The sequence below is a fragment of the Oculina patagonica genome, chromosome 1 (genome assembly GCF_052425735.1).
Source record: "Oculina patagonica isolate OP01 chromosome 1, crgOcupat, whole genome shotgun sequence".
In the NCBI taxonomy this organism is placed as follows: Eukaryota; Metazoa; Cnidaria; class Anthozoa; order Scleractinia; family Oculinidae; genus Oculina; species Oculina patagonica.
Window position 1 is genome coordinate 7,157,664 of NC_135758.1, and position 60,948 is coordinate 7,218,611.

The 60,948-nt window shown below is 38.3% G+C and overlaps 4 protein-coding genes across 7 annotated transcripts; 1 reads left to right on the top strand and 3 right to left on the bottom strand.

The window, feature by feature from the left end:
• The first annotated feature begins 5,139 nt into the window (after window positions 1–5,139).
• LOC144654558 (uncharacterized) lies at window positions 5,140–17,515 on the top strand. Of its 2 annotated transcripts, XM_078514721.1 has the most exons (7): window positions 5,140–5,255; window positions 7,148–7,438; window positions 10,082–10,390; window positions 10,956–11,258; window positions 13,579–13,662; window positions 14,848–15,251; window positions 16,154–17,515. In XM_078514721.1, exons 1-7 carry the CDS (start codon window positions 5,222–5,224, stop codon window positions 16,412–16,414), a joined length of 1,686 nt encoding a protein of 561 aa, XP_078370847.1. In that variant the 5' UTR covers window positions 5,140–5,221; the 3' UTR covers window positions 16,415–17,515. The 2 variants fall into 2 exon arrangements, with proteins under 2 accessions (XP_078370847.1, XP_078370854.1); XM_078514728.1 differs by lacking the exon at window positions 7,148–7,438 and having other exon boundaries at window positions 5,163–5,255.
• A 342-nt stretch (window positions 17,516–17,857) lies between these two features.
• Window positions 17,858–33,520, bottom strand: LOC144654486 (uncharacterized). The gene is made up of 14 exons (XM_078514643.1): window positions 33,074–33,520; window positions 31,039–31,179; window positions 29,945–30,195; window positions 29,384–29,465; window positions 28,591–28,839; window positions 27,909–27,982; window positions 25,991–26,167; window positions 25,193–25,366; window positions 23,781–23,942; window positions 23,290–23,400; window positions 22,006–22,189; window positions 20,735–20,792; window positions 20,278–20,389; window positions 17,858–19,739 (listed from the first exon to the last, which is right to left on the bottom strand). The coding sequence occupies exons 1-14, from the start codon at window positions 33,215–33,217 to the stop codon at window positions 19,706–19,708; spliced, it is 1,953 nt and encodes a 650-aa protein (XP_078370769.1). The 5' UTR covers window positions 33,218–33,520; the 3' UTR covers window positions 17,858–19,705.
• A 1,062-nt stretch (window positions 33,521–34,582) lies between these two features.
• Window positions 34,583–42,190, bottom strand: LOC144654579 (tRNA (adenine(37)-N6)-methyltransferase-like). Its single transcript, XM_078514753.1, is given in 4 exon segments — window positions 34,583–36,051; window positions 36,054–36,913; window positions 39,563–39,821; window positions 42,006–42,190. Coding segments are annotated over 4 exon segments (1,590 nt in total). The 5' UTR covers window positions 42,151–42,190; the 3' UTR covers window positions 34,583–35,725.
• A 4,480-nt stretch (window positions 42,191–46,670) lies between these two features.
• LOC144654469 (uncharacterized) lies at window positions 46,671–60,669 on the bottom strand. Of its 3 annotated transcripts, XM_078514628.1 has the most exons (14): window positions 60,194–60,667; window positions 58,080–58,220; window positions 57,405–57,655; window positions 56,364–56,445; window positions 55,751–56,008; window positions 54,993–55,066; window positions 53,704–53,880; window positions 52,386–52,559; window positions 51,266–51,433; window positions 50,118–50,228; window positions 48,791–48,974; window positions 47,926–47,983; window positions 47,698–47,809; window positions 46,671–47,091 (listed from the first exon to the last, which is right to left on the bottom strand). In XM_078514628.1, the coding sequence occupies exons 1-14, from the start codon at window positions 60,335–60,337 to the stop codon at window positions 47,058–47,060; spliced, it is 1,968 nt and encodes a 655-aa protein (XP_078370754.1). In that variant the 5' UTR covers window positions 60,338–60,667; the 3' UTR covers window positions 46,671–47,057. The 3 variants fall into 3 exon arrangements, 2 of the variants coding, with proteins under 2 accessions (XP_078370754.1, XP_078370761.1); XR_013570910.1 differs by lacking the exon at window positions 47,926–47,983 and having other exon boundaries at window positions 60,194–60,668; XM_078514635.1 differs by lacking the exon at window positions 58,080–58,220 and having other exon boundaries at window positions 60,194–60,669.
• Between the last annotated feature and the right edge of the window lie 279 nt (window positions 60,670–60,948).

Consider the following 60,948-nt stretch of genomic DNA (forward strand, 5'->3'; position numbering starts at 1 on the left):
TCGTTATATCGAGGTTCTACTGACACACGACACGCGTGAGAGGATTGGCCCATTTTCGTCGCGCACGCTACGACTAAAATTTGTGACCTCGTTTAACTTTTTGCCTGCTCTTATAGACTAAATAAGCATATGTAGGACTATATTTATGTCTGGATTTATCAAAACCAGGTCAATGATGATTTAATTGATTTAATTAATGTAGGAAAGCACGCACGCTATTCACTGCGCTCTATAAATTCAGGTACGCTATTATTGCACCCAGAAGGGAAAATGAAAAAGTCTTTTGGTGACAGATCTTTTAGTGTATCTGCGCCTACACTTTGGAATGCGCTTCCAGCTAACCTGCGTAATATTAGTTCTATTTTTATTTTTAAATCTCGTCTTAAAACATATCTTTTTAAATTAGCTTTTAACTTTTAGATTATGTCAATAATGTGTATAATAGTTAGTATATTTTAATATTTTTAGGTTTTAATATTGTAATACGCTTTTGCTCATTTTATATGTTAAAAAGCGCAATATAAATTAATAAATTATTATTATTATAAATTATTAACATAATTTTCACCGTTTTATGGCTCTCTTCACTGTAATCTCCACAGTAGACGATATAAAAACTAAAGGGATTGTCAGTCTTTTTTCTCTCCTGTTCTCTCTTCTTTTACTTTTCGATGCTCTTGTTCATTTTTTTTTCTTGATGCGTTTTAATCCATATCGAACAGTATTATAAAAGTACATGCTGGAGAACAGTAGGGTCACTTTTCTTTGACCAGGTTTCGATAAATCCAATCATATGTACACACATGCACTTTATTTAAGATATATGTTTAGACTGGACCTTTTATAATAGGTCATAAAACGGATCTGGGCCGAAAATATGCCTTCTGTTCCGGGAAGGATACAATCGGGTCCAAAACTGGACAAGCTGTTCTGCAGGTCCAGTTTTAGATCCGTACGGGGCGGGTTCCAAAAACAACTAATAAGGTAATAGATAAACAGAATTTAAGCCGATCAAGCTCGGTTCGATCGGTTTCAATCAGGTCCGGTCCGGTCCTGCGCAACGTAGCCTGAGACGCGAAAAATAATCGGGATTCACTGATAAGAAAGGTTACATTATTGCCATAGGGGAACACAATGAAGGAAAAGTGCGTTTAAACCTTTTTTATTAATTAAGACCTCTGTAGAAAAGTTGGGAGAAGACGAGAGAAGCGTGAGAGTTCCGAGGCGCACCCGATTACAGTTTTGTATTCTAACCCCGCCTGAGTGCTCATCCACATTCCCAAACGCACAGGCCAGGCAAGGCATGAAAATAAAAGGAAGTGGATAGGGTGAGTCAATTAAACATAAACTTGCTCGGGCCTGAAAACAAACCACATTGTTACAGTTGTGACGATGCTATTCAAATAACTAATCACGTTTCTCAGGAGTCCACCACTGCTTTTCTACTTTCCATCATTTATGTTATGTACGATGTCAAGTTTTGCCTTTTATGTATACAATAAAACCTGTATTCGTGGATCCCCTTATTAAGCGAACAGTAGTCAAGGTCCAAAAAAATATATACTTCTTGTTACGCGCCTCATTGGCTATTCACCACCTCATATCCAACGCGCGCTCATGGAATAATTTTCAATTTTTACTTTTATCAAACTTTTCAGTAACTGTCTTAACATGTTGACTCGAAAGTGGAGAAATTCAGAAATTTGAGACATTTATTAGCGGCAGCTTTGGCTGGAACTGCCTGTACATAGTGCGCTGTGCATAGTGCGTTTGACCGCTGTGACTTCCAGGCCGGCATTAAATAAAGGTTGTCTTTTTAGGCTTTTTTCAACTGCTTGCTGCCTTTATCATTTAAACTACAAAAATGATATCAAACGATTTCGAAATCATTGGTGAACAAGTTGCGGTTATCTTTTTACTATAGCTGATTACCATGGCAACAATATAACTAATCTCGTTCTCGTCAACTCGTGAGATCTGGGAACGAGATAAAAGTATAACACATGAATTTGAATGAAATTATTAGAGGTTTAATATAAAGAAGAAGTAGAAGAAAGAAAATTATTTTTGGAACACCACGAGACAGTCGACCCCGCAAGAGCACTCCAGCTTGTCTGGGGACTGATTTGGTGTCTATCTACTAAATAAATTTTTAACGTCGAATTCAATTTCTTATTTCTATAAATTTCACTGATCCTTTGAGAAAAAACATTTCCTCCCAAACCTCTTCACCCCCCCCCCCCCCAACCCCCATAAATGTAAAAACCGCCTTTAATGTACAAAACATGCCAAAACATAAATTCATGCAATGAGCATAGTTTTTGAATATCTTGAAATGAAAACGAGAAATTTCCGATAAAACCATGTTAAGCGGCGGGAAAATGGCCTTCAGGTTTACCTCCACCTAAGTGCACGCATGCTTATCGGAAGAAGATCAGAGCCATCTTAAATTTCCAGCTACCTTAAACTGATATATCACTGCGTTTTGCATTCTCTTAAGTTATTTCCACCGCAGTTCACCTGTATAATTTATATGGTCAAGAGGGGATTTATTATGGTTTAATCACAGGGGACCCAAACGCTGTATTAGTTATTCATAATCTTAAATAAAAATGTTCTTATTTACCTGCGTTCCTGTGTTTTTGAGTCTAATGCTTGCGTGCGCTTTGCGCATGCGCATTAGACTCTTTGTTATATGAAAAAAGCTGTTAGCAATCCCAAGGGAATGGTTCGGGATCGATAATCGTTCGCTGTAATGTAGAAAACAATGATCAGCTGCAAGAACGGACTCCGTACGGACACGCACGATTAGTTTCAATTAAAAACAGCCAATCAGCGACACGTGTTCCCACGCATAATTAAAAGTTCTTTCTCAAGTCACGATTATTCAACACTTGAACAGGACGTAATAATTTTCCAGTTAAGACATTTGTAAGCTTTTTGTGAAAATAAATCTTCGTTTTCAGTTCAGTTAAGCACTTGTGTTTTCGTCTTGCTTAAAAAGCAAGACGTCTTTGAGAAAAAATATTTCGACGGCGACTCGCGTTTATTTACACAATGCGACCAAATATTTATTTTGTTTTAAAAAATAGAAAACTTTACCTCGTATTTTGTATTTAAGTCATTCGAATTTTGACCAATTTTTTCTTTACAGTGCAAACAAAAACCTTCAAAAATAAAAGATGTACATGGATAAATGTAAATCAAGTTACGCGACTAAATCAAAATGCGTTTGTTTGGCCGCTTTGCAGTATTACACTGTCCCGGCCTTTGCCATACACTGAAATCGAATTTCATGCTTTTACGACTCTCAGAGATCCCCGGGGGGGGGGGGGGGGGCACTTCCTATAAATGGGCTAATGGGGATGTGCCGCTGGATGGGGTCGCATTTTCACGACTGGACTGACTATAATGGGGTCGCCATTTCAAGCATTTTTTATAGGGTGACTAGAATGGGGTCACACTTTTCCGGGATTTTGAGAGTACGAAAATCTGGCAAGTTGTGATTTATGAACGGAAATATTCGCCGAAAAAAATGTTACCGTATTTATTGCTGTTGTTCAATATTTGACAAACGGCTCCCAGAAAGTGACTAAGTTGGGGTCGTAAAAATTAAATTTACCCAAAAGTGACTAAGATGGGGTCTATAATTGGCCATAGAATATGACTATAATGGGGTAGGGGTTCTGAGAGTCCAGCGGCACATACCCAACAAAAATTTACCCAAGTACCCCCCCCGGGCAGAGATCTTAAGTTCTTCTTACAGCTAGAAAAATCATAAAATGGTTACATTGATATGGAAGTGATGATTCGCGAAATTTGTACATCATGATAAACAGTCTTCGCTCCTGTGTATGGTAGCTCGATAATAATTGCCTAGTTTCCAGCGTTCAAAAGGTCATCATTATATTGACGTGAGCATTTACACCCGTTTTTAGGAAAATCTGTCACTAAGTGCTTACAGTACAATGGAGTAACAGTCACTATTTCAAGTGCTTTTATTGCAAAATCTGTTTCAAGAGTCATCATCAAAATGGTGAAAAATCTGAAAGAAAACGATGTGAAGTTCTTCAACCCTTGTTGTAATGAACATGCTTTTTGTAAATCGTCACGCAATCTTGTCCAAATGTTTAATCGTTTCTGCTTTTACGGACAATACGGAAGAAGTAACATCAACTCCTGTTCATACTTTAAATTTTGTGAAGCATATAACATTTATGACTGTTTCGTTTTCATCCATAATCATCCACGATGCCCCTAGCTTGCTATAAGCATTTTAAATTAAACTCCCGAACACAAACCTCTAACCAATTTTAACCGGCTTACGAAAACCGCGCAATCTGTATCACTATGCCATACGGCATTAGACTCATGTCACCCTTGGTGACCTATTTTTTTTTTTTTTTTTTTACCGGTTTGGGTGCGATTTGAATCAGAGCGAAGGCGGTTTACGTTGCGAGTTTTAAACGGTAATCGGTAATCGGTAATCGGTATGACGCACCTCAATTATTTCTCAAGTTTTACTTTAACTGTTACTATTAACTATTAACTCCCCTCTCGTGACATTAAATTGAAACACGAAACTCCCCGCGAGGAGAGTTAATAGTTAATGGTGTTAGTAACTTGAGTTAATAACAATTGAAACTTGAGGCGCGTCGTATTGACATTGCGACGGACCGATTACCGTTTAAAACTCGCAACGTAAACCGCCTTCGCTCTGATTCAAATCGCACCCAAACCGGTAAAAAAAAAAAAAACAGGAATGCAGGTAAATAAGAACATTTTTATTTAAGATTATGAATAACTAATACAGCGTTTGGGTCCCCTGTGGTTTAATGGAGTATCGTAAAATTCCAGTTATAAGTTCTGGACGTCTTATACAACTTCGAAAGGGATTTTACCAGGGCGGTGAAAACAAAGGAAGTTCGGAAAAAATATTTTTTACAGCAGCAAAATGATTCTGGAAAAAAAAGAAATTTTTAGAAGCGGCGCAGCGGGATACAAGGCAAACTAATTATAGCATTTTTGGGGAAAGACCCCCTTCTAACGTGACTCAATGCCGTCATAGTCATGTTAAGCCTGATGCTAATTTTGAATCATGACATATGGCGTGACTTGGCATTATTAGTTTTTACACGGACGGTGCCTATCTACCAAGGAATAACGCGTTGCTGTCGGTTGGAACGATTATCTCGGTACGAAACATCGAAAACTGGACATAATGGCTGATCAAGGGAGAACCCCTCTTACCATGGGTAAGTGAAGTGCCGCTTTCAACTGAATTTTTGTTAGACTCAGATGATTTAGCTGTTTAGACATGTAAGTAAGCAGTGTCATGTAATACTTGGGTAACCGATAACCTGCGCGGCGTCTTTATCTATATATGGAATGAGTATTAAATCAACTTTTTCCTTTTTTTCGCGCAACTCGCTTTTTTGAACACGAAGCACGTATTTATCTTACATAAAAACGTTCTGTAAGCTTTGTGCGAGAATCAAAACATCACATTTCTGCCGTAAATGGGTGCAGTTTAACAGCGAGGCACCGACCGGTACCGACCGCAACGGTTTTCAGTTTAGTTCGACCAACGAGCAACATCATAAGATGGCCTCGAAGTATATTTTTAAAAGTGATCATGTTTTCGGTAGTCGACCGAAGCGGTATATAAATCAAGTTTTGAAAGACAAATAGTATAATTTTTGATACGATATGTCTAAAGTACGAATCTAAGCTTAGTTTATTGAGCCGAAACCGTGTGCACCTTCAACCATCAAATCACGTTTGAAAACGTCAAGCTAGTGTTGAATACTCAGTGTAAAACGCATTAGTGCTGGAATCTGGCTTTTCTTCCTTCAGGTCTGACTTCTGTGCCTTGGAAAAAATTGAAAGTGGGACAGTTTACAATTTGTTCTTTGTTTTAAATAAAATTTTATTCCGTGGCACTTCACTTGACCCCATACTGTTAATTTGCATATCAATTTCTCGGAAAGTCTGAGTACAGTGAAACCTGTATTATACCCCAAGGCTCTCGTTCCCGGGGGGGTACTCCCTATAATGGCCTATACGGGGAGGCTCCGCCCGAAAGGGGTACCTTTTTCAGGCTTCAGGTATATAAAAGGGTAGGGATTTCACGAGTTTAAGTATATGAAAGGGTATAGAAATCTGTCATTTGGCTATTTAAAAGGGCCTTTAATTAAAATATTTCGAACAGACGCAATTTATGGCTGTATTATTTTAATGTATTAAGCGCTACATAAAAATGACAAGAAAACGTCCTATTTTAAGTGCACGCGATGTCTCTTAGGTATATGAAAGGGGTAGCTTTTTCAGTTAAAGGTATACGAAAGGGGTACAATTTCTGTCAAAAATGGTATATAAAAGGGTAAGGGGTTAGAACTTGGCGCGGAGCCCCCCCCCCCCCCCGGGCTCTCGTGATCAAAAATAAAGTAGAGGAAGGATTTCTAACAAACAAAACCAATTGAAACAAGAGGTATTAAAACCCTGCAGAATGTGAGGGAGACAATCTAACATACATTTATGATTAACAATTTCTTCAAGTGAAAAGGGATTCATGCATGACGCGTGATTAGAGAAAAAATAGTGCGTGACGCGTGGAATTATGTACAAGAGATTTGAGGAAATATCTCACCTTACTAAGTAGTAAGCCGCAATGCGGAAATGTAACCGAGGGGGTTCAGTTAACGAAGCTAATTTTAAAAATGCAGCAGTTACTAGTAGTTCGATTGTGTGATACACCAAATTGAAGAAACGTTGACCCTGTACGTGAAAAGCATAAACCATGAACGATAAGTCCGAATGGGATTTCGGGTAGACAGCATTGGTAAGCTTAGTAATATTCCTTTATTTATAATCAAGATATTTTCTTTCCTTGAGAACTTTAAGAGCATAATTTATGCAACCCGGCTGTCTTATTATAATATTCATTATGTCACATACGACGGTTGTTTTTTCCGATTTCACAGTAAACATTTGGGTCGCATCTTTACGTTTATGGGCTAGGCTTTTGTTGGGTCAACGTTTCTTTCATCACGTGTATATTCTTGTTTGTAAATATAACCATAACTCATAACTTTTTATAGAAAAGAAATTACTAACAAGTTGATTGATATCCGACCTTTTTTCTAAGCATCGCGCTGGTCCGCTTTTATGAAGCATCAACCGGTAACATTGGAAAAGATTGCCAAACGTTTAGACATAGAAAGGAAGGCAGTAAAAAACTGGAGACATTTTTCGTGGGAATTAGATGTTGATTCAAGCGTCATCGAACCTCTGAAATGGTACGGCAATTTTAGTCCCACCATTCGCGTGTTTGAACACCTTGAGGTTGTGAAGCCAGACCTGACCGTTCTGGAAGTAAAGAAAGCTTTGGTTGACATCGGAAGACAAGATTTGAAAGATCGCCTGGATGAAGCTAAAAGTAATTTTGTAAATGTTAGTTTTTGCATTACACACCTAATAGACCATTTGCATTATGACGTAAAAGCGCAAAGACTTCTGGTAGTTGTAGTTAAGTTCGCGGGAAAACACCATTTGTGGCTTATGATTGGCTAAGGGCAGCCAAGCGCGAAGGTGGAAATCCAGGACTTTTATTTTGATCTGAAGTTGAGCTGCCAAGTTTACGATCTTGTCGCTTCGAAATTTGTTTATACATTTATTTTTTCAGTTACCTGTCAAAAATATAGAAAACAGGATGCTAGCTTTGGAACGAAAATTGACCGACAAATGTTGTTCGTGTTCAAGTCAGTTTAATATGTACGTTGTGTGGCGGAGTTGACTTGGTAGAAATTCATCCATCGCGGCCGACAACTTCTCTTCGTATTAAATAATTTTAGCCTAATATCACAGTTTCAAAAACTCGCGCACTGGAAACAGATTGCTTGAAAGGACGAGTCTAGGATATGACTAAATTTGTTTGGAATCAAGTGAAAGCAAGGCAAGCCATTGACTTTGTTCATCATCTATTTTTAGACGTTCAACAAACGATCGCTTCCATCGATCGCAAGTGACTTAATTCTTCACTGATAAACTTAGAAAATTTACGATATATCATGATTGCTCGGCGGAACGGTCAGTTTAATTCATTTTTACAGTGAGACAGAGAAACGAGTCAAATAATTTTCCTCGTTCAATCGAGCTTCATCGATGAATCATCATAAAGGATTTTCAAGCTGATCAATCAAAACTTCCCCGGTGCAGGTGAATACAGATTATTTGTTTTTTATCTTAAAATTTTATTTCTTTTTTTCTTCAAATTAGTACTGTAATTGCAATATTCTTTAACAAAGAAGTTTTCTTGTTTTTGTGCTGGAAATGTCAACTCGTAGAGTAGCAGTTGTGGTTTCAATCCGAGGGAGGGCCGTGCGAGCAAATATAATTTATTTCCATAATCTTGTTGATGAACGATTACTTGTGAGACTCGAAAGGTGAGCCTCAAAGATTTATACGAGTGTAGACATCATGTACTGTACTCCCCCATGTTTAGAAAGGGTTAAATATTGCGTCTTCGTATATTATTTGAAAATACCTGGAAAGCAAAAGTTTTAGGAATTTAATTAAATAACGCGTGACTGAAACTCGGCTGGAGGAAACACTCGTTGAAACTTCACTACAAAAAGCAACCCTGCAAATATAAAATTTCTTGCATAACTTTCTTTTTCATTTTAACAAACTTGGTTTTATACTGAGAGGTTGCTTTTTGCCCTTTAAATGAAGCCGCAGGGACGTCTTCTTCGGTGAGAGTAATTTTCTATACCTCCATCACGATTTTCTTGCATTTGGGCAAGCCGGCTTGATGACGATTCAAATTTCTCGCGAACTTAACTACAACTACCAGAAGTCTTTGCGCATTTACGTCATAATGCAAATGGTCTATTACAATAACGTTGTCATATAAAGAAAAAAAAAATGAAAAAAGCCAAATAGAAATTAACTCATTCACAGGAAACCCATGTTACATGTGCAGAGTCCAAAAACCTAGCTGTTATTATACCGTAGTACGGACGGCTTTGAGAATTATTACAGTCTGAGAATACAGTTTTTATACCTCATAAATTCCTATTCGCTTCTTTTCATTTTTCTTTTTGTTATATGACAACGTTCCTTTTAATATTTTTTGGCAAGAAATAATTTCAGTATTCCATTTCCAGCCATTTGCAAATTTTCGATGATGCTGGTTTTTATGCGACGAGTAAGGAGCAATTTTCTTTTCAGACATATTTATTGCATTTTCTGGTCACAAAATTAAAACGGGCATCATATACATAAATTGCAGCAATGTGGAATAAGGCTGAGCAAGAGAGGGAGTCATATTATGTGAGAGGCCTCCTTGCAAAGAAATAAACCAAATAAACCACTTGTGTTAGAAACCAATTGTAAGATAATGTGCTGAATTTCTTCTAATTCAAAAACGGTTTCAGTGCAGTGTTTGCGCGACTCCGTGAAACGTCATTTCTGATTTAATGGCACGGTCACAAACTGGTTGCAAAAGAGTGTGATCAAAAGCAAAAATTGCAGCCAATCTTAAAGTGGAAAAGGGTCATTTGTTTGACGTTTGCGGAGAAAAAGTGAGGCAATTTTGTACTCTCAAATAATCGTTTTTTCAAAAAAGTAAGAAAAGAAATAAAATAAACTTTAATTAATTTTAAGCCGAAAGTACATTCTCTAACGACAAATTTACCCGGCGTGGAAGAAACGATAATAGATCTAAGTATATACGTAATTTCTTTTCAAGTCATAAACAATCGAGACAGGAGATCAACCCCCACTCACATGGGGGAATCGCCAGATGTGTTTTACTCACGTATAAAGTTTGGGCACGATATGTCAGTCTGGTTTACTCTCGACTATGCAGTCTCGTAAACTAAAGCTTACCAACAAACCTGTTGCGTGTTCTTGAACTGCGTTAAAAAACCCTTAGCATTGTTGTACAGTTCTCGTGTCATATACCGTTGCTGCAAAAATGCGTGTTGTCCCGTATAACATGCAAAGTTGTCAAAGAAATCATCTCGTGTAAAATTACCTTCAGTACTTTAAATAACGCTAACAAACATTTATATTACAGTTGGCGACGGTGACAAAGCTTGTGAAGCCATATCGTCAACCCTCTTAGGCGAGATAGCTTTAGGATTGGATAGATCCGACGGGGTCGTAGGAAACTGGTCCAAGTTTGCAATGAAACTTGGCATATCAAGGGAGGATAGTCAACAGTTTGAAATTCGTGTACTGGAGAGCCCAACATGCAGGCTTTTAGAGTATTTAGAGAAAACAAAACCCAACCTGACACTGGAGGAAGTAGAGACGGAACTGAGGTCCACATCTGTTAAGAGGAACAACATTGCTAACCTACTACGGGAGGTGATCGATCGGGAAGGTATGTGGCATCTTAAAATATGTTGTTCCTGTGTTTAGGCGGACATTGTTTTCATCATTTGTCCTCTTCGCGCTATGGGAAGCACGAGGCCTCGTTTAGTCGTTTACCTCATGTATTTAAATAAATTTAATAAATGCTTTATAAGCGTCACCTAAACCTAGCTTCTCCTACTCTAAGGATTATTGCCTTTAAGTTATATCGTGTTAACTTTTTTCTTACCCTTTGTACGGCCGGCTCCTCGACTTTTTGCGCGTGAACCAGAGCAAGTTGATGTTTAACCAGTCAAATGTATGTACCACATTTATCGGTCACGCTCTTTTCCTTAGGGACGGACCATTATTTTCTTGGAGGGTGGGGGAGGGGTATGAAAGAATTTCCTCGGCAAACTTTTTTTTTAGTTTATGCCCCTCTGCAAACATTTTTTTTTGAAACTCCACTTATATTTTGTTATACATATCGTGTTTGCAACAATTTATTTTGTCTTTCTAGGCCCTGAAAACAGTATTTTTCAAATTTTTTATACCCCCTTCCAAAAAATAATAGTTCGTCCCTTACCTTAATATAGGCAACAAATTAGTGAGGGAAGTGATGACACCGGAATCAGATCTTCTTCGAAAGATATCCAGTGGACTCAACCGTACAGTTGTGGGCACTGGGAATTGGCGCAACCTCGCGTATAGGTTGAATATACCTCGTGAAGATTATGACCAATTTCAGAATCCAGAAGGACAAGATAGACCAAGCCCTACAATTACTATTATGGAATGGGTGGTGGGGGTAAGGCCAAAAATAACTATATATGAGGTCGTCGAGGTACTGGAAAGCATTAAGCGAATGGACGTGGTTGAAGAGATAAACAACGTGGTCGGTAAGTGGAAAACACAGCCCGGGTCAAAGGAAATGAATCTTGTTAACAGTGCTTGCTGAGACATCCTATCGCTTGTTTGTTTATTTCTTCAGTAACTTGTTATTACGACCATTACTTAAAGAACCCTAGTCAGCCACGCCTTTGTTTTTGTTGACATACGGGAATTTCGGTATACAGTCAAAGCTCTCTTAACGGACACTCTCGTAAGCGGACAGTTCTACTTACGGCCGCCTTGTTGGAAACCCCGTTTTAACTCCCATACAAACACTGCATTTTGACATTCTCGTAAGCGGACATTCCCGTAAGCGGCCGCGGACACTTCCAGAAATTACGACTTAGACTTTTTCTTTGTTTTTAAGCTCCCGTAAGCGGAAAACCCGAAGAAAACCCTATTTACAACCTCTTCATCTTATTTTTATCAATGAACTTCACATCGCCGTTCGTCATAATGATTTTACAGTAATTACAGTACCATATTTCAGTGCTTGTTTTGTTGTCATCCACGTCCGTCCGGTTTTTGTTAGCTGGAAAAGCTCCCGTAAGCGGCCATCTATCCCCCACACCTCTAGTTGCCGCTTACGAGAGCCATTCTCGTAAGCGGCCAGCTCCAGTTACGGACACTTTTTTCGCGCCCTGAGGGTGTCCGCTTACGAGAGATTCGACTGTAATTATATTTCACGCGGAGCGTGTCTATACGAAACAGTTTGCTGTGAATCTGCTTAAGGCAATATAACAGACTTCCAGTAAACTTGCAATAAGATTTCACTTTACCATACAGTTTTCATAATTTCGATGGCATTGAAAAATGGCGGATTTCACGGATTTCAAGGTGTGGCTGACTAGGGTCCTTTTAAGGTCGCGGTGGACACCTACAACATGAATAAATTCATGAAGCGAAATTTTGCTTGATCTGCATCTTTTAAAACGCTTATTTCTTGGCTGTTATGGGTGCGATTAAGCTCAAATTTTACAGAGACATACAGAAATGATGAAAGACTATGAACGTGATCTTTTATTTGGTAGATTGCATTTAACCGCGATGTTATAGCCTCGTTAGTTCCAAATTGGGAAGAACTTGATTTTGGGGCAGAGTTTGCGGAACGAGTAGGAGACAGCACACTGTGATCTTGTCAAAAACTAATCAGTCAATACCTAAAGAGTGTCATAACAGAAGCGGATTTTTTAATTTAAAGCTTGCCAGCAAGTTATGGTGGTTTAAATGTGCAAATTTGTATTTAATGCTTCTCTCTTTTTTTAAAAGCGCTCTTTTAGAATTCCGCTTCTGTTATGACACACTACAATATTCCTAGTTTACCTCTCTGTAGTGGCAGCTCATGAAGTTCTGTATCTGCGCTGTATTCTCAGCCCCAAAATTGTCGGAAAAGTCCAAACTTTGAGATTTCCGAAGGTCTCCCGATCAAAACACGGATTCCAAATGGTAATTATGGTAATTATATTTCACGCTTTAATTGTGAGAACAATGCGTTTTTTAACAAAAAAGACACAATTGTTTATCAGTAAATATTATTATGATAACTCTGAGTTACACGAAAATTAGGCCATATACTTCCTTCAATCAATATAAACGCATAAAGTTAAGCGTTGTAAATTGGATAAAATCTCGTAAGAGTTCAAGCATTTTTATGTTTTAGAAATCAAATAAACATGGGAATTTTTCAGAGCCCTACTTTTCTTTTGAGTAAACATTTTTTTCCACAAACAATTCCACACGCGAACACATCAAATCACGCGCGCGTTCATATTTTTATGCAAATACTCGCTCGTTAAGTTGTCGATGTCAGTCGTTGCACTTCGTGCATACGCTTTAAATAAATGCATAATGATAAGCCAAAGGTGTCCCCCGCGACCTTAAGAGATGGTCAATAACTGATCGAATCATCTGTATTCATCCAAGAATTGAAGCTATTACTCACATACGTTTTAATTGTGTTCGGTGCGTCTCACTGTATGGCTGAAGCTATGCATTATATACAAGAACATACTGAGCACTCAACGTTCTTGGAGTTTTTATTTTATGCGAAAAAAATTGATCTTGTTCTTATTAATATCTTTAAATATTCTAAAAAGTAACTGCAAACGTTATGTCAGTTTTTCGCTCGAGCATAAATCCTGAGAATTTGCATGCAGAAACCATTTTTTTAAATGAAATTAGACATGACTACAGATCTACCGAACAAAGTTTAAGTTCATCGATCCCTTTGACAATTTTTAAATGTCGTAAACTTAATATACCCGTAGACTCTATTCTGAAGTTAGTTTTTTGTGAATAGAATGTATGTGTAGCTTACGTTTTTTTAAGGTGAAGCGGAACTTGCTAATGAAATGAGAAATCTGAGAGTTAACCTTGACGACGAAGCCAACATATTTGAATGCGACGATGAAGGTATTTTAAAATAAACGACTGACAAACGATTATTGGACTGGGTACTTCCGTAAATTTAAGAGGGGTGTGCCTTATGCCCTGACCCTATTTTAGGACAAAAAAACCCCGAAAGTCTATTTCTTTTTAAAGGAGCTACGTCATGGACAACGCCTCTTGAAAAAATTGGCAAATTGTTTCAAGTTTGTCATTCGTAATCTGTCTTAATCTTCGTCAGTCGAAACCATCCTTGGTTATTTTCGGGGTTTTATTACTATGTTGGTGTTTTTCTACAGTGAAAACTTTTATTTTGAGGTTTCCTTCAATTTGAGAGTAATCAGAAAAATGATTTCCAATACCTTGACACAGCTCCTTTAAGGGCCAAACCCAAAAATGACACTCTTTTCAACAAAAAGCCGATAACTAAGATTCTGTGAACAGGTTGTTTTAATTTCTTCTCCATAGCATAGAAAGTTTAATGGGAAGTTTAGTTTTATCAGACCCTATCTTTTTTTTTTTTGAGCTCGACGTTTACGCACTGTATTAACTAACGTTACCGTAATTTATTAATTCAAAGGAACAGCTAAAGATTACAGTGGGATTCTGCTGTCAAAAGAGGAAAAAGGATACCCTTTATTAAGACTGAGATACTCACAAACCATACCCTACACGTGGCACATACCTATATAGTCCATATGTGGGAATCTCCTTTTCCCCTCAACCCAGGCTGAGGCTAGGCATTCAATAAATAGTTTCGTTATCACTGGATAAGTAAACTAGACCCTAGAATTTGTGCTATTAATTTGTTATCCACTGCAGTATGAAAGCTATGTTTAAAAGATTCCTTCTTGCTTTCGCTAAATTTTACTCTTGTGTACTCCATTTCGACTTTGATTTTTCACGTCGTTCTTATTCCCTGATTTGACGCCATCGGCACAGAAACCAGGCGTAGGATGTGCTTTAGGGGAAAAGGCGGTATCACAACAGCTTCCTTTGGTAGTAAAATAACAAATACAAAATAATCCCGTTGGCCACATACAGACACATAAATTATTGCATTGGGTAACGGCAATGTTAGACTCATTATGCGCGCACAGTCCATTTGGAATTAACCAAAACTACTTGTTAAAAACCGGCTAATATCGGGCCTTACTATGTTCATTTTCAGTGGATGTTAACTTGTGTTTGAACTCAATTCGTGTTTTTTAGAAGACGCAGCTGCAGCATTGCCACCACCAGCAGCAGCTGCAACAGCAGCAGCACCACCGCCAGCAGCAGCAGCAGCAGCAGCAGCAGCAGCAGCAGCAGCAGCAGCAGGAGCAGGAGCAGGAGCAGGCGCAGGAGCAGCAGCAGCAGCACCAGCACCAGCACCAGCAACAGCAGCAGCAGCAGCAGCACCAGCAGCAGCAGCAGCACCAGCAGAAGCAGGAGCAGCAGTAGCGGGTGACGGTCCTCAGGTGTTCTTATCTTACCAGTGGGATCTGCAGCCTACTGTTCAGAATCTGAAGGAAAGACTCGAGGAGAAGGGGATCTCTTGTTGGATGGATCAGACCAAAATGGGTCCCGGAGATTCTTTAAGAGCCGAGATTGATACTGGCATTAGAAATTGCAAGGTTAGATGCCATGTGTTAAACGTGTCTGAAATTAAAATGACCTCCAGGCTATCTAGCCTTGCATTGCGGTGTGAATTCGAACAGCAAATGCCAACGTAATAGCAAAATACTTCATATTCGATTCAAAAGCACCATACAGCGTGCTAGTCACCGTCACTAAGTGGTCTGAAACGAAAAGACGCGTTTTCACATGTCAATCATTTAAAAATGATTGATATGTACTACGATAATATAAAAGAACTTACTCTGTGTGAATTAAGGAGGAGGGGTGAGGGTGGCTTATAATTAAAAGGGGAGATTTATTACAAATGATAAAACAGATAGCAGTCAAAAAGAGATTGTTAAAATGTTAATTTCTGTTGTAGAAGACATTTTCATAAGAAGAAAACACTAAATTGTTAATGTGGCAAGCAGATAACTCAAATAACAATTTTGTTACTCATTTGGCTTATTTACTATCTTGGAAAAGGGGAAGAGGAAATTAATAACGAGGGACGGGTGAAGCGGGGGCGGGGAAGGGGGCATAAAATTGAAATTAATTCGAGATGCAAGATAGAGTAAGCCTTTTAGTGATAGAGGGAGAATTATGTAAGGTATTACGCTATAAATTAATCCTCGGACGTAAAATTAAAGCAAATTCATACCCCTATCGTGGTACAAGGGGGGAGGGAAGTGTGATGGGTCCCCTCCCCACTTAGGTTCTCTTTCTATTTAGGCAAAGCAAAACCAATTTCCTTTGAATAAAACGCCCTAGAGCCACCATCTTGGATTTCAATTTTTTCTTAGAAAGGCAAAAAATAACAAAAATTAATACAAAATTAACCAAAATACTAACGGAATGTAAAATATACGAATTTTGCAATTGTGCTTAAGAAAACTTTTTTATTTGTTTTGGGCACTAGGTCTTCATCAGTTGCATGAATACAAAGTACTGTGAGAAGTCCAAATTCTGCCCACTCGAAGCAACGCTGGCTCACGATCTTGGAAAGCATATCATTCCCCTGTTGTTGGAAGACATCAAACCATGGCCTCCAGTGGGGAAACTTGCTCTGATCTTTACCGATAGTATTTATCTCAAAGTTACAGCAGCTTCCGGTGAAATTCCTGAGAAAAAGTTTGAAGAACTTTTGGTGCAAGTACAAAAGTACATTTGTTCCAATTAATTTTTGGAAAGCGTCTTTCACAAAAATAGTGCGAAAAGTTTCCTGTCAACCGCAAAAGTGACCTGATTACTGATATGATTTTGATTTTTTTTTTAACATCCATCTAATTTAGACGAGAGCTGTCGTTTTATTTTTGACAACAACATGAAAACTAGAAGATAATGCTCTCTTGTAACTGCTAGAACAACACAAAAATTTTGAACACTGTAAACAAATTTTTAATTACAGTGGACATCCGCATTTTGACAGTTAACATTCATTTTAAAAGACATGACATTAAATGACAATCATTAAATAACATTTAGACGATGATTCAAAGTACCCAGATTGAAGTAAGCGGGCTTACCTTTAGCGAATCAAAACTGAATCATGTCTAAATAATTATTTAAAAAATAGAAAGCCCTTAGTGAGCAGAACGGCCCACTATATAGAAGCCTAGTTTGAGCATTTTTTAACTCATTAACAAGTTTTATTGTTTCAATACTCACGAGTTACAATCTCCGTGAAAGGAAGGGTTTTTCGAAATAACTTCCCACACGTTTGAAAGGGTGACAGTCCCTGTTGTTACGAAACATTTTCGGTAAAAAGGTAGATTTGTAAACAAAACAATCTGATTAACAAAGTTCTATCACATTGAAAAGGAGGATTTCCCGGTCAATTGTCTGCGCTGTGAAATGATTAGAGACCATTTCTATTGTGTGAAAGTGTCGAAATCATCAGTCTTTTAGAGGAGGAGATAATCGTTTTTGAATATTCAAAGAATAGATATCCGTTTATAAGCAAAACGGCCAACTATGAAGATGACCAGTTTGAGCATTTTCTAACACATTTGCAAAGAGCAAAGTTCTATTGTTTCATATTCATGTGTTCATATCTCGGTGAAAGGGAGGATTTCCTGTCTCATATATTGTGAGACCAGTTCATGTCTCAGCTAATCTTTGGTTCAAAGTTGTTTCTTTCTAAAATTCTGTTCAAATAAATATAAACAAAAAACTTATGAGATGAAGTGCTCCCATACAGGTCGCTCTTGGCCGCATAGACTCGATGGACGGGTTCCCATGGTGACCATTAGTTTACACTCCCCAAGGACTGGGGAGCTCTCCCAAGGGATGGTGTCCTAGCAGAGGAGTAAGTACTTCCTTCAAGCTATTGATACCTGCAACCCAGGAGAAAAAGGGGGGGGGGGGGGGAGTTGTGACCTCTAAGGACCTCTTCTAGGGGAATGTGACCCTTAAAGAGAACCAAAGAACCTCTTTTACCAGCAGCCCTGAAGAGAAGTAAGGACCTCTCTCAGGGGACTGTGACCTGTACCCCTGAAGCTAGACTAGTGATTCCCTTAGTGACACTGGCATATTTAGTGGGGGTACTGTTGAAAGGGGATACATTAAAATTAATAAATTATGTAGCGGACATAAAAAAATAGATGTAAGAGGTCATGGGCTCCTAAAGAGACTATTCAACGTCTATTTTTATTGAAGATTTTACATTAAAAAATGCAACATGCAATAAGAAAATGTAGTTGGATTAAGAAAACAAAGTCTAGGTTAGCACAATGCTTTCTAACTTGTAGTCCGGCGGCTTAGCTCCTGAATTGTGCGATTTTTGATACAAGCACCAAACTTTGCAGGATTACAAGCATTCGCATACTAATCAATTCTTGATATAGTGCCAACGCCAATTTCTCATTTTCAGCTAGTAAACAGCAATGAAACTTTCAGCCGAGAGGCCCCTCCCCCACGAAGTACTTTTTCTGTACTTTTATAAACCTTTTATTGTAGATTTTTGTGCATAAATACAGATATGAATGCTTTAAATTAGGCTTACAATTGTTATTTTTTACCATCTGTTTTATACCAATAATTTATATTTAGTTGGAAATTATTGCATAGAAAAGATTTTTTGTTCCTCGCCCTCTGCTCCCTTGTGTCTTTCGTTTTGCGCTAGCCTCCAGGTCTCTCGCGATCGGTGAACCGTTCGCTAACAGAAGAAAAATAGGAAAATAGGGCTGCGAACAGTCTAAATTACAGCATTTCATTCTAAATTTTGCACGTGCGACTTGGTATCACTACCTGACATAATAGTATTTGTCTATAAACCAGCTGCTCCTGCTAGTGTCAATTTGAGAACGATCCTAGAAAGAGTCCAGAGGCGCGCCACTCGCTGGATACTAAGAACTAGCTATAGAATCGGCGAGATCCGTCCTACAAACAATGATTGCTGACTCTTCGCTTGCTACCACTAACATATGACAGGGAACTGAGAGATCTTTTATTTCTCTATAACTGTATTTCTGGATACACTGACCTAAATATTGATCGATATGTTACGTTTGTCACGCATGGCCGGTCCCGCTCTAAGAACCCCACTCTCGTACTTAAACCTGCTTACTGTAAAACCGCAACTTTTCAAGCTTCTTTTTTCAATAGAATTGTAAAATCTTGGAACACTATCTGTAATCTCGCCCCTCACGACAAATTTTCTAGCCTAAGTTTATCTAAATATTTTCTGCGCGCTACTTATTTTACTTTACTGGACACTACCAATGATATTGACATGCCCTGCACCTGGTTCCTCTTCCGTAACTGCCCTTGCCACCGCTCTTAATTTTTGTGTCTAATATTATCTGCATCTTGTTTTGTAACTATAGCTATAAGTAATCAATTAGATTTTTAACCATAATTTTTAACTATAAGTAATTAATTAGATTTGTTGTATTTTTTTTTTTAAAAATTAAGATTTTTTATCACCATTCTTACTAGTTTTTACGGTTGCGCCTCGCATGGGTAACATTATTATCGTGTTATCACAATTCCTTTTTGGTCCTTTTCTTTTTTTAATTATTTTTGTAAATTTTGAGACCAATAAAGTTGATAGACAAACAAATATTTCAAGAAATTTTATTGATTTTAATAAATTACGGTTTCCATGGAAACCGGTGGTTTTCGGACTTGGCACTATATCTGAAAAAACTTCTGTTGGTGACCACTTTCATTGTGCCAAGTTTCATGCTTGTATCAAAAAGTGCACAATTCAACTAAAATTTCGAGCTAAGCCGCCGGACTATAACCCCTTAATGCCGTGAGCATCACTATAGCTCTTATTTTTGTAGTTGTTATCATTTATATACTTCTGTTGTCTTATCCACTAAAAATGTGTATACATGTATGAGCTAATGAACGAACATAATTCATTTATTTGGCGTGATCATTCATTCTGTTGTCATGCAGTGATGTACCACACAGGCAAGCTTTCCTCCTGTTCTGTCTCCTGGGGACTCTTAGTAAGTCTTTGCTACAGTCTCGTTTGCAACGTAGGAAGTTGATATCTGTCTTCAAATATAAATGGAATTAGTTGTAACTCACAGACTAATTTGGGGATAACTAATTATCAACACAGGCCCATATTAAGAGAAGGGCCAAAGGAATGTGATTTTATTTTTTGAAATATTCACTTATCAAGAAGTCTTTAATGGTAACCTGATTTTTTTTTTGGAGGAAATCATATTCACGCACAAGTCTCACATCGAAACTGATAAAAAATAACTTCAGTGGCAATTTATATGCCGCAGAATCCACTGGGAAGGCGACTTACCCCCACCCCGCTGTGTGTTCAACAATTATTCCATTAGCGCGCGTTGAATATGAGATCGAATGTATTAGCTTTCTTACTGATGGTAGCAAATAATTATAACATCAAGAAAAAAGGTCAATTCATTTAGAAAGCCTTTAATTGGACACGAGGGCAACAACTTTGCACACTTATTTTTGTCAGTTGTGCAAAACTGTGTCCCAGTTTTACACTGGGACACGTGCCCAGTCGCCGGGAAAAATCGTGGCTGTGGCATTAAAATGAAAATATCTTACCGCATTTGGTTAAAGCTTGTCTTCATATCACCGACCCGTTCTTGAAACTGCCATATCTCATCCGGCATGGGTGGTGTCAGATTTGCACTCTTTCTGTACTCTTTCATCATTTCTGAAGAGAAAAATGTATTACCTGACAACTAACCTGAGTTTCAGACTTTTCTAAAGAAGGAGGGAGAAAGAGAAGAAGACTCCCCCCGCTCCATTTAGGAAGGCCTGTTTCTCAAGTTACCTGACGTATGTTTCATTTTGAAAATAGCACTGCAGTTGAATGTCTCCAGATCTGAAGCAGCCACTCTAAAGAGAAAATTTGGTTTAACAAGAAACGTTGTAAATGTGTGGGTAGCAGTCTGGATGAAAAGATCTCGTGTTTTGTGAAGAAGGGGGCCGTTAATGGCGGTTACCTACATATCAAATTTTTTTTTTACAATATTTAGCTAACTAGTTTTATTTTTACCTTCAACTTCTTCTCTGCTCTTTAATTCTCCAGAAATATAATACTTCTTGCGGAGATTCTGAAACGAAATTATTTACAGTGACGTTATTATGATTTACCGTACCCAAATTCGTGAGCCAATCAGAAGTGCGACACTGCCGAATCCCGAGCATGTCCTGAATGCCACCAACACGGTCACGAGAGAGACCGACAAGAAGAAAAGAGAACCAAAAACAGAGCCACGTAAGCGGCGACCGGCGAAAGGAAAACCCCGCACACAAGCGCGCCCGCCAAGTGCGAGTGCCGACGAGACGAACACGACACGGAGCCGCCCGCGCCGGGGCGACCCGGCGAACAGGCCGCCCCCGCGCCGGCGCCCGCCAACGACGGCCGACCACCACCTGAGGAAAGGTACGATTAGGTATAAGAATTAATTTTTATATAACGCAGTTTTATTTTGTCTTCCATGTGCTTTTTAAACCGTGCTGGTAAAAGAAGCGTTTGGGCTAAGAACACTAGCTGTCAGTGTCTCAAACTCGTTTTTTTTTACGTGTGATTAGAGTTTGCCAGCGAGTGTGAATATATTATTTACCCTCAGTTGAGTGGAACGAATTTCAGGTGCTCCTGATACTACAACTTGTTTTTTTATTGCTGTTGTTGTTGTTGTTGTTGTTGTTGTTGTTACAAGAAGATTACTATGTAACAAAAGTGTACTGCGGAAATGCTAGTATGAACAGCAGAGACAGCGTGTGTCGAGGGTCCCGACGAAAAATCCATCATACACTTAGGATCCGCCGGAATTCTTCAAAGAGCCTCCATATGCACGAGTTCCGCCAAATTCTCAGACACTATCATACACCCTTCACTGTAATATACTCTAGATTTGTTTAGGGTTGGCCAGGATTTTTAGGTACCTGGTATGCATGGGGATTTTTAATAGGGCATTCAGCATTTTTACGCTAAAGTTGGGCCTTTAATGGATATAGAGTGTACTGTTTTTTTTTCAAGTTTTGATATTTGGCATGATTTGAGGGACAATTTGGGTATACTGGGTATATGTTTTAAGGTATGTTGGTATACCACTTCACCCCCTAGCCGACCCTGATTTGTCCCGGGCAGTTACGACCTCCAGCGAATCACAGTAGCAAGAAACGAAAATTCTAATTTTAACTCGTTTGTGCTCCTCTATGTTTCATTTTGTTGCCTTTCCGAAGCACGATGGTTGATCTCTTTACTTTTAATTATTTTACTTCATAGCCTCATTTGCGCAATCCATGAACCTCTGCACTTACCCAAAATTTAAACCTGCTCTGCCACTCAACGATTGCCACAGCCTGCATTCTTAGCGCAGTGAAAGAATGCAAAGACTCTTCTTGGACGAGCTCGTAAGTCAAGGAGAGTTGAGCGATCAGGATGTTCAGCAGAATGATGGACACGCTTACCATGAATAAGACTGTCAGCAGTGCCGCTAGCCATCTAGAAAAGAAAAAGAAACAGCATTCTGTAAAGACTGCCCGTTCTTTCGGAGATTAGATAGAGAGAAATAGATTCTTCCTTCCTTTCCCCGGCCCAACCTAGTTATCCGAGTGGACAAAACGAAAGGTCAAAACGAAAACGTTAAAAAAATACAGATTGTATGATTACAAATGCACCGATAAAATGAATACCGTAAAATTCCGGTTATAAGCCCTGGGCTTTTACAATTTCGTAAGGGGTTTGGGGGGGGTTTTAAGGGGGGGGGGGGGGGGGTTTTAGGGGGGGGGGGGAATAGGAAAAAAAAAAGGAGGGGGGGGTTTTTATAAGTTATTTTTTTATTATAAAAAAAAAAAAAAAAAAAATTTTTTTTGGGGGGGGGGTTTTTTTTTTTTTTTTTTGAAAAAAAGGGGGGGAAGGGGGGGGGGGGGGGGGGGGGGTACGTGGTCAGAACGCAGCCTAGTCTCTAGGCCTTCTCTCTTGTTTTGGTGACCGCGCAAAGCCTGGGGGAGCTGCTCTTCGGTGACGTCACTAGGCTCACGATAAAGCCCAGACTCCCTTGAGCCGAGAACGCCTAGAGACTAGGCTGGCTAGAACGAAGAAAAGTAAAGAGGTCCGCTTGACCCAGCAATATGAGCAATTGAGTTGTTTATGACTGTAGAAGCGAACATGTACAATCAAAAACACAAAAAGAGGAGGCGGCGTGGGTATAGGGGCTGGACTTGTAATCTGGAGGATCTAGGTTCAAACCTTCCTCCCGGCCACTAGTAGGTTTGTGTTCGTTGGCCCCGAGTTCAATCCCTCCACGATTTGTATATAGCCAACTGGTAAGCCTCCCACCAGTTAGAATTCTCAACATATATCTGTTTATTTACAATACTTGTTTATTTATTCAAGGCTCACAATGTAAACTACTAGTACACCAGTAATTGTGTTTACCCTATTACGTTTCTGGTTGGTTCTCGCATTTTGCGCATCAGTTACGTGCATTTACAGGGGGTGCTTCTTGCTTTTTTTCGTGCTGATTGCGAAATTAATGGAATGTATCACTGATGTGTTCACTGAAAAGCCAATGACCGTCAGTTTTCACTTATTGAACTCACCCAACTTCTGACAAGTTGTGAACAATGGACGAGCCTTCGAGCCACGTCATTATACCAGCCATCATCACACATCCTAAATTGTTGGTGCACGATATCTCATTCCTGAGCGTACTAAAATGAAGCAACAAACAACAGGGGACGTTACACTGGAGTCTGGTTTCCGAAGCGCTGGCATGACAAGCATGTACTATGATGATGATGATGATGATGATGATGATGATGATGATGATGATGATGATGATGATGATAGTATTACAGGAAGGCGCCCAAATGTGTGACCATTTTTAATTTATTCACATTCTTTCGTGCAGATTTAATCCAATCAGAAGTCAGCTGCAAGCTATCCACGGCTTTTGATTGGATTAAATCTGCACGAAAGAATGTGAATAAATTTAAAAGTGGTCACACATTTGGGCGCCTTGCTGTAACAATAGCAATAGCAAAAACAATAACAATGCAAATGGAAATAACAATAACAAATAATACACTACTTGTTGCCAAGTACGTGTGCTGTTGCGTTGGGTTTCTCTGCTCTAATAGCCAAGTAGAATGAAGTTGAAAATGTCACTAAAATAATACTAAACACGCTCAAAAATCTTGGAATGTCCTTGGAGATGACCTTGCCAAGGCATTTTATGTACAAGCCAGTGTTTCTGCAAATAAAGCAGAGAGAGTGTTACTCAGTGCGGTGAACGATCCAACTAGGAGTATTGCCACTCCCCTGGATGGGATGCTAGTCCATCGGAGGGTCACCCCCCAGCAGAAAATTCACCGGTTCCTTTTTTATACACCTGGGTGGAGAGAGGCACTGTGAGAGTAAAGAGTCTTGCCCAAGTACACAACGCAGCGCCCCGGCCAGAGCTCGAACCTGGGCCGTTCGACTCGGAGTCGAGCGCGCTAACCATTAGGCCACCGCGCCTCCCACAAGGTAGAATTGAACTAATCTTTAATTCGTTTGGAATTTTTTATATTGTGGGTTGGAGCACTAGTGATGAAGAAATCTACAAATCTACTGTACAAAAAGATATATAGTTATTATGAAAGTGTACTTGACTAAGCTATTATGGCACATAACCCAAAGCGTAATATAAACTAAAAGGTTCAACCTTTTCAGACCGGGACTTCTTTGACCGGAACAGAGGTGGGGGAGAGGGGGCTTCAAACGCCCAACACCTGTAACTTATAACCCGCTGTGACCACCATTTTAACACAGGGTGACGTACACGTGAAAACTATTTATGATATTGTTTATTTGATTTTATCGGCTGATATATCTTACATCTGTATTTTCATCAAGTTTGACATTATAACCAGCTCAATGTTTACAACTACCAGTTTGATAAGATATTTTCCAAATGGTTCTTTGGAAGTAATGGAATTACGAGGGCAAATCCTTTAGAGGAGATAAATCTGCCTATTGGCTCCGCCATATAACATTTCTTTTAATTTATTTTTCATAAAATAGCCTAAAATAAAGTTAGCAAGTGGTGTTTACACTATCAGGCAGCAATGAGATTACAAAAAGAAATCCTTTGTTACAAATCCACCATCTTGAATTTGACAATCTAAATTTCACATTTCGTGGTTATGGTTTGAACGGATTTGAAATAGGCCATTTCCGAGTTACCCTTTGCCTCTGTTTCAGAACGAGTCTACGTCGACCATCATATGAAAATGAGGTCCACCTACAAGTCTATTTTCATGCAAATCAAACTCATTTTCATCTAAATGGTTTCGCACGTAGACTCGTTTTGAAACAGAGGCAAAGGGTAACTCGGAAATAACCTATTACATTATAGCGGACTTCAAAACCCCCTCCCCTCCCCGTCTGAATACTTATGCCAGCAGAAATTAAAGTTTAGCATTAAGGTCATTGACACATGTATGTACAGTTTGTACTTACTGGTCTCCGACCGAGTACTTGAAGACTCCGATAAAGTTGATAAAAATTGCCAAAGAGGCAAATGTCCACTGTACGTCACTTCCAAGAAATCGGAATACGAATGTTGCCAAAATCAAAAAGTATCCTGAAAGATCCATGTAGTTGAAGAAATCTTTGACGTACGCGATTGGCTCTCTGAGGATTAGAGAATAATAAGAATAAATAAACGATAACACCTTCTGGATTCATAGGTGTGAAACGCCATATTAAGTATTCGTGAGAACGTTAAAGATAGCCCTTTTAAGGGCCGGGACAACATCTTGCCATCTTGTGATGTCGGCGTGACTAAAATTAATTTCTAAGACGTGTACGGTTGCATCAAACGCCTCTGTTAAAAATTTACCTTAAATATCCTAACACTGTCCTTACCGATTTTAATACCCTAAATTGAACCAGAAGCAGAACCGTCCAATCATTTTCTCCATTTTATCAGAATGTATGCCCGTTATAAATTTACCTAGAAGAACACGCGCGCACCAACCAAATTAAAGCCAAATCAGTTTTTATTTTGATGTAATTTCAGCACTTTGATTCTTATACCATTGCCAGGCCCTGTTAGCAGTTTTAAATGAGAGGGATAAATTTCTAAATAATCATGGGGATAAGGCGAAACAACTCAATTTTGGGAATAGTGAAAATCAAAATAATAGGGATAATAGCTTTGGTACTTTTTGGGATAAGGAATAACTACCCTGAAAGTTATTGGGATAAGGGATAACGTAAACCCCCCTAACAGGGCCTCCATTGTTCAAACAGTACCTTTTTAGTTCAGAGAGTTCATCGGCTATAAACCATAATGTCGTGGCCAGAACCCAGAAATCAAGGAATTTGTAAACAGTTGATTTCCGGTAATCCAGTAGATCCTCTGATCTCGCAGCCTTCATGAAAGTGGTGCAGAGGACAGTCAGGAAAACAAAGTAATTCCATACGCGAACTCTGTCAATCAAATAATATATACACACATTAATTCATAATTAATTTTATCACGGTCACCATCGTATGGATCAGTTCCTTTTTGATAGGGTTCGAATCCATGCATCTCCTTAAGGTTCTATGACACTTATTGCTGGTTTGTGTGTGAGGTACATGTAGTTGTATGCCAGTTATTTCTTATTGGTATATGTGGTAGTTGTAGCTCAGCTCAGCGATGACATTCAGAGTGCATCAGCAAAGGGCAACGCAAGGAGAATGTATAAGGGCATAAAGAAACCACTAGGACCATTTCAGAGGAAAACAGCCCCCTCAAATCCCCCAGTGCGAAAGTGACTACTGAAAAGGCAAGAATTAGCCATATACGAAACGAGGGGGGGGTGGATAAAAATAATATTTTTTTGATTAAAAAATTGGTTAAAGTTTAATTTTTTTTTTATTTTTTTTTTTTTTTGTTGTGTTTTTATTTTAGAAATGTAAAAAAAATTGGTTTTTTTTTTTTTTTTTTTTTTTTTTTTTTTTTTTTTTTTTTTTTCCTCTTAATTGGAGAGATGTGTGGAATACCATTTAGAGTTGTACTCTATAAAAAAAACGCCGTTGTAACCTCAGCACTCAATGCTATTGACCCTTTGCCCATTATAGTGCAGCAAGATGCTGAACCAACAATGGAAGAAGTCAGCAATGCTAATGACAGCGTGGCCCTCGCAAGGTACCTAGAAATTATGACATCTCCTTAGCTCTGATCAAGAGTTGAAGAATACCTTACTTCAGCCTTTACACGAAGTCCTTTGCCAGTGTTGGTGGGAAGGAGCTGTTCCAAACGACTTGCGCGATGCTAAGATTATCACTCCATACAAGAACAAGGGCGTCAGAATTGACTGTAACAACTACCGGGGCATCTCCTTTTTGAGTACTGTAGGTAAATCTACGCTAGACCTGTACTTGTGCGTTTTTAAAAACTAGCTGAGCGTATCTGTCCTGAATCTCAGTGAGCTGCTTCCGTGCAGAAGGCTTCTCAGTGGACACGATCTTCTCTTTTCGCCAACCAAAGGAGAAGTGTAGGAAACAGCAAAAGACCCTCTACATTATCTTCATAGATCTCTCCAATGCATTCGACCTGGTTAGCAGCGATGGACTGTTTAATTAACATCCTGAAAATTGTATGCCCCCGCCCCACAAAGTCACACAGCCTGATCAGATCATTCCACGACGACATCGACATAAAGGCAACCATCCAGTTTGAGAGCAGCACGTTTGATCCCTTTGAAATCAAAAGCGGCGTGAAGTAAGGCTGCGTGCTCGCTCCCACCGTCTTCGGAATTCTCCCTGCTCTTGAAGCACGCTTTGTTTATTGCAGACGCTGTTCTGCCTCTGGTAAGAGGTAGCAGCAGATCGCAGAGGGTGGCGCAGTGTACTCAAGAAGCAACTGTCATTCCTGCATCTGTCTCATCAGCCACAATGCTGCTCTTGCCGCATCGCTACAACGACTGTCAACCCTACGGCACATCGTCCATGGTCGACACTGATCGCAGGAGGCCTTATATGTGCGGTAATTGTATTCTTGTAATTACTGGTTTGTACAATCACTATACATTTTAGCAAAGAAGCTAGCCACTGGGAGCATTTCAATTACACACACTATAGACCCATTTCAAATGTGACGTCACGTCATTTAACAACCGTGTGGGAATGAATATGCAAAAGAGTTACCGATAGAGAAATAATGAAACAATAATAAGATTCTAACCTGAACCAGAACGAAGCGTACTTGGTCCATTTTCTTTCTGTCAGCAACTTAATGACAACGTGATTTAAAATTTCCTGGAAGAAAAGAGGACACCAGAAATGTAAGCAAAAAATGCTGAGAAGTGCGTTAAGAAATCGTACGTATTTTCATTGGAATCAATGTTAACTTTAACGAAATGATTTTATTGGCTGTCTGTTGTTTTAGGTGTTGTTGGTTTCTTCTTTGTGATAGCTTTGGCGTTTTTCTCACTTATGTCCAGGATTGAACGCAAGTATTGTAATGAGTACTTCATGTTTGACTGTGATTTGACATTTCCATATTACTCATATTTGACAGATTGGGTGTTTGGTGAACTTTTATAATGAGGACACTTTGTGATGCCTGTCATGAGGAATGTGAAATCATAGCGTTAAATCCTGGACATATCTGGTTTTTCTAGATGTTGAAACGTTCTTCTTCTTAGTTTTTAGCGTTCACGTCGGTCTTCTAGCTAACCACACTAAGAACCAAGAAAAATTTAAAGCTGTCTCTTGAGTAGCAACTTTACATTTTTTGATTTTCAGACATTTGTGTTTAGCACGTAAACTGCTAATTCATTTTCATTTCTGCCCTTTTACCTTCAAAAAGCTAGATAAAATAATGAAACAAGAGTAGTTATGTCAATTCCTTATCTACACTGTACCTTATCTAATGTCTGTTGGCAGTGCTTCGCCAAATGGTAGTAACAAGACTTGGGCGTGTACTCATATTTAGCATCATCCGGGAATCTGCCGTTGACGTCACTCTCCAGGATGTCGTAGGTCACGTGAAAGTGAGTGGGCGTGTCCTGAAGCTGTTCCCATGACAGGCACGGGACAACGTCAGACGGCAGGCATGGTGGATGCGGCCAACGAGGAGAAATGAGACAATCCAACACGGCCACGATTGTTTTCTGTCGATATTTCGAATAGAAAAGAAACGCAGATAAACAGAAACAAAATCTAGGGTAATAAAGCGTATTTAGCGTAAATGGCTTAAATGTTACGTTCAACAAATACTAGAAACAAAGGATAAGGTTTATTCTCGTCACGATTATATGGAACATCCCACATACAGTAGAACCTCGATTTAACGAACCTCTATATAACGAAGTCCTCGATATAACGAACGATATTCTTTTCCCCAATGATAGTAAAATATATAGAAAAGAACCTCGATATAAAAAAACCTCGTTGTAGCGAACGTATTTTGCCAGTCCCTTGGCCCTTTGTGACCTTCGTTATATCGAGGTTCTACTGTATTTTATTTGATAACAAACCGGTGTTCAGGAGAAGTTCTATTGACTCTGGCTTCATACAACTAAGAGACATCTTGGCCGGCAACAAAAACAAACTTAATGACTGGGAAAATTTTCGAGCGAGAAATATTTACATGTTAATCTTAATCGATAACTAATTTATTCTGTTAGGATTGTTAGTCCGTCATCAGTTGTTCACCTGCATTTTAAACTCTTCTGTCAGTTTCACCAAACTAATTGGAGCTGCTTTTTGCTGTTTGGCCCTTAACAAGTTGCGAACCCTAGAAAATAAAGAGACTCTTTTTTACCTCATTGAGAATTTGGTATGTATGATGAAAGAAACAGAGTATGGCACACGAGATCTTTTGGAAGAATCCGAAATTTTATGTTAAACCGGCCGCCCGACGAAGGTTTACACAAATACTTTCTCCCAAGCTTTTCTAGGGGATTTTTCTTTTCTTTATTAAAATTGCATATAGCTATTAAATAGATTTAGTGGTTTTTTTTTTTTTTTTTTTTTTTTTTTTTGCCCCGTAAAAATGATCGGTTTCAGGCTCATTATTTAATCTCCCATCCTGTGCTCTGCTTATCCTGCTCCCGGAGGTTTCTCTCTTCTTTCTTTACTGGTTGTTGTAATTCGCCGGTTCGCGGCTCAAATTGAACTGAGAAATAGATACGAGAAACCTCTGGAACAAGGAAAATACTCTGCAAAAAAAAAGAATTTTTTTGAGACAATTCATGTAATAGAACATGTACCAACCTTCTGTGATCCATTCTCCTTATAAGGAATGCAGCCACGTCATCTTGTCCATATTTTATCGCAGTTTCAACCGGAAGTTCACCCTGACCGTTTGTAGCCAGAAGAATGCTGGGACAACTGTCAATCAAAAACTTTGCAAGCGAGACGAAGTTCTTGGTTGCAGCTATGTGTAACGGCGTGTTGTGGAGAAAATCTTCAACCTCTTTTAAATTAACCCCTGAGTCACACAGGAGCTTAAGGAATCTGCAGACCTAACATTGTAAAGTGTTCTGTTATCCTACACAATGATTTTTTCATTCGATGGACGTAGCTTAGCTTACAACGTGTGGATAATCAAATGGTCAACAATTATTTCATAAGCGTTGGATTTTCTCGAGAATTTTAACATCTTAGAGCGAAGAAAATTAAAAGTTATGATGAACGTTACCAGTTAACGTGTTTGCTCATTGAGTTACCAGTATATAGTACTCGTTTGATTGTATAACGAGTGTCAAATCACAAGCTTCACGCCAAGCGGTCTCAGCATGACAGGAAGAGTCAGACAGGCTTTATTTTTTGCATCTTAACAAGTTAAAACGGTCTTAAGCATGCACCGCTTGTTTCAGTTAGAAAACACCCAAGGAAGTGAGTTGAAAGCACAAAGAAGTGCAGAAAAACATGACATTTGGAAGGGAAAAAAACCCCCGAATTTTAGATTATGACTATATCGTACTGCATAATTTCCATAGTGGTATAACCGTCAAGGTCTCGTTAACCGGGGGGGGGGGGCAAGGGGGGGGTTGCACGTGTCTTACTTAGAAATAAAAAAAAAACCGTCATACTGGTCTTAGGGCAGTCTAGACTAATATCAGGTACGAATATTTAATGGTCAAAAAAAGCTTGAGCCACTCCCAGATAAGTCTTCTTTAGATTTAAAACTCCCCGTCCCTTTCGTATGTAGGGGCTAGGGGTGAGGGGGGGGGATCCCTTAGCGTTGCCGGGGCAAACTAACAGAGCGCCACGACACTGGGATTTTATAAAATTAGCTATGGAAAAAATTAAGGAAACGATACATGATTCCCCAATCATTGCAAAGTCAAAAATGCGGCCCTAACCTGCGGTTCATAATTCCATTCTTGTAGCAAATAAAGCGCAGTGCTTTTCTTTGTGTCACACAAATCTATCAACCTCTGGAGACGAACTGAATCCATTGCTTGGCTTCTTTCAATTCCTTTTTCTCTCATTTCTTGCTTGACCTATAAATGTAAGGAACTTTATTTAAAAGGGACGGAACTTTATTTTATCAGTGTAGCCCCTTCAGCAACGAGGCTGGTATCCATAGAGGCCCTGAGACAATAAAATTATGAACAGTATAAAAATGTCAATAACTGTAGAAGAATTTGTATATATAAAACTTTTAAAAGCATTAAAACTAAAGCTAAAGAAAACTAAACTCTAAAAACTAAAAATAATGATTGCGAATGATGGTGGATGCAGGTCGTTACTTCTTCTAAAATATAAACATGAAAATTTTGAAGATGAAGTATTCGCATGACACGAGCATGGGACAAAGAAAAATCTGAGTCCCCGACGGGACAACCCAAGGCCCCCAGAACGGTTGCGCCTATCAACGAGCACGAGAGACTCGTTGTGAGCTGGGCCATTTACTAGGTTGATATGTTGATTGTTTATTATTTATTGCCGAGTTAAAATTTACCATATTTATTATTTACTACAAATTGATGATTTCGACATTGCGATCCTAGCAGTATGCAGGACGCGTGTCAAATATCAACATAGTAATGGCCCAGCTCACGAGTCTCCAAGCTCAGTTGGTTAGAGCGCCCACGGATCTGGGAGGCCCATGGGTTCGATTCCCTACGGGGACTCAGATTTTTTCTTTGTCCCATGCTAGTGTCATGTTCAGAATACCCTACTTCTTCTTCATTATTTATTACCGAGCTTAACATTTACCATCTTTATTATTTCCTATGAAAATTCTGCTTTCTGGCAACAGGGAAAAAACTTGACAAAAAGAAAACATTTCTTCATCTAAGACTCAGTACTTGCACTGTAAATTTGTAAACAAAAAATGTTCAATTTACTTTCTAGATAGCGCAAGCCTCAAGGCGATTTATGTTGTCATAGTAGCTAGTGGCTAATGTGATGCCACTTAATATTTTGAAGTGCCAAGCCTAAAGATCTTTTTGATGTTGCAACAAAGCCTTCTTTTAATTATACAAGAGTTGGCACACTTAAACAAAAGAACTCTGACATTTATGTTTGCAAAAGGTGCGCACTGCTAGTCAATACTTGGGAGAACAAAGGTAGTGTTCATAAAACTATTTATTTTCCGGCCGGTAACATGACATACAATAAGTTGGAAAAAAATTACCATATAAAATGGCGATTCCTGAAAACAAGATATCTTGCATTGAAGCGTTATATGGTTAAAAAAATATATGCAGTGAAAACTCTTTTTTTGCGAATTGTACAGAATTATTGTCAATAAATATTCTCATGCTATTACAAGTACATCATAACTAACTTCATTAATTAAAAGATCGGACATTTCCGTTTATTCGCATAGACGATTATTTATCACGTTAATTTGAGAGACAGATTGGTGATTTTTTTCTTATACCTACGATATTTTAACATTTTAACAAAGTTTATTTTTTAAGTCTGTAGGATTACATGGGGTAACGTTATACTAAAGACTATCTAAAGCATCAAACGGCGCTTGGAAAACAAATGCTAATTGTGTTTGGATAAAGTGGCCATTTTATGCCAGCAGGCAACTTCAAATTAATTTAATCTTGAAATTTACAATTCAATTGGCAATGACTCGAATAAATATAATCTTTACTGGGTGTTCGATCCCTAATTCTAAACCGACGAAATATACATTTAAAGAAAAATTTCCGTGAAAAAAATAATTATAATGTACAGCAATTAAAACTTATATTTGGGCGTTTAATTACAGTGGATGTTATTTTACATCCATTAATTTTAATTACTGTGGGTCTCTATGAAAAGGAAATAATACATTACAACAAATCGATGCACGCAAAATGCAACTGAAACCCTGTTCGTTTCTACTTTCTCGAAAACATTTCTCTCTTTCAATCATGCAGTTCTTTTACTTACCATTTCGTGAAATTCTTCACTAGAATGTTCAATCGCCTCTACGCGGTCTTGAAGAGTAAACGTGCTAGCCAATGAACATGAGTCATCCGCTAGAGACTGGCGTCGTTGCAGGATCAAATCTTGAGGTGATATTCGATGATTCATTTTGAACACAAGGTTCCAGTTGCTACCACCTTTGCAAACTCTTAATCGCCAATAATGCCCGGATAGTCGTTTTGTAGGTTTTATACCAACAGATATTTTTTGGCACTGATGTCATAAGAAAGTTATCGCCCCGTGCTTATCACAACAGAAAGATAGGTTGCAAGCTGAGTCAAAAATGAGATTTGGAATTATTTAATCAAGGGCAGGTGTATGATTTTAATCTCATATATTACTTATGCAAGCAGTCATGTGACAGAAACTTCAAATTATATTTACCTGCTGTAAAGCTACTCATGCAAGCGTGCCGAGGTAAACACTTTATCGTGTTGTTAAAAGTTAAGTGCATCATATTTGTTTATTTTTAAACAGCGCTTTTCTTTAAAACATGACTGTGATATTTAACGGTATTATGTAGTATATCAAACACGAGAGTGTTTCGTCACATTTCCAAACACCGAAAAGAGAGTTGAAAGTTATAGTTGTCTGGTAATAAGGAAAATAAAGACGAGCTACCTAGTTTTTTCCATTGTAAGTTGTATTATCTAAAAAGAAAGAAAAGAAAGAAAACTGTAAAATAAAAACGTTAGTAGTAATTACTCATCCGATGTACTCACTATTGTAATCGTCTATGTATTTTTTTTTGTTTTTCTTCAAGAAAAACAAAAAATGTAAAATTGTAAAATTTATATTGTAAGTAGCGTATCGTTAATGCATTGTATAGTTTCTGTGTAGCTCGTGAATGAGAAACCGCGCCCCACTTTTCCTACACCCCTCCCTCCCTACTTGTCCACCACCAGGAGCCACAAGGGTGCAAACATGCAAGGCGATAACTTTTACTCTTATTTTATAGACAAGATGGCCACGCGCGCACTTTCAGTGACAACCAAATCAACGAAAATACGGGCTAACTGGTCACTCTGACGTGTCTTGAGAGATGTCTTTCAAATTTCCAAGGGCCATTACCACTACCTATGGACTGAAGTCGTGGAGATTTACGACGCCAAAACTCTTATACCTGCGTACGAAAACTAAACTTGGCAGGTTTGCCATGCATAGAAAATATACTAGAATAGAAACTTTATTGAACTCTCCCTATAAAAACTGTGTAACACTATTCTTGTTTCAAAAACGCGTCCAGCATCGTTCTTTTTAGACTTTTTTTGAAGTCTGCAGGACCTTTATACAGTTTAAATCTTTATCAGTGCTTAATTCCATATGTTTACTGTCCTGTAAATAATAATTTTCCCGCCAAGTGTAATAGTGTCAGACAGTATAGTTTTTCAAAATTTATTGTAGCTTTTTAAGCTTAATATAAATAGAGTTTAATATAGTTTTTTTAATTATTTTATACCGATAAGTTTGAGCTGTTGTTTAACTTGTATTCTCTTTGTGTTATACCTGTCAACTAGCTGGTGAGCTGAAAATGCCCTTGATTCTACACGTTTTTAACAATAAATCAGTAGCTACATGTAGCTACAATGTTTGACAAAAGTGGTTGACACATTGACTTATCATTGACGTTTTTATAATATTTAAATCACAAGGTTTTTAGAAATCACTTTACTTTTACAAAATATGCGTCAACACATATTTTCATGTGTCAACACTAGTGTCACTTGTAGCTAGCTCGCTGAGTGTCTGTCTGTCCTGTAAAACACCGGATCGGATAGGATAGGATAATTAGCAATTAGACTACGAGCCCGAGTTTTCTATGAGCAAATAGTCAACGAGGCGCAGCCGAGTTGACTATCGCTCATAGAAAACGAGGGCGAGTAGTCTAATTGTTTTAGTAGAAACTCTAAAAGGATTGCAGTCGAAAACCTACAATTTTGTGCACTTCGAAGACAAAAATCAAGAAAATGTACCGCTTAAAGAGCTACGAGCACGCGCGAGTGTTTTCTATCGACGAATAGAAAACAGTGGGAGAACCAATCAGATTCGCGGATTTCCAATAGAACACAGCTGAGTTTCTACTAAGATAGGATAGGAAACGATGGAATAGAATAGAATATAATATAATATTTAAATCCTTATCAGTAGTGAATGCCATTTGTTTACTGTCCTGTATATAATGCAAAATTTATTTTAAGCCTTTGATATAAATAGAGTTTAATATTATGGTATTTTAATTATTTTTACATCAAATTGATGTCAATTTGTAGCTATTTTGTTTAATTTTATTGCTTGTGTTATACAGTACCTGTAAACTAGCTGGTGAGCTGTCAATGATTTTGGCCCTAATCGTTTTTTACAATGAATTAGTAGCTAGGTACAATGTTTGACAAAAGTTGTTGACACATTGACTTGTCATTAAAGTTTCTGTGGTATCTTGATCACAAGCTTTTAGATTTCACTTCTCAAAATACCCCCACCCCCTTTCCCCTGTCCAATGTTGTATGCTTGCTGTTAATGACTTCCGGAACAGAGTACAACATTGATAAAAGGGGGCTAAAAAAGAAAAGGGGGCTAAAAAAGAAAATGTGACTACACTTTTGACACCTGTTGTAGCTAGCTGGGTGTATGTCTGTCTGTCCTGTAAAACACCGGTTCTACTCGTAAAACTTCAACTGTCGATTTTTCAAACTTGCACGTCACATTCATTGTGTCTATGCTAAAGCGATACAATTGATCTTGACATTGTTTTCTTCTGTAAACCGATCTAGGGTCAGCCTTTAGGATATCCGTAATAGCTTGTTTCGCCTCTTCTGGCGATGAAAGCATTTCAAGTTGATAAATACACACACCAGACGGGTGCAGGATTTCGGGATCAGCTACAGGCTGGGAAATGCCTCTAATATCACCACAAACATTTCCGCACACAAGAGAACTTTTTTTCTGAGTAAAAGTTCTTCTTGGAAACCACCACCCTTCGGATATTTAAGTGCTTCGTTTGATTTCTCGTTCAAAGAGGTTTTCAAAGTTGAGGACAGTTTGAATTCTTTGCTAAAATTACCATGGTCATCCGTTTTGGCAGAGCTTCCGCCAGGCAGCTTCCAAGGACAAATTTCACTTTGACTGTTATCTTGGTTAAAACATTGGGGTTCTTCGCCTGTTGTCTTAGCAGCCAAGCATTCTGATACCTCCTCAAAATTTTTAAAACAAGTGCATTTATAAACTGATAAATCGTCAAATTTACCGTCTAACGTATTTGAAAGAGATTGCTTTTTCCCATGGAAACAACTAATTTGATCTACAGCCTCATCGGAGAACTTAACCTCCAATTCAGTTATGGGAGGTTTCCTTATCCATTCGGCAATACTCGGAGAAGTTAGCTCTGATTTCAAATCCATGTTTTCTTTCATCGAAAATAAGCTACTTTGCTCGATCAGCTGTGAACCTGATGAGACCGGTACAGGCTGACTCACAAGTTCCTTGCATCCTAAAATATCTTCGTTTTGGCACTCACTGTTTTCAAGCTCCAATTTGTCTTTAACTTCATGTAAGCTTAATGGTTTGTCATAGTCTGGCACGTAAGGTTTTATATCTAGCACAGGTGTACCATCTAGGAGATCAATAGCAGACAAAAACAATGTGTTACCAACGATGGCATCAAGCTTTGCCAATGTCAGGCCAATAGGGTTGGGTCTGTGAGGACTGCGGGAGGCAAACACTCCAACCTTTGCACCATCTAAACGAGGAGGTTTGACTTTCGCCTTGACAGCCTTGTTGGTGTTCTTGTGAAAAAGAAATATAATCCTATGAAAGAAGACCATGTTAAAACTTTAATTAATGTGAGATAACTGACTGTAATTGAACTTTGTTTAAGCAACTGTATAGTCACTCAAGTTAATTTATTCTGTACCACATGGCGTAAAATGGTATTACAGTAATGCACCAATCTGTCTGCTGACCAATAGGCCAATTCCAATTTATTTATGTTCTTACTTGACTCCGAGGCTTGGGGGAATAAAACAAAAGGTATGATTAATTCATCCATGAACCTCGACATGATATCTTTTGTTTTATTACCCAAAGCCTCAGAGCCAAGTTAAAATTTTGATATATTGGAAATGGCCTATTTACTAATGTTTTCACAGAACTGCCGGAGCTTATCCCGGTTTCCTTAGCATTAAGCAGCTAGGAGTATTTCTACTCCCCCCTGGATGGGATGCTAGTCCAATTCGCAGGGAACCCCCAAGCATTATTTTGCTGGTACCCATTTATACACCTGGGTGGAGAGAGGCACTATGAGAGTAAAGTGTCTTGCCCAAGAACACAACACAGTGGCCCCAGCCAGGGCTCGAACCCGGGCCGCTCGCTCCGGAGCGCTAACCATTAGGCCACTGTGCCTCCCACAAAAACAAACAAACAAGCTAACCAATAAATAAATAAATACGAAGGGTACAGGATTCAAGCCCAGGCGACAATCATGGACTGTGAGCACTTTCGCCACTGTGCCATCCCTTATCTATCGTCATATTTTGACATAAGAACCGGATGTAATTTTTAAAGTTCAGACTCTTTCTGTACAATGATCTGTAAAGATCTGTACAGTCAAGTGTTCAAGAGTCACCAGTTATCTTGTGCACACAGTAGCCTGCAATGCAGACATGTGTATTCTGAGTGAGCAAGTGCAATCCTGGATTCAGAAAACAAATGAGGAGGTAGGGCAAAAGTAAAAAAAAAAGGCTTAAAAATTAGGTGAACATGTGCCTTGCTTTCTCAGCCCAAACCCTCTTACACTCTAGGTTTTGCCACTTAAAGATGGTGGACAAATAAGTGAAAATAATTATACAACCCTCACCCACAAAATGCCTTGAGTACAGGATATGTGCACACATTTCTTCCTACTGTACCTTCAATTTGTGCACCATCGTATTTTCACCATGTCAGCTCATGTTCCAAAATAAAATTATATTGATTATCTCTTATCCATTGTTCCAGGCTGCTCGAATTGGAACTTAGAAGGGTTGGTTTTTGTGGAGGGAGGAAAACTGGAGAACCCAGAGAGAAACCCTTGTGGCAAACTAACAACCAACTCAACCCACATATGGCGCCAGGTCCAGGATTCAAACCTGGAACCCAAAAAGCAAGGGTGGCAAGCAGATGCTCTCATCACTGTGCAACCTCTGCTCCCCAAAAATATTAAAATTATATAAAACTGCGCTGCGCAGTTCTTGCTCTGCACGTCCTTTTTTTTTTTTTCTCAGTGACCAGACTGATGCCCCCGCTCGGCCAGGCGGCTCAGGTCACGCAATGTTTAAAGGCTTGAAAACACTTACTAATGGGAAATTTTCTAATGCTTTGGTCTTTAATAAGCATGTTTAGCGTGAGATGTCCGATTTTAAAGCGTTTTACTCAAAGAAAATACTAAATTTTCACGCTTTGAAAGAAATATATATTTTAGTGGGCTAAAATCTGTAAAGTTTCACCAACCACATAATGTATTAAAGCGAATCCTTTGGTCTTTACTTAACAAATATATTGTGAAGTATTTCTCTCTTAAGCGTAATCTTTTTTTGGCTGTGCCATTGAAAGGATTTTAGAGATATAAAGAAAAATTCCCTTCACAAACATGCCCTGACTTGTAACGCTTACGTCATTCGGTAGGCTAGGGAAATTCCCAATACCAGTTACGGTGTTGTTTTTTTTTTTTTTTTGTCTTTACAAAGACTGTTAAGTGTGAATTATTCGATTTTGACGCGTTTGACTCATGGAAAATGATAAATTTCCACGCTTTCAAAGAGAAATATAATTCAGCGGGACAGAATCTGTGAATAAATACAATTACGTTGGTGTAAAAGAATGTGCTGACATGACAAGTTTCATTTTCGATCGGCTAGACCTCGAGTCACGTAATTTTTCAAAGCTATCCAGCCATCTATGAAATCTTTGCGAGTCCTTTGGTCTTTACTTAAAAAATTCAGTGTGAAGTATTTTGAAGCGTTTGAATCGAAGAAAATACTATAATTTCACGCTTTAAAAAAATATGCTTTAGCCGGCAAGAATTTACATTTATTTACATTATATTACGTTTGTGTCCTGGAATGTGCCGGTGTTGAGTGCTGATTTAAAAGATTTTTTTTGTTTCACGGATCAGGATCGTGGGAATTAAATTTGACCACCATTAGCATATAAGAAAAATATTTAATTTTGGATGGAACTAGTCAACCATGAAATGTCACGCAAGGTGTTTTCTTACAATCTTGTTTGTCAGTCGCAACATTGATTGACGCAGGTAAAGGGGTAAAGGGGGGGGTGCATTTTTTTGTTCCCCCCACATGGCTCCCCTAAAGTGCACAAGAGACAAGCGCAGTTGTAAGCTCTAAGAGCTCTTGTTATTTATTAAATTAGGTAACAACCACAGAGTACACTGAACTTAAAGAGTATGATTTTTACTCTTACCACACATGAGAAAAATTCTCCAGACCATCTAACGAGTGCTCAGGGTTGGTAAATCCTTTGACAGACACACACAGCTTGGCCTTAGCTGCTGGGCAAACACTGGGCTGTCTAGGAATTCCATTCTTCTCCTTGAAACATGACTCAACAAAGCCAATTGGCTCCATTTCAGAATGAAATGCTATCGGAGTATCTTGTCTTTGGGGATTGTGGTCAGAGGCGAGTCCTTTGTGACTATCTTGTGGGATGCTTTTCTGATTTCCTGAGGAAACAGTGAAAACAAATCACATTACCAGTTCTATATAGAAAACATGCATCTCAGAACATGTTACCAACATGGCTTTATGGTGAAAAGTCTGTTAGAATATGTTGCTGAACAGTACATGACCTACTATACACTGACTAGAATAAAATTGTATTAATACCAGCACTCAAAATTAATGGTCCTCCACTTGTCAAAATTGAATAAACAACAAGAAACACACCAAGCTATTTATTTTTCTCTACTTATCTGCTAAACTAGCCAGTGAAACTATTTCCTCCCTGCAAATAATTTTGAACACGATGTTTTTGAGCCCTAGAAAATGGCCATCAAATGCGGCAATTTAAAGTAACAAGTCACAGCCATCAGAAAATGGGCAAAAAATTGGCAACCATGTTGGCTTTCCGGTAGCTTAAGAGGTCTAGGCTTGACCGATTACCAAATGGACGTTCATGGTAAATAATAATTATGGCCTCTATACATAAAGCTATAGTGTAGCAATTTATCTATAAGCTCTATACATAAATAACTCTGGGAGGCATAGTGGCCTTAGTAAGATTAGTGCGCTGGACTCTGGATTGAGCCGTCTGGGTTCAAGCCCTGGCCAGGGTCAATGGTTGTGCTCTTGGGCAAATATACACTTTACTCTGATGAGGCCCTGCCAGGGTAAATTCCGACAAGCGACATGGCCCAAAAAGTAGCGACAGCATACTGCTAAAATCACGACGAACGACAACCCCTATATGGGAAAACTTAAATTCCGACAAGGACAAGCAATTTTCCTTCAATTTAATTACCGACAGCGACATGAAGAGCGATAAAACAGCAACACGGCACATTTTTAAATTTAGACCAGCGACACGGGAACCCCCCCTGGCAGGGCCTCTCTGATAGTGCCTCTCTCCACTCGGGTGTATAAATGGGTACCAGCGAAATAATGCTGCGGGGTATAATAATTATGGGAATGGGAATAATAATGGGAATTTCCAGTGGGATCTTCCACAAAGTGGCTCTTCTTGATCCCACTGAATTTCAAGTGTAGTGCAGCTGGTTTACAGTTTCTGTTAAACTTATGCTTTCTTTGTGGTGTAAAAAGGTCACATGCTAGTGCGAATGAAGAAATTGAAATAAGGCAAGTTAAAAGGGAGTGTACATGTAGTAAATTGAATAAAAGGGGCAGGGACAAACTCGGATCATTGATTTGAACAAGAATGACATCCATATTTTGTGTATTCCATCGTTCTTAAATAAAGCAGTTTTCAATTGAGTGTCGTAAAACCAAAACCAAAGTAATTACTCTGGCCAATCACAAAGGACACAGACAATCCAGTGAACCAATCAAAACTCGAAGCAAATACATGTAGCTGACGCGAAGCGCGGGAAAACGTGTGGTTTGGTTTTAGTTCTGATTGGCTGAGAAAGTGGCGCGAGATTTTTAAGCCAATCACTAAGTGTAGCAATGCAAAACCAAAGCAAATGCAATTAACTTTCGACACTCAAGTGAAAACCGCTCTAGCTGCTATTCTAATTCATATCAGCGATTCAAGTTGATCTGGTCAAGGTGCAAGTTCCACTCTATTTAAATCATCAAAACAAGTAACTAAAGATGAAGATAGCAACAAGATGCTCTGATCTTACTGTATGTTCGTAGAGGGTTTTACACAAAAAGATGACAGCTTCAGTAAAATGAGAGCAAATACTTCGCTTTTTAGATCAGTAAAATTAAAAGCTTGCTGGTCCCAGTGGGCCACCATGCCAGAGCAAGAAGTTAAGTTCATAAAGGCACAGAAAAGATAGTTTTTATGTATATTTTCTCTTTTTATTTTGTGTTTTACAGAACTATAAAACTCGCTGACCCTAACAACATCTTAAAGCTAACCCCACGGCCTGTATCACTTACTATTTTTAAGCACGTGTTTAATTTAAAACAGTTCTGTTTAAAACCACGGTGAAAGTGACAAAAATGCCTTTTTTTTTTTTCGATTTTGGGTGCAATGACACAAACATTTCGCCAAATTGTTCTAAGTTCGATATAATAGTATGTATTTTGGACGCAAAATCACAAATTAAAACTATTTTGGACTTCGAAAAAATGAAAACTCAGTCAATCAAAGAAGTGACTCAAAGCACCTTAGTCCCACAGGGCCCTCATTTTATTCTGGCTATTGTATGAAGAATTCTCACCTTTCTCGGCCATTTCCTTAATCTCTTTAAGCTTCTGAACAAACATCTTCTTCATGGAATGCATATCGCTCCTGAGTTTATTGAGCTCCCTTCTAGCCACGGCAATTTTGCTTTCAAGAAGTTGAAACTTCGCTTCGTCCGCCATTTTTATTTTGATCTTGTTCCCAGTCTCCTACTCTCAGCCAAATATTGCGTGACAAGACACGGAGGAGATTACATAGCCGGTAGCCGGCCAGTATAAAATATGGACTGCGGACTACGGACTACGGACTGCGGACTACGGACTGGGTAAAAAATACTGTGCGTAGTCCCGAGAAAGGATTAATTATCTCTTAGTAGTCCGCAGTCCGTGTTTTACGCTGACCAGTTATCTGAACAATTTTTGGTGTGTCGCGCAACACTCCCCCAGAGAAAAGGCTGTTAAGGGAAGCGTTGCGTGACATCCAAGGGAAAAAGAAACGGCTGCGAAGACTACCAGTTCATATTTTTGATGCAGTTATCCTGAACATTGCTGGCTCACTGCTTCGCCCGAACAGAGGTCCTTTTTTTCAGGCTAAAGGTATCTACAAGGGTAGGGATTTCACGGGGTAAGTGTCAAAAAGGTTAAGGAAAACTGTCGTTTAAGGGTTTAAAAAGACTCGTCAAAATATTCCGTACAGTCCCACTGAACGGTGCACTGACATCAGGAGATCTTTTTAAAATATGTTATTCAAGTGAAACGTTAGAAAAAATAGACAAACTGTAGTATTCGTTCTGTAGGGATGTTAAAAAGTTACAATTATTAAGCATAAGTGTTTGGACCTCGGGACAAAGCCTGACCGTATTACGATACTATCCCCCGGGAAAGGGGGGCGCCCTCTGCTACAAAGGTACCAACATACCAATATAAATGCGGACATATTACGGTCATCTTTGTTTTTTTTTTCTAATTATTGATGAATAGAAGATCTTTGTGAAAGTAGGTAGGTTCTTAGCTTTCTGCAGGCAGTTACCTGCATTTTTCGCATATACATGTAAGCAGCAAAATGAAACTGATTTCAGTTGCAGATGAAAACCCACGGCAAATAGGAAACTCTTGTTCACTGATCTAAAGTCAACTAAACATATACTGAGAACTCAATGCCTTGTATGCCAAAACAATAAATATATATTCCCCACTATTATAAAGACTTGTGAGGACGTCAGTGGAGGGGAACAGGGGGGCGGGAGACCGGGAGAAAAGGGGCGGGAAGCGGGAGAAGAGAGGGCGGGAAGCGGGATTCCTAGGGTGGCGGGAACCGGGAGAAAACGAGTAAAATTTCGCAATGTTTTGTTATATTTCGCAATTGATATGGGACAAAGAGGAGGGCACCACTACGGAAAGGGGCGGGAAGCGGGAGTAAGAGGTACGGGAGGCGGGAGGTTCAGACCCCCCTGCCTCCCCCCTCCCCCCATATTTCATGTTTAATACTTCTGCGGGAAGGCACTAAGCGGAGTTTTAGCAACCTTGTTCCCCGGGCTTTTCTCTTGGATTTGAAGCGGGTGGGAAATCCAATGGGAACGCCCTGGGAACGAAAATGGAGTTTTAATTTACATACTTCATTGCTGTTATTTTTGTTTTATTTTTTATTGTTATTATTTTCTGTTTCCTTGTATCAAAATATTGTGTCAAGTCAAATAAATCGATAAGCTCTTGCTGCATTGGGGTACAAATTGTAAGTGCTTACACGGGCTATTTTAATTAATCGGGCGTGGCCGATTTATAGTTTACCCTTTGGTCGTCCTAGACGATAGTCTCCTGTCGGCTAAAAATTACGGGGATAGCCTGGACCAATCGGTTTCATTTCAGTTTTGACAGTAAATCGTTGTAGGAATACTGGGTCGACTTTTGGGCTAATCTGCAATCTGGTTCTCTTCTTTGCTTCGGAGGGAGGACAGAGGAAAAAGCTTAAGGGGTAAAGTACTAATAATCACCATTGTGAAACTGTAGTTGCTTTTGACAAGTTGAAGCTATTTTTGTAAATAAAAGGGGTAACGTCATTCATGTCACGCAATGTTTTTGTGGGAAACTTTTGAAACTAGACGCTTTGCAGGTTTCTACAAATAGCAGTGTGATCTGGCGGTACACTTTTTTGAGGCGGACTCCACTTTAAAACTATTCTTTATATATTTAGCAAGAAGTATGTCGATTTTCATTTCCGCACAGTTGGGCGTCAAAGTCGCCTGTCACAAAGATTAGAATGTTTGCACAACTTGGTTTGGATATATTTTAGATTTGACTAGTGACGTTAGTAAGACACTTCTCAAGACATCAGCAAAACATTGGCAGTGTACAGTATTGGTGTGAACTTGAATGAATTTTTTACGAGATCAGTAAAGCTATCGAATAAAAAGATGACTTGAAAATGAAAACTTCGAATAATTATAATTAAATACCAATTGAATTTTAGATGAGAAATTCCGGAAGTGACATCTGTGTTTAAAATAGGAATTTTTGTACAACTTAAAGTTCCGAAAAAAAAGACCACATGTTTGGTAAAAATCACAGACAAACATAATCAGGAAAACAAAACAGGCCAATTGGTTTTATTCACGAAAATACAACTTTCTTGAGAATGAGTTTGTAAACAAGACAATGAAATCGAATTACATTTCACACGAAATTTGCATACATTTGAACTTGCAAAAAAGAAGTATCTCTGCCGAGACATAATAGCGTCAGACCTTACATTAATAATTATTGTATTCTGATCTGATTGTTATTTTTTATGCATAACTATTTGAAAGTGGTTCTCATCGATGAAAACAAAACGGTTTTTCATTCATTGCTTGAAGTATTTATAGATGTGAAAACATTCGCTTAATCAAATTACATTCTGCACGAAATATTTTGTATCCATTTGTCCCGAAACTTTGAGGAAATTGAAATCTTTGTGGACAGTACTGCATAAAAGCAGTTTATAGAATTGAATAAAAAGATAAGAACCATATTGATAAAGGAAATTTTAAAACTTTATTTTGGTTCATTTTGACGAAATTCAGGATTTTCAAAGACTGCCAGTAAACGGCTGTATGGTAGCGGGCAGAAGTCGGTTCGTTCTGAATTTTTCAATACGGTATACAAGTTACAGGTCAATAAACAGACCCTCTGTACAGTAAAAAACGTTTTGGGAACAAACCATTGTGAACTCATTTTCTATGTTGATCAGTAAAAATCCTTAGTACGACATGGGGCTTGTTATCAAGTTTGTTAGTACGTTAATACTGCAAGGTGTATAACCTCAGAGAATTATTATCAGTGTGTTTTGTTTTATTAGCGGTTTATACTCCAAGGTCTTGGAATGGGAGATCAAAATTAAGGCAAATTTCTGATATTATCTGATTGCTTGGCACAGATTAGTACGATACTTAATTGGTTAGGAAATTTAAACAAACATTAAATTGAATGAGAGTAGAAAGGGAGGGACAGGTGGGGGTGAAAGGCTAAGGAGATGGAAAGGGAGGGAGAATTAAAATCCATGCTTGGTTATATCACGCAACCTTTGACTTCTGTTGTTTTCTCACAAGAACAAAAATTAAGATGGGGTTCTACCTGAATTTGAATGGAACTTTAAGAGATTTAAAGAAGGGATTGAAGAAAAGAATGGAAACACCTTCAAACAGTTGACCCCCTCGCAAGAGCACTCCGGGTTGTCAGGAGACTGTTTGGTGTCCGTCCACCAATTTTTAATTTCAAATTCAAATTTTAAAATCACATTAAATCTTCAATATTTCTTATTTGTCTACATTTTACTAATCCTTTGAGAAAAACTATCGCCTCCCAGACATCCCCCAAAATCGTTCAAAAATTAACAAAATACTGCAAAACAAATATATATGGGATAAGTAAAGCTTTTTTGGATTCCTTGAAACGCGGCTGAAATGGTTTTCAGTGTTTTCCAGCCCTTATACTTTGGGTCAGTACTACTATTCTTCACCAGTTTCTATTACAGTAATGGTATGAAACAAATACCTAATCATTGGTCAATAAGTTGTGATCATTTTCTTGACAATAGTACCTGATTAGGAGTTGTATACTGTTCCATTAAAGTGTAAGGACTGGAAAATACTGAAATGCGTCAGCCACCTAAAGCGTTGGAAAACTTGGTCTTCAGGTAAAACCCCGCCTTTATTAAAAGGCTGCACTTTGCTAAGTGTTACAAATTTATATTTTCTAGACGTCTAGTTCAATCGTTTATTTGTATTGTGCGAAATATATTTTTATAAATTGAGACCATTTATGTCATTAAGTAATAATGCAATCTTGAAAACATTCCAGATTTTCATTATTAAATAGAAACACAAAAAATTCAAATTTGGGAAAACAAGCCTGTCAAAATGGCGTTGCCATGGTGATTTCAAGTTACTGGCACAATAACTAATCCTACCAAATTATTGCGAGATAAATTTTCGATAAACGCGCAAAGTTTGGCAGCGTTTGGTTGAATCTTGAAAAAGTTATAAGCGTCAAAAGTCAGCGAGGGCCTCAAAAGCCCCCCCCCCCCCCCCCCGGCCTGAATAGGTTTCAGTGACTGTTTTTGCAGTGATTTTTACTGTACTGTACCCTGCCTTTCAAGTCAAAACAGATAGCTAATTATTAAGCGCCTGATTTTAAGCTTCTCAAGCTTCTCAAGCTTCTTGTTCAATTTGTGTTCAATTCTTTTCGCTACGGACTAAAATAAAGCAACCGCAGCGCGGACTTAGCCATACAATAAATACTTGTTATCCACTTTATTAGTTAAGTCATGGTCCGCACCGAAAAAAATGAAAGAATTCGGTCATCACTTCATATATAGTTCTCGCGCTCGATAAATCAGCCTAGTCCCCGGGTGTTCTGTTCCTTTCTCGGGCAAGCGCGAGGTCTGGGTACGGAATAGGCTCAGAGGTAAGTACTGTGACAGTGCAACGTACGAAAAATAGAAATGATACGTCACAATTTTCATTGCAAAAAACAATTTCTTTTTGGACATCGCTCCAGACCACTTGACCTAAGAAAAGATTGCTATTAATAGTTATGTCAATAGTTCTTCATGATCACTTGGTCTTGTTTAATAACAGAAGCTCGTTCCTATACACAAAATAAAAGCAACACAAGTTAGTAAATTTCTTCATGCATTGAAATCAACTCAATGCCAAGCTTTCTAAATGGTGTACCTTATTGTTACTTATTTTCGCGGGACTAATCGCGAAATTAAAGACCCGAGAAAAGTTCTTTTCTACGTTTACTGTTGTATTTTTGTATGTATTAAACGTTTTTTTTTGGCCAAGTCGCGAAAATTGTGCCCTGCGAAATATGTCAGTTCCGCGAAAATAAGTAACATTAAGGTATTCATTTTTTGTTCAGATGATCTTTATTAAATAAAAAATATTGTTCAAATAAGTTATACCTAAAAGGTTCCATAACGAATCTTCGCCGGATCGTTATATTTCTTTGTTGTTCCCAGTCCCTCCCTCCTTCCTTCTGCAATCAGTTCTACGTGCCACTGGGGGGAGGGGGAGGGGGAGCTGGTGCAGGGTATACTTTTGTTGATAGACGTTTGTCGATCAAATCAAGGCGATTCGTTCCAAAGAAATATAGTCAAGAGTTTTTTTTTATTAATTTACAAAAAAGTTTTTTTTTACATACAATGTCTATTGCAACAAAATCAACATGAATTCGTTTACTGATGTTTACCTCAGTTTCTGTAGATTAGACTCCATTGCAATAGATCTTTGTTCTATTTCTCTGAGCTGATCAGCTACTGTTTTACTTGTCTCTGAACTCTCTCTGTGCTTTTTAAGCATTCCTACAAGTTCGGCGTAAAAAAATATAAAAAATATCGAACGGTAAAAATACATTACATTGTGCAGATTTTCAAGTCTGAGAAGTTATTCCAGTAATCCATTCATGATCCCATTTTACCTTCCACTTCTGCTCTCGGCTTTATTTCACCTGAAACATAATACTTTTTTCGAACATTCTGTATAGAAACGAAAATAAAATTCAATCATGATTAGTACGTACATTTTAATTTCCTATTTTTCGAAGCTGCTATATTGAAAAAAAAAAAACACGCAATGCATGCAGAAGCGATGACGTTTCACAAGAATCTTACATAATTATGACAATTTTTTTCAAAAACTTAACGTAAATAAAAGAAGAGGACACCTTGTAGGTAAAAAAGACTGTTGTCCAACTGGAGCTTACATTTTTTAAACATAAGAAGCAATGTTAGTCATTGTATAAATAGCTTAGTTAGAATTTGATCCGATCTGATGAAATTTCTAATAAATTAAGTATGCAAAAATACATTTTTTTATTTGTTTTTGTGTTTTACGTGGCGATTTCTTGTTAAGTAAAAATTGATCTCTGTTCGATCGCGCGAAACAGACAACAAAGAAAACGATCCCAACTATCGTGCCTTGGCATAAAGAAATGACGTCACCACTTACACGCCATCGCTTAAAAATGGACATGTTCCCTTTTCTTCTCTGTCGCTGATATGCCAGTTCGTAATGTTTTTTAGCCCAACACCAACAGCATGTTTAACGAGTTATATGATTTCTTCTCGGCTTATTTCGAGCAATTAACTTAGTCTTTACACTTATTCACAAATCTCAACCGTACATGATTGGCAACCAATTTCTTCCCCAAAATGAAGCCCCTGGAGAAAAGATTGGGACGGGAAAGAGAATGGTACGGCTATTTAATCTTGCCATTATTCTCGTATACGGCGAAGGAATATGACTTTAGATGGGTCAAAAGATTTAACTATGTATTTACTCACCCAGAATTTAAACCTGCTCTGCCACTCAATGGTCGCCACAGTCTGCATTCTTAGCGCCGTGAAAGAATGCAGTGACTCTCCTTGGACCAACTCGTAAGTCAAGGACAGTTGAGCGATCAGGATGTTCAACAAAATTATGGTCACACACATCATAAAAGCTAGTATTAGCAATGCTGCCTGCCAACTAAATGAGAAAAACAATCAATACAGTAAGCCAGCATCTCAGGAATCTACGACGTATTCAAAGTATCATGAGGCCCGATGATGTCTTCAATGAAGTTACAAAAACTATTTGGTCGCTTTTTAAAAAGCGTCAGAAAACAATCAGATTATGAGCTTGACATTTTTATGAGGTGATAGCTGATGAGGCCAAAGGCCGAGGTACGATATGATACGGAGGCGATACCACCAAGTAGTTGATGGTGCTGGTTTTCAAATCTGAGGGGTTCATGGTTCATATAGACTCTTGGTTTTAGGCCATCGTAACTTGATTAAAAATATAACACAAACAGCGGTGAAAAACATTATGAAAAATCGCATTTTTAAAAACTTGACGTTTCGTATGCTAAGCTACATACATTTTTAAAAGTATGACCGTTAACATTTTGGCAACTATTTATATATTGTTATGAAAGGGGTCTGGAACCGAGAATGAGACAATTGATCTTCAGCAGTAACTTAATATTTACATTTTGGTTAATAAAGTAACAACCTCTCACTGCCGACATTGGCATTTAAAGAAGGTTGTAGTTCATGAATGTCTAAGGTCTCTTTAACCTTGCAGTGGAGGTCAGTTTTGCCTGACGAAAGGATTTCAAAATGATCCCATTTGATGTCATGGCCTGTGATTTTTATGTGATCAGCAACAGCTGATGGATTGTCATAACAATATATAAATAGTTGCCAAAATTTTAACGGTCATACTTTTGAAAATGTATGTAGCTTAGCATACGAAACGTCAAGTTTATAAAAATGCGACTTTTCATAATGTTTATCACCGCTGTTTGTGTTATATTTTTAGTCCATGGTTCACACTCTCCATCCTGTCACTAAATACCCTACCCCTCTCCCCTCTTCTCCCAACCAGTTGGAGTTCTTAGTTTAACGTGTTCTATTTGCGTTATGTGTTTGTTTATTAACAGTGTTTTAAGTTAGCGCAGCATTGCTAAATTCGCCGATGCTTGAACATAGAGTCAAATGTTTTCAATATTCTCATAATGCAGAAAGGACTGGGCCTAGTTACAGATGGAATGGAACCTGAATGACTGAATGAAAGCTTAAGATTATTATTCATTTATTAAAGGTCGTTATTAAAATACCAACTTACCCAATTGATTCGAAGCTGGAGGTTATAGATGTCCCTTCAAGCCAGGTGAATACGCCAGCCAGCGTCACACACCATATGGAACCAGTGCAAGATATGTCTTTTCTTAGAGTTCTGAAAGGAATAAATGGAGGAATAAAAGTCTAGTAAAGGAATGGAGGCGCGGTGACCTAATGGTTAGCGCGCTAGACTCCGAGTCGAACGGCCCGGGATCGAGGCCTGGCCGGGGCGCTGCGTTGTGTTCTTGGGCAAGACACTTTACTCTCACAGTGCCTCTCTCCACCCAGGTGTATAAATGGATACCGGCGAATTTACTGCTGGGGGTAATCACTGCGATGGACTAGCATCCCATCCAGGGGGGAGTAGCAATACTCCTAGTCGCTTAATGCTACGGAAACCGGGATAAGCTTCGGCTGTATGGGCCTCATGGCTCGGAGACAGACTTTACCTTACCTACCTAAAGGAATGAAGGAAACGGGGAAGGAAAGAGAGAAGGGAGGAAGGAAGGAAGGAAGGAAAGAAGGAAGGAAGGAAGGAAGGAAGGAACGAAGGGAGGGAGGGAGGGAGGGAGGGAGGGAGGGAGGGAGGGAGGGAGGAATGCAGAGAGGAAGGAAGGAATTGTTATTTCACAATTAACAACTATTACATAAACATAACAGTTAGCCAGTAAGGAAAGAAGGAAGGAAGGAAAAAAGGAAGGGAGGGAGGGATGGAGGAAGGGAGGGAGGGAGAGAGAGAGGGAGGGAGGAATGCAGGGAGGAAGGAAGGAATTGTTATTTTACAATTAACAATTATTACATAAACATAACAGTTAGCCAGTAAATCCGGGTGATCTTTATCATAACGTCCAATTAGATGGACGCACTACAGTACTTTATCAATCACATAATGTGCAAATGCTATCGCCTTTTTTTGGTCGTTCTCATTGTTAGGGCTTTTTATTGTGTCTATTGCATTATAAACGCACTTGGGAGATCGAAGAGCACTGAAAAACTAGAGTTACTCTGGGATACTTCTCATGCGGTTCTGTCGCGCTATTTATAATTCCATAACAAAAGACGTATGCTTAACATGTTTGCTCATTGTAGTGTTAACATTAAGAAGAAAATACATTGTTAGCTCGTTACCCCCATGAGTGCAGAATAACTTACCTGTTGTTGACAAGATGTGTGCCCATTGAGGTCGTCGGATCATTTGCTTTCAGTGCCAGATAATATGAAATGGTAAATGTAAATACTATGATACCAAACACGTACAAAAATCTAGGCATGTCCCTGTAAATCACTGTTCCAAGGCATTTGACGTAAAGGCCGAGGTATCTATAAAATAATGCAAACGTATGTAACTCCAACTTGCCTAATTTTCACGATGACCTTAAATGTGTATTTTTGTTCATTCTCTGTTTTGCAATTTTGTTTCATAATATTCTCTTCAATTTAGCTTTTATCATTTACCGTTAAAGCATAAACATAGCTTTACTGTGTTGTAAAGCTCAAGTAAAACTGGCTTAGATTTGGAATTTAATCAGCTTTACGTTAACTTTACATTTTTTAAAGCTGACCTTTATGCCAGCTTTACACTCAAGTGTAAAGGTAGGGTAATGGGACTTTTTTCATCAACTTTAAATCACATTTACACACGGTAGCGTAAAGGTCGGTTTAACACCCTTAATTTCACGTAAAATCCCAATTTTCATGCTGTGCGTTTTATTAAAATAGAATAGTTTTGATTTAATTATGGCAATTTTATGACGGATCAATGACGGCTTTTAAGTTTTTGATGTTGTTGTTGAGAAAGGTATAATTTATTTATCAACCACATTTTTCTATAACGGGTATACACTCGAAGAGATCGAGGCATACAAAAGAAAACCACCAATCGCAAGCGAGTTGTTACACTGAAAAATTTTAGACACTTTATGGGATCGTTTAGAAGGTCTGAAAGAGTGTCATCAGTCATCATCGTCGTCGCTGTTGTCGTCAGCTTTGCAAAGAGCGGGTAGAACATGAGAAAATGTGGTCTATTTGTTTCTTAAAACTCCGAAAATTTGTCGACAAATCAGTTGGAGGGGACATCAGTGAGAAATCTCCTTCTCGCGACAGCTCGTGAGCTTTTTTAAGGTATCGTTGCGTTAGAAATTTACGCCATTTTTGTTAATTGCGGTCTAGACCCTTATTGATCACAGCTCTGACCAATGAAAAAAGATTTTGTAATAAAAAAGCAGAAAAAGTAAATTCGGAGATAATGTGCAAAAAATCAAATAATACCCACCGATCTCTGACAGAATACTTGAAAATACCAAGACTGTTGATTACGAATGCAAACGATGCGAAAGTCCATTGATGATCACTTCCCATGACTTTTAACGAGAATGTTAACGAGATTAAAACATATCCAGCCATGTCAAAATGGTTCCAAGGATCCTTAATGTAACCAAGCGGCTCCCTAACAAAACAAGAGAACACATTCAACAAGACAGATTTATCACGTTAAGCACCCTTATTTGCTATATTCCAAGAGGTGGCAAACATCACAGGCAAAAAGCTCCTCAATATTTCCTTTTAAAATAATATTGGAAAACAGACTTCCCAACAACAAAAAAGCTTTCGTTTGAATGATCGCACAGTAGCATCAAGGGGGCGAAGTTCTTTGAAAGATGCTATAAACGTTTTGCTTTAGGTAACCTGCAATAGTACCACATGAACTAACCACTCAACAACTTTCATTTACATGGCTACACATCTGGCTTTTATACCCGAACATAAACAAGCCCCGAGGAGTATGGGAAAACCTTTTCCCGATTTTCCACGCGCTCTGGATTGAGTCTCGCCCGACATTCTCGTCTCCAGAGCCACCAGTCACTTTTAGCCTGTGGGGCCTTTACCCGAGGAAATGTTGGCTCTGTGGACTCATGATTTGATTGGCTAGTTTTTAACAAAGGAAATTTAAAATGCAACAAGTCAAATCAGCCGTGTTTTAACATACACAAAAATGTATATGCTATAATGTGCGCAGGCAGAACAAATGATGCACACATTCCACCGAAAATGTCAATGGATTTACACCGATGCGTTACTAGTATAGCGCATCTACTTGGTTCATCAAGTAATGGCTTGCATATACCGTCGCTTGCATCTAAGCGCGAACACGTACCGCTGAAACGTGATCTTGATTAATTTAATGTGGCATGATACGTCACCAAACGTTGAAGTTTGGCAGACCGTAACGGCAACTTTAATTTTGCCCCGAAAGTTCAACACATATATACTTGTTTTGAAATGGCGGAAAGCTTGGATACGAAGACTTCTTCCGAAAACTTGATCCTGACCTGTGTCGATATCAATTTGCAGGTTCACTTGAATCACTTCTGGTATAAAGTTTCGCCTGTACTTAGTATTTTTGGTGAGAATTTCTGAGCGCGAAAGTTGCCGTTACTTTCTGCTAAACTTCAACGTTTGATGACGAATCATGCCAAGTTTTTAAAATACCCAATTAAATCATGTTTCGGCGGCGAGTGTTCACACTTAGATGCAAGTGACGGTATTCGCCGGGCCGTTAAGACCATTCCTCAAGCTCAGTGGAAAAGTACCTTTTAAATTCACTTATTTCATCACACATGAACCACAAGGTCATGATAATAATCCATGCATCAAATAACTTCCAGTGCATCGGGGTGCTATAATATGAGTTATCGCTGAGTCTTGCTGAAAACAGAAGTGATCCAGCAAGTACACAGATGAACAACAGATAGTTGTAAGCACGAATCCTGAAATATGCGAAAAGAGACAAAACGAATACACATCATTATATAGAACACAACTCGAACTAATATGTAATGGCAGCCCTCACAAGGTCTCACATAAATCAGGGTCGTAACCAGGTATATGGGATCAGGGATCACAGCCTTGGGATCGGGATCACAGCCTCGGGATCGGGATCATGGACCCGGGATCCCAGGTCACAAGTCATGGGATCTGGATCGGCCAATCAGATGGGATCAGAATGGAATCAGGGATCAAATGTTGCCACATTTTGGGGATCAGGAATCAAAATTTATAGCTACAATTTGGGATCAGCGATGAAAAATATACCTGGTTACGACCCTGATAAATGGCTCGCTTCCCTTTCCAGAAAACAATAAAACATTTAACAGAAACAATGCTGCTAGCCTCCCCCCCTCCCCCCCCCCCAAACAAAGCATCAACTACACTAGAAAACCAGTGGCAATTCAAGCTCACGAGAGCTGCTAAACTCCTGCTTATACACCTTATTCATAAATGGCGAAACGCGCGGAGGAGTTTGGTTCGAGTAAATGAAAGCGAGGCGAGTGCCACTTCGCTTCGAACCAAAACAAAGCAAAGTATGGTAAATTGAAGAAGACTCGGTCGATCCAAGAAGAACTACTGCATTAAATACAATATGGTAGTGTTCACACTAGCCAACGGTTTCGGCAGCTTGCAGTTGTACCAAAAGAAAATAAACTTTTTATTTTCGGTGCCCTTTTTTTGTCTGGAGTGGAGAGAGGCATTGTGGGAATGAAGAGTCTTGCCCAAGAACCATGCGCAATGACAGCCTCCAAAACTGCTCTGTTTAACAATTATCTTTACAGCAAGGCGCCCAAAAGTGTGACCACTTTTAATTTATTCACATTCTTTCGTGCAGATTTAATCCAATCAGAAGTCAACTGCAAGCTGTCCACGGCTTTTGATTGGATAATGACTACACGAAAGAATGTGAATTAATTAAAAGTGGTCACACTTTTGGGCGCTTTGCTGCAACTGGCCCAAACAAATGAACAAGTCACTCACATTGCAACATTAATCGATATAGCACTCTATTCTCCTCTCTATGTAAACAAATGTGCAATCAAGTTCATACTTATGCCAAAAGAAGGAGTATTTCCTCCATTTTCTCTCGGTCAGCAGTTGTAGTACAGCATGATTGAGTATAGCCTGTGTGATAAAATAAATGGAAATAAAGTCAATCTTAGACTCCCCTGCGTCAAGAGAAATTGGGGGAAAAAGAGAACCGCCTATCATGTAGTTAATGATTTTAATTCTCTTAGCCAGTTTATACGAGACTCTGACAATGTAAATATTTTAAGCGGCAGGTTTTTAAATTCTTAATTTAAGTGTTAATAAAATTCTTATTTCTAGTCCTAAGTTAATTTTAGGTTTTAGTTTAAATCTTCGAGGTCCTTTTTGTAAACCAATGTGTGAAAAAGTCTCTTCATTAAAGATTATCATTATTGGTTCAATTTTCAAAAAAAAAAACACGACGACTTGCTGGTATTTTACAAAGTTTTTAGAGGGACCTGAAGGGGTCAATCAATCAATCAATCAAAATCTTTATTTATACACGATGGGATAAAAAAGCTGCATAGCTTGTGGGGTCGTGTGTAAATAAAACATTAAAACTAGTGGATAAAAAACATTAAAACTATATTAAGGTAAAAAAAAAAAGACTAGCAAGTAAGATTTGTCTATTTTGTAACCGGAAAAATGGGATTTTGGTTTCTTAGGACTTGGATAAAAAACAAAAACATGGGAATGAGAATGGGATTTGGGCAAAAATGGGAATTGAGAAATGGAATTGTGGGTACAGCTCCCAAAAGGAGTGCTTTGCATATTTCTTACCTCTGTTACCGTGTCAAGACTCTTGTGACAATGGTTTGCCAAGTTATATAAGCAAGACTTGTGACTGAACTCATATTTAGGATTATCTGGGAATCTGCCGTTGACGTCACTCTCCAGGATGTCGTAGGTCACGTGAAAGTGAGTGGGCGTATCCTGAAGCTGTTCCCATGACAGGCACGGGACAATGTCAGACGGCAGGCATGGTGGGTGGGGCCAGCGAGGAGAAATGAGACAATCCAACACGGCCAAGATGGTTTTCTTCGGATTAATAAAAAAATAAGGAAAAATGCAGCTTAAATAGACCGTGAAAGGATACAGTATTTTACGCTTTCTTCTATGGACTCAAACAGTTGGCATAACTCATACCCTGTATTATAAACTTTTTATGAAATGCCTCTCGGGAAGGCTTATGAAAATCATGAACGTCATCCCAACAGTAATCAAAGCTTAAGTTAAGCTCGGCATTGAGAGTGGAATTCGAGGCCAGGTTATTTCATTATCAGTATTTAATTGTTTTATCTCGTTCAGCCTTTGTCCTTTTGCAGCAAATCAATAAATATCATGAGACTAGTTGTGCTTTACAGTGTTTTTAAGAATCATATAATTTACAAACCTGCAGCTTAAACTCTTCAGTTATTTTTACAATGCTTAATGAAGCCTTCCCTTGTTCCTCGATTCTGAATAAATCTTTAACTCTGCGAGTAAAGAAATTGGCAGTGGCGAGTTTAGTAACGTACATTGTAAATTCAAGATCTGTGCACATAAGTGTAGATAAGAAAATGATGTGAAAAGCTAAGTGTGAAGATGATCGTTTTCACTTTTATAGCCGCATACATTGATGTCCAAAGAACGACACCAATATGGCGGCTTCATAGAGAAAAAAAATAATTTTTCCAATAATTACTAAGTTATGAAAACAATCTATAAAGTATTGTTTGGAAAACACTTTTCTTTCTTCCTGTTTCATAACCTACTAGTTGTCCAATGCTGTTCAAGAGAACGAACATTTTTTAACTTTGATGAACCAAAAGGAAGCTAAACTTCGTTAATGAAATGAAGTCCGTAGCTCTTGACAAAGGACGAGTTTTTTCAGACAGTCTATATGTACCTACTGTTAACCCTATTCACTCGACCGGGGGGGGGGGGGGCTTTTGAGGCCCGCGCTGACTTTGAACTTTTATAACTTTTTTAAGATTTAACCAAACGCTACCAAACTTTTAAAATTTATCTGGCAACAATTTGGTAACGTTAGATGATGTGTCATGAACTTGACATCACCATGGCAACGGAATTTTGACAGGCATGTTTTTCTGTTAATAAAAATCAACTTAAATGGAATTATTTTTACATTTTTACGGGTTTAGAGCACATTTTTATTTATTTTGAGTACTTTGCAGTGCTTTCGGATGGTTTTCTGGCATTTTGGAAAAATTGTGAAATCCACGATGGCGGCTGTTTTGACAAAATGATGTAATTGTCACGTGATGTGACGTCACCATCCCACGTGACGAATACCAAAAGAAAGAGCTTTGGACATACAACACATCCTATAATTTTCATCGTGATTACTTAAATATTCTGTAAGTTACATGGGGGGGAAGTTACATGCGGTCTGAATAGGGTTAACTTCAACTGAGACTGTCCAACTACGTACCTCCTGTGATCCATTTGCCTTATAAGGAATGCGGCTGCTTCGTCTTGATTGTTTCTAATTGCAGTTTCTACCGGTAATTCACCTTGTCCATTTGTTGCCAAAAGCATGCTGGGACATCTTTCAATCACAAACTCAGCCACAAGGACATAGTTGTTTTTAGCAGCAATATGTAAAGGAGTGTTGAGGGATAGGTCTTGTACGGTTTCAAGCTTTGCACCAAGTTCACAGAGGAGTATTAAGAATCTATAAATCTAAGAGTACATCGAAATTTGCTATCGACTTGAATACACTATAATAAAGAAAATGATAGGTGAAGATGTGTATGGTAAATTAAAATTAAAATTAAAATTAAAATTAAAATTAAAATTAAAAATAAAATTTAACATTACATTAAAATCAAAGTTATATTAAATTAAAATGAAAATTAAATTTAAAATTAAAACATTGTTTTTTTTTAACTTCAGAGTTTAAAGGCGCTTTTTTCATTCGTTCCAGTAAGTGTGATATCGGATTTTTTTTCATAACCTATCCTTACCAAACACAACACTATTTTTAATATGTTTTTAAACTGTTTTCAAAAACTATTTTTGAGCTATTTTTGAAAAAAAGATTAAAAATAGTGTATATAGTATATTTTTCATGTAGTTTTGACTGTTTAAACTGGTACTGAAATACCTGTGGTTCATAATTCCATTCTTCCAGTAAATAAAGTGCCGTATTCTCTTTAGAATCGCAAACATCTATAAGTCTCTTCAGGCGAACTGAGTCCATGGCTTGGGACCTTTCTAGCCCTTGCTCACTCATTTCCTTTCCAACCTGTTATTTCGATATGAGTGTTATTAATTATGTGAGAAGAAAAAACAAGAAGAAAGAGCAAATACCTCGCCATGAAACCTTTTGCTTGATCTAAATGGCAAATCATAGCTTCATTACAAACAAATACCTGAAATCTCTTTGAAAGGAATATTGCCCAACGCGAAATTTTCCGAAATCCATGTCATGTTCGTTACTTAGTTGTTAAACAGTTAAAATGTACATTAATGGTGGCAAAGCCTTTTTGCTTTTCGCACCGAGATTATGAAACCTCATCCCCGAGGACATAAAAAAAGCAAAGGCTGTGGACTGTTTTAAAACAACAGCCAAAGCTAAACATTCAGAATACCAGTTTTTCAAAAACCCATCTCCCAATCGGTTTTAATATTCTTTAATTTTTTCGCCTCTCTGTACTCATTTGCTGGATGTGTTAACGTTATTGAAATGTTCCTTCACTGTTTTAATTGGTTAATTTTTTATCTCTCGATTTATTCGGCGTTTGCCATTTTCCTATGTCTTAAATTGGCAGTTCCATAAAACATTTGATTTTAATTTCAAAACAAATGTGTTTTTTCAGACTTTTGCATAAAAATCATGGTTTTCAAGTCCTCCGAAAAATGTACATCAAATATTTGCCTATCAGTTATAAGAAGGTCTCTGTGGGGTGGTGGCTATTATGACTAACGGTTAAGTTAATTACTTCCATTACAATGAACAGAAGTTAAAAATTAATTTCCATTTCTTTTTAAATGTTGAAAATTAAGTTTCGTTTCTGAAAAACAAATTTAAGGGTTTAGGGCCATTCTGGGGGCGATAAAGTGATCTAGTCTGTTTAATTTAATATTTCTGACCGATATTTTACGGTTAACATATTTTGCGGCTAACGGCTAAATTTTCGGCCGTTTAACGGCTAAAGGTAACCCCATTGGAACCCTCTTATACTAATCGGTATTTTTGAATTAAATTTTTCAAAGATAAAAAATAGCATTTTTCTTTCCCTTAATGTTACGCGGATAGGTCAGCCTTTCAACTTTTCTCTTAGTTTAAGTATAAATCATGATCATGCTGAACTTGCTGCTTCAGATGCTAAAACATTGTTTACATTTGCTTTGTTGTTTCACAGCAGTTCACCACTAGCTAGTAGATTAACTTTCCTCTAATACGACACTAATATGCAAATGAAATCTGAAAACAAAACATTGAACTATATTTTTATTTTGTCATCAAATGCAATATGAAGAAAAATGTTATTACATCATGCGCTCATCACAGTTTTATGACGACAAATTGATGGAAACTAACTTTCAAATAGAATGTTTTTAACATTTTCCTCAAACTGAAAAAATAATATAAATCGCTAAAAGTGTTTTTTGTGGAGTTTAGGTGCTGTACATCATTACATCACTAATACAGCAGAATTATTACAAGAAACCATCTTTTACTTTTAAAATTACAATATTTGCCATTTGCTTTTGATTAATAATTAATCTTATTCCCTTTGCTTCAAAAACTGAACGTGGAATACATTTTCAAAAGGTAATGAAATTTTTTCGAAATAATTCGACTGGACTGAAATTAGTCTTTAAGCTAAGAAAACACAGCTTAGTCAGCTACGTGAACTCATATAGAATACGAAATCAAATATGAAACGTTATGATGTCAAATTATTGAGCAGTACGTATACTTGCTCTCTGAAAATAATGCAATAAAAAATCTGACAGCGCATAGCGTCTTTTATTTCCGCTTGCTGAAAAACATGAATTGACCCATATACGTTTTACTTGCATTTGTCAAAATATTTCTAGGGAGAAAAGTTTTATATTATTTATCTCAAGCCACAAGAAAAGCTGAAAGTTACAAACAGAAAATACATTGTCACTTTCACGCTTTCCATCTGGTTGTTTTCCAGATTAACATGTACAATTATGTATATTCGATTTATTTTGGTTGATAAGTTTTCCGTGAGCCTGACTTACCGCTTCGTAGAATGCGCCATCGAAATATTCTGCCGTCGCTGTTTGATCCCGTAAGGAGAATGTGCTATTTACGGTCCCTCTCTCCTCGTCAGAGGTGGTCGATACTGGGAGAACTAGATCGTTAGGCGAGATGCGACGGCTCATGTTGCGTAATCCCTCTTGATATGCCCACTTCAAGTCAATTCAAGTCCGCAAACCGATTTCCACATAACATAACGGAGATAAGAAAGTACTAAAATGGCGACCAATGTCTTACAAAAATAGCGAATCTTCGCCGTTGTATAGATTATATAAACACCTGGATATACATCAAACAGGACCATAAATGTTTGAGAAGTACAGGTGTATCCCAAGGCCAATGAATGTTTCCATAGAAACGCAGAGCTTGCTTAGCATATGCATATTATTTAATTGATCTTTAAAGTTGTGTGAAATTTAAGCCTTGACATTGGTCGTCACAAGGGCTCACTCGGGTGAACCAAAAATTCCCTCAAACGCGAAAAAAAAAATAAAAGATTTGGTCAAGCGGATTGTGGTTTTAGAATAGGTACATAGAAGTCTTGTAACAAACAAAAAATGAGTGAAATATATTTAGCGAGCCCAATCCACCAGACCGCTCTAATGGACATAGCCTCTTAACACGCATTTGATTACTCAACCGGGCATAATAAATGAAATTTTCACGATTACCGCTAGAATGGTTTTTGCGTTGTTGATCAAGTTAGACTCGATTTGCATTGGCGTCCTTTTTAACG

Coding starts and splice junctions, on each gene's coding strand:
- LOC144654469 (XM_078514628.1), bottom strand. CDS start 60,337: ATGAGCCGTCGCATCTCGCCTAACGATCTAGTTCTCCCAGTATCGACC. Junction 53,881..54,992: donor TACTCCTTCTTTTGGCATAA/GTATGAACTTGA, acceptor CGCATATTTCAG/GATTCGTGCTTACAACTATC. Junction 47,984..48,790: donor AGAGCAGGTTTAAATTCTGG/GTGAGTAAATAC, acceptor GTTTCTATACAG/AATGTTCGAAAAAAGTATTA.
- LOC144654558 (XM_078514721.1), top strand. CDS start 5,222: ATGGCTGATCAAGGGAGAACCCCTCTTACCATGG. Junction 7,439..10,081: donor TCGCCTGGATGAAGCTAAAA/GTAATTTTGTAA, acceptor TTTATATTACAG/TTGGCGACGGTGACAAAGCT. Junction 10,391..10,955: donor GGAGGTGATCGATCGGGAAG/GTATGTGGCATC, acceptor ACCTTAATATAG/GCAACAAATTAGTGAGGGAA.
- LOC144654486 (XM_078514643.1), bottom strand. CDS start 33,217: ATGAATCATCGAATATCACCTCAAGATTTGATCCTGCAACGACGCCAG. Junction 29,466..29,944: donor AGGAGAATGGATCACAGAAG/GTTGGTACATGT, acceptor TTTATTTTCTAG/GGTTCGCAACTTGTTAAGGG. Junction 28,840..29,383: donor CAGAAGAGTTTAAAATGCAG/GTGAACAACTGA, acceptor AAATATCGACAG/AAAACAATCGTGGCCGTGTT.